Source organism: Haemorhous mexicanus, chromosome 7, assembly GCF_027477595.1.
Source record: "Haemorhous mexicanus isolate bHaeMex1 chromosome 7, bHaeMex1.pri, whole genome shotgun sequence".
NCBI classification, from domain to species: domain Eukaryota; kingdom Metazoa; phylum Chordata; class Aves; order Passeriformes; family Fringillidae; genus Haemorhous; species Haemorhous mexicanus.
Window position 1 is genome coordinate 19554011 of NC_082347.1, and position 60948 is coordinate 19614958.

The 60948-nt window shown below is 38.4% G+C and overlaps 2 protein-coding genes across 6 annotated transcripts; one reads left to right on the forward strand and one right to left on the reverse strand.

The window, feature by feature from the left end:
• Positions 1-14561: 14561 nt before the first annotated feature.
• RPS24 (ribosomal protein S24) lies at positions 14562-21278 on the reverse strand. Of its 2 annotated transcripts, XM_059851288.1 has the most exons (7): positions 21160-21278; positions 19751-19816; positions 18961-19170; positions 18421-18531; positions 17547-17563; positions 15507-15542; positions 14562-14656 (listed from the first exon to the last, which is right to left on the reverse strand). In XM_059851288.1, the coding sequence occupies exons 1-5, from the start codon at positions 21160-21162 to the stop codon at positions 17558-17560; spliced, it is 396 nt and encodes a 131-aa protein (XP_059707271.1). In that variant the 5' UTR covers positions 21163-21278; the 3' UTR covers positions 14562-14656; positions 15507-15542; positions 17547-17557. The 2 variants fall into 2 exon arrangements, with proteins under 2 accessions (XP_059707271.1, XP_059707272.1); XM_059851289.1 differs by lacking the exon at positions 17547-17563 and having other exon boundaries at positions 21160-21271.
• Positions 21279-21812: 534 nt separating this feature from the next.
• Positions 21813-60534, forward strand: POLR3A (RNA polymerase III subunit A). 4 transcript variants are annotated; one of them, XR_009487192.1, is made up of 33 exons: positions 21813-21952; positions 23147-23282; positions 23807-23944; positions 24419-24590; positions 25782-25936; positions 26883-27122; positions 28000-28162; positions 28356-28492; positions 28959-29062; positions 29749-29890; positions 30394-30534; positions 31729-31798; positions 32459-32586; positions 33059-33197; positions 33799-33963; positions 34234-34406; positions 35011-35122; positions 36410-36528; positions 37820-37957; positions 39321-39491; positions 40307-40420; positions 44153-44239; positions 44325-44407; positions 45781-45951; positions 46521-46614; positions 46724-46816; positions 47267-47431; positions 48108-48272; positions 48613-48744; positions 49990-50122; positions 52143-52310; positions 56070-56247; positions 58467-60534. XR_009487192.1 is itself a non-coding variant. In XM_059851286.1 (32 exons), exons 1-31 carry the CDS (start codon positions 21909-21911, stop codon positions 52289-52291), a joined length of 4173 nt encoding a protein of 1390 aa, XP_059707269.1. In that variant the 5' UTR covers positions 21813-21908; the 3' UTR covers positions 52292-52310; positions 58467-60534. The 4 variants fall into 4 exon arrangements, 3 of the variants coding, with proteins under 3 accessions (XP_059707269.1, XP_059707268.1, XP_059707270.1); XM_059851286.1 differs by lacking the exon at positions 56070-56247; XM_059851285.1 differs by lacking the exons at positions 56070-56247; positions 58467-60534 and having other exon boundaries at positions 52143-54223.
• The last annotated feature ends 414 nt before the right edge of the window (positions 60535-60948 follow it).

The window sequence follows — 60948 nt, forward strand, 5'->3', positions numbered from 1 at the left end:
GGCAGAGACAACAGGAAATGTTGGGGCAAAATGCATAAACAGCTATAAATGTTTACAAAGCAGGATTCAAACTTGGTTTAGAGATGTATCATCATAACTGACAGAGAACTCCAAGAGGAAAGCAGAAGCAGCATTAGCTGAGAATGAAAGGCACTGAATGTGAAAATTTCAGAAAGGGAAATGCTGCCACTTGGCCAAAGCCAGATGCAAAGCTGAAGGGAAAGCAGTGCTTGTACTATATTTGATTGTGCCATTATTGATCCCAGTCAGTCAATACTACCAGTGCAGCAATCAGAACAGCTTTCCAACACATTGACAGGCTGGCACACCATAAAAGTGAATGCTTGCACAAGAATGAAACACAGCACCAGATGTTCAAGTACATCAGAGGTACCTAACAATATAAACGGTCCACTTCAGGACATCATAAATCTTCACAAAGTTTTATCATCAGGATAAAACTTTCCCTCCTGTCTGTTTACAAAGGTTCAGTTCACTGATTGAACTTTCCAACTGAGTATCATGATAGAATTAGTTCCCTGAAATATTACTAGAAAACTTTAAACAGTGGATTGCCATTTTTTTTAACCACATACTATGATATGTTAATCCTCAAACACAGCACTGATTATTTGAACACCAGTAACAGTACCATATCCCTACCCATAACAGCAGAGGCATTCACTACATGGTATCCATTTTTGTGAAATACTACAGCACCTAACAGTTTAGTGAATCAGAGATCTGACTTACAATTAATGTCTTCTCAGGCTTGGGCATATGAAAGGCCAGGTCTCTCTCCGGTCTCCTGCCAAAATATAAACAGCTTCCCAAAAGCCAGGAAGAAACAGTGTTCTCCAAGGACAATCTCCATCTCCCATCTTTGCATTTCAGTTATGCATTTTTTCATTTAGCACAATGAAAAAGTGAATGTAGCACAACCAAATTATGACACATTTTATATACCATGAATGTAAATAATATATGGAATAATAAGAGGCTGCTTTTTCTCTCATATCAACTTGCACACCTACTCAAGGTTTCCACAAACATGTCTGAGAAGCTTCACAAATTGCTTTAGTTTCCAGTAGCTAGTTATTTGGGATGGCCCATTTAGCCTCATTAGCAGGGATGCTGCTGTAGAGCAGAAAAAGGCCCCAAGGCTAAAATAGCCCATTGTGCCCATTCCCTCTTATGGGTGGGTCACTGAACTGCTCCAGCAAATATTTTAACAGGAAAATATGCAGGGCACCCCATGCTCGGAGCACCTTTCAGACTACACTTCCAAGCTCTGACAACAGATTCTTGTACTTATTACAGGGCCTACCCATAATTTAGCCCCTATGACCACAATACCTCACTAACAAGAATACCCTATACCTATCTTCAGAAGCCTTGATAGCATTTATTTTTTGAGTAAACCAGCACCAGAAAGCAAGAGAAGTTTCCTTCAAGGCAAACTCTTTAAACCATGAGCCCTGATATCATATGGCAAACCCTGAGATTTCCTGGAATTCACAACACCCCTTACTGATTCCTTCCTTTTTATTTTTTTTTTTTCCTTGTAACACAGAGGAAAAAAATAAATAAAAAGGAAGGAATGAGTAATTTTACAGTCACATATACACTAAACTATCAATTCTTACATGCCTTCAGTTTACATCCTACAGCTCCAAGGGCATCACCAAGTGAAACAACTTGCAAGAAGTAAAGCTACACAGCCTCCAAATTGTGAGATGCTATACTCTTTCTTACTAAAGAGATTTTACCAGCTCAAATTTTAGTTTTCAATACGGATTGATCCAAGGAAGACCTTTATATAAAGCCACCTTTTGGATCACAAACTAAGGGGTGCTTAACTAGAAATAATGACAAAAAGCAGCCTTAATTAAAAATAGTTCTTCCTAATCTTCACTTCACCCATTTAACACCATGTAGTTTTTACTTTACTACCTGCTGATTTGCTCACTTTTGACATTGTAAAGGACAACTTCAAGTTTAGAGGCAAGGCAAACTGCCCCTTTTAACTTAAAAGGAGAAACACTACTGCACTCACACATGTAACTTTTTGCTCTTTGTTTTAAGAATTTCCAAATTCTGAATAAAAGCAATGAAGATTCTGCATCTTAAACAGAAATCCCAGAGTTTTCCTACCTTCATCTGCACTCAGGGCTTCTTAGGGCTGCTCTCATTGAATTTCAGGATAAGTGATTAATCCCCAGAGCACACAGAAATACCTTAGTTAAGCAGTCACTCTTCCACCTTCATATCCAGAAGAAGCAAACCAGTGAATGTTCAGCTTCCCCCTCCTGCTCCTCCTTTCTTTGGGCTTGTAGGGTCTGAGCAGCCATGGGAGGAGGAAGGCCAAGCCCTCCCACAGGCAGCAAGAAAAGCTCCCTGCCTCACCTGGCTCTGATGAGCAGCAGCTGTGCTGCATCACCACCCTGCTAGCCCTGGGACACAGGGAATGGGCATCAGCTGGGCCTGGCACAGAACCAGCACCTGCAGCTGCCTGGAGTTACCACCCTTCTCCTTAGGGCTGATACCGGCCAACCTGTGAGGCTCTTCAGCCTGCTGGGAGGAAGAGGCTTTTGACAAAATACCTTTTTTTTTTTTTTCATAGAACAAATAGGGAGGAAAAGAAAAAGTGTGGTTGAATTTGTTGTTCTACTTGTTAACACACCGTATGAAGAACTCTAGTTTCATATCACACTTTTTATAATTGTTTCCATCCACAGTGCATGTGTCTTGATATTAGCTCCTCTTGATAAGATATCAGAACTTTCAAGTAAATAATAAGCAATAAAACTAACACCTATCAAACATTAATTCCTTTATTCCATTTGGAGAAAGAGGAGCATGTAGTAAAGGATTTTATGATCCTTGGTATATATTCAATGGTGTTGTGCTCCACTTCTGTTGTTGCATGCTATCTATCATTTGGAAACCAAAAGATGGCTCTTTATTTTAGTTTCTCTCTCAGGTGTAAGCCAACACAAGGAGGTTGCCCTACATAGAAGGGATTCAGAGTTGTCTGGTTGGCAGTTTAGAAGGGTAAGAGTATCATCCTTTCTAGTGGAATTTATTGCTTTGACATCCTTTAGGAAAAAAAGATGCAGAATGTAGCCCATTCTTTATTTTCCAAAAAGTGCTGAGCCAAAATAGAAAAGTTCATCAGAAGAGACTTGGCTAGGCACATTGCACAGACAGACCTAGCATGTTACATCTAGGCCAATAACCTAATTAGATAGTAAATATCAGAAGACCTACTTGTTCATTAAACTAATTGAGCTAATACTGGCCAGACATTAAAATATGAGGAGTGAAAGCTATGTGCAAACAAAACAGCTGTAATGACTTTCTGATAAATACTGCCTGGCTGCATAAGGCTGGGGGATATTACTCAAGGGGAGTAAAAAGATTTCCTTTGCACAGCAGCAATAATCTGTATATTCAGAGAGAATTTAAAGACATGATTGAGATCTACAGCACACCATGCTCACTGCAGAGGTGGAGATGTTGCAGCTAAGCTTGTATTAGAAACCAGCATCCATGAATTTACATCCCATCTTCAGAAAGATATTTTATATTAAATTTTTGGAGAAATAGACATAGAATGTTTGAACTAAAGGGTTGACAAGAATAAGAGAAAGAATCAGTCATTGGGATTGTTTAATTTAACTTTTACTGCCTCAACAAAACAATCAAAATAAAGAGAGAAAATAGAGCTTCTGGGTCTTATATACTTAGAAGATGAATGTAACTCTTCTTTTTAAAGTTCAGATTTTAGAATCATCACAGAATAGTTTGGATTGGAAGCAACCTTAAACATCATCTTGCTCCAACACCCCTGCCATGGGGAGGGACACCTTCAGCTAGACCAAGCTGCTTAAATCCCCACCCAACCTGACCTTGAACACTTCCAATGATGGGGCATCCACAGCTTCTCTAATCAACTTGTTCCAATAAGATTGTGTGACTGCCACAAAAGCTCGGTTCAGCTGTCTCAAACTAATATTAATAATCCACATTCTGCCTGGAATAACTCAAATGGAATGCATGTATCGCAGTGCTTCTTCCTTTTAAACAGTTAGAGAAAACAATATTCATACCAATGCCTTCAAACCTCTCAGTGGCAATTAACTGCTTTGGGCTGAAAGGAAACAGGAAACTATTCCAAGGATCATTTTTAACTGTCCTGAAGCTGAGGGTTTCTTATGGTCCTGGCTGTTTATACTCCTCCACCTGTACCCAAGTGATAGAAATTCAATCACCCTTTTATGAGATATCCTCTAATTTGAAATGAAACTGTAAAAATGTTTTGAGAAATAGATCTCAGCAGAACATACTGCAGATGCCCTACAAGTCTCTTACAGCAAAATCATTTATCAAATATGTGAGAACCTGTCAGGAGTGAGGGTTTCTGAACCTTGTCCTAGATTGCTTTTTATATATGGATTAATGAATGAAGTAATAAATCAGGAAAGACTGCTGCGCTCTGATTATTCTCAGTTCCTTGTATACAGCTTCTTTCCAAGTCCTACCTGCATGGCAATGGGGAGAAATGGCACAAAAAAGATAGGGCTGGACAGAATCAGCTCTTCTTTTTGTAGTGATTCTACCTAGTGCTGTTTACCCTTTTTTGATTGTATTTGCTCTGTGATGCCTAAAAGCTGAGTGGGAAACAGAATTCTTCCCTCCCTCAGAACACCCATGTGATCTGAGGGAATGAGTTTCTTCATACATAGCATAATTACTGACAGTATTTCAGAAAACAGTATAGATTTCACAGCATATTTTTTCTTGTCTACAGTAAAGCATGAAAACACATGTAACAAATTTAGGCATTATTACATATTTTAGTCTTCAAAAGCAGTCAGCTGTAGCCTTACTACTACTGTCAGTTACAATCCTAAAGGTCACAGTTATTACAGAAAACTGTTGACTTTACTGTCTAATCTAGCTAAGATAACTTGTTAGAAGTTGATCTGAAAGCAAGTGAGAGCACCAACATGAAGGTGTTAGACTCTTTACCAATTTATTTAATTTTTTAATAATGTGAATTTGCGATATATAGAAACCCAAATGTCTTGGAAATTCATAAACTTTCATAGTCTACACCAGAGAATTCCTGGCAGGTAGTACACAACAGGGTCCAAGAGTCTTTTCTAAGACTTTTAAAATCAAATCCTCCTTCTGTAGCTTGTGGAATCTGTCTAGATTTATTTTCTTTCAGGCATTACAAAGTCTTTGGGAAGAAGTGTAAATGAGGAGTAGACATTTCTGGCTCCCAACTGTGGAGGCTATATGACTTGTAATCACAAGTGCTCTGACAGTGTTTGCTATTCTGTTGCTGGAAAATCCCCCTTGCCTATCCTGAAGCTTTTATTTTCTCCTTATCCCTCATTTGCATTCTCTCTTTCATCCAAACAACACCACAAGTTCAGCATTTTGACAGGTTGTCATCAGTACCATCCCTATCCTGAGGGCTAGATCCATGATGTACAATTGTTCTCCACGGCCTCTTTCATCTTTCCTGTGGAGAAAAGGAGGATGCAGAAAAATTTCAATGTTTTAACATGCAGACTACTGTAGAAAGGGGGGATAATGCATTTTAGCATTCAAAGGGGTGGGTGCCAGATTAATCTGACAAACCTGCAAGAAGCTGGATAGATAGCCAGGAAGAGATGACATAAGGTGCATAGAATGAGTTTTAAATTGGTGCTGAAACAAGCCATGTTAGCACTGATGTCATGAAGTCATGGAGTGTTTGCATACCACAGCAAGTGTTTGTTTTCTCCTTAGGGACAGTTTGTGTTTGCTATAGCTGACAAGAAGAAAGGTGAGGAAGAAAGAGACAGTCTGTTTTAAAGCAGGATAGGGGAAGAAATAAAAAAAAAGGCAAGTCTTTCATATTTTCCTGGTGTTTGGAGAATATTTTGCTCTGCAATTTAAACAGATTGTAGCTGGTGAAGGGTGGGAGTCCTTCAAAAGAAGGAACATGAGAAAACAAAATGGGAATCATCAGTTAAATCCTGAATCTGAATTCACCAGGATGGTGTAGGGTAGAGGGGTCAGAAACTTGAAGTCAAACAGACACTGGCAACTTGGCAAGCTGTTTGCTAGTGATTTCAGGCCATGTGTACTTACTTCATGATCCTATCAATATAATATAAAATGGCCCAGACTGTATTGATATTACATATACCTAGACTGTATTTATCTTAGAGCTAAAAGGAGCAGATCACCTGAAATTTCAGCATGCACACATATACTCACCAGTTTGGGTCAAAAAATACCCTAGCATTCTGGGGATTTTTGGCTAGCCCTGTGCACATAGAGGGTTTAGAAGATAGCAGCTGATGGCAACCACTGAACAGTCCCACTGATAACAAACCTGGGACAGTTCATTTCCCTTTGTGGTCCTGGGCTGGCTCCAAAGACAACAACTGCTAAAATCAGAGAACTCTTTCACTACAGTGATTCAATATACTCACTGAATATACATAGGAAGACTGTATAAAAAATATTTAACATATAGATACAATTTAAAAGTAAGTACTTAGCCTGCTTAGCCTAGTACCATATCAAGTTTTTAAATGAAAGAGATATTCGTCTATGTACTTCAAATATACTTCTATGTACTTCAGAATTGAGATGCTAAATAAAATCAGTGTTTCAAGGTAGAACTGTGTCTCACTTCATATTGTGCAGTAGCCAGAACAGAGTAATTTCCTGTTGAAATTACAAATTAAATAGAAATTAAACTATGGGTCATCTCAGAAATTCACATTGCAGACAAGTGATGGTATTGTTGACTCCAGTTTTTTGTAATCTTTGTAGAGATTTCTTTTTCTAATTGGAGATCTCTAACAAACACACTAAAAGGGACATGTATGTGGTGAATTTTTGTGTACAGACATGCCCAGAACAGGTTAACTATCTTCAGGTGACACCTCCTTGGACAGGCAATTTCTTGGGGTTTTTTGCACTAATGCTTAACAGCCCAGCTCAGAGGAGACCTTGGAATTCCTTAGGTCGGGGAAGATGTAGGAAGTAACATAACTTTAAAGAATTTGAGAGTTTGTGTATTTGTTTATCTCAGCCTTCATTTAGTTTTACAGCATTAGGCAATGTTTTTAAGTATTTTATCCATGTATCAATTATTCTCTGAAGAGGGCTTCACTGCATATCTACAATATTGCACTTGTGCAGTAAAAACAAGCATCTGAAGAACCCTCATGAAAATACATAAAAGCCAATTATTGTGATTTGTGTTTACATTCCAGCTGTCTTCTAATGAGATTTTTTCCATGCCATTAAAAAAGAGGATAGCGCTGTCAATTTCTGGACTCAGAGATAAAGTTCATGAAAACATTTAAGTATCTATTTCACATTTTGTCTTATTGAGAAATTTTCCTGAAAAAATATTAATTTAAACATATCCAGGAGTGCCTTCATGAATTAAAAAATCGATTAAATAGAAGCAAGTAACTGCACAATGAGAGAGAACCCAGCCACGCATTTATAGCCATTGTCCCTTCCCAACTCAGAGGAAGTGCTCACCTTTGATGCTAAATGCCCAATGTCTTTTGGGGCAGTCAAAAGGACAGGTCTGGCTCCCAGAGGAATTCTTCCAGACTACTAATATTTCTCCTTGACTTTGAGCAGGGGCTAGATGATCCAAGGCGAGACCTTGTTTCTGCCAGTCTGGGAACTCCAGGTTTGTGGAGTGCCTCTAGCTAACCTGCCCACCCCAGGCATGGAGACCTAGAGCCCTAAAGCCCTCCCACAGACACCAGTGTCCCTGCCCAAAAGCACTTGGCTGAGGCATCCCAGCACAGCTCAGGCACCTGCCCACACACAGAAGAAGTTGAATGAAGTCCTGTAGGAAGTGGGAGGGAGTGAATATGCCACAATAACATACCCAAACTGCAGCTGCTGAAATAGGCACAGTCAATGTTCCCGTTTCTCAGAGGGCGTCATGTATATAAAACCATTCTCAGTCTTAATTACAAACAAAAAATAATATGATCCTCTTACTGTATGTTTTTCTTCACCCTCTCATCTGCTCTGGTGTTTTAAATACCCAAGTTTTAGTTAGAAACAGATGCCTCAGCTTTAGCACCCTCTTGTAATGGCTTAATACTCTAGGTAAGACCAAAGACAGAGGAAAATATGCTACACTGTGCACAACTTCTGAGCAAATGGACTTGAATATTCATTAAACAACATCTAATTTAAACACCCAAACCCTAAAAGCAGCAACATATGGGCCTGTTTTATTTTACATAAGCTGAATAGGAGGTTGTGCCATTAGTTTCTGCAGACATAATGTTCATTACAAATGAAGTATGTTTTCCTTTAGGGAATGCACCACCATTTCTGTAGTGTTGTCATTCTCCCAAAAGGTTCAGTATACTTACCATATGAAGTACTATTCTTGGCAATGTGCTTCCAAATGTAAACAAAATTCCCATAGATTTTCATCGACAAGGGGAACCTGAGGCAAATTAAATTCCTTAATAAGAAGCAAACAATGAAAAGAGCCCTCCCTTTTCAGTATTTTACCATATTTAAAAGACTATCTCGACTTCATAGTTTGGTACATGGGTTTTTCTCCTGCTCTTTGTGATGGAACATTTTTGCATAGCTGTGTGATATGTGGTTCTACAGTCCTCTGCTGGCTAAAGGATTACTTTGCACAATCCCTTTCAGAGTCTAAGTTGTTTTCTTCTATGTGCCTTGACAGAAAAGCAAGATATTTGCTCTTGAAGTTTGTGTAGATTAAAAATGGCTAGATAAAAACATTTTGATTACTCAGCCAGCTCCATGAAAAAAAATTTTGCACATGCTTCTGTACTTCATATCTCAAGATAGCTACTTAAATGGTAAAACAATTGAAAAAAAAAGACAAGGAAAAAAAGTCTGGGAGAACTAAGCTGAACTAAGCAAGAGAAGATTCACTACAAAAGAAATTATTTTGAATCTTTGCTAAATAATAGAGTTAATGTAGGACTGAAGTGTAGAATCTTGATACACCTGGGGAATCTCTCCTCTTTCATCCACATGACAGCAATAGAAAATGCTTTATTAACTTCTCTTGATCCTGCAGACAGCACCCACAGGTTTCTTCTGGGTTTTTTTGGCACTTTTACCCACTGGGGTTCCAGTGGAGCACTGATGAACCACTAGGAAAGAGAGTGATGAACAAATTGCTTTGTATGAACTTTGTCATTATTATCATTCTTACACGGTCTGTGGGAATATAAAGATAGAAAAAGCACCTGCAAGCAGAACAAATTAAAAAAAAAACGAAAAGACACTGGGTCCATATGCAACAGGCAGCTTGAACAGAGACAAGATATTCTCCTGGCTAAGCAGGTTTGTGCCTTAAAGAAACCTCAGGAGTCTTAAAGGGGACTGCAAAAGATCAAAGCTTGAAGAACTAACTAGCTTCCCCCACTTCTAAAACATTAAAATCAGTGGTAATCACACAAAGAATTTAAAGGACAAGGTGTTTATGCTATGCTAATAAACTTTGCTAATGAACACGAGGATGCAAGTTATAAACCTCAGAGAAGAATGCCCCTAGTTAGGCAGCCAGATACAGGAACAGCTGAGTTGTGAGACTAAAAGGGTACAAAATTATGTTTATCTATCATCACTGACAAGAGTTAATTTCCACACAGTAAGTCTGGAGTGTTCCAGTGCTCCCACTTCATGCACAAAGCACAGAAGAATAAAGTAGGAGGATATTTTTTTAAGTACCTCCCTGTTTTAAAGGCAGAAGTGCAAATATACTTCTGTACATATACACAGAATAGACTCAGTTGGAAGGGAATTACAATTATCATCTTCTCCAATGACCTGAGTCAGGGCTGACCTTAAAGCAGATATGAAGGGCATTGTCCTGGGAATTGCAAGGTTGTCCAGTGACACCCAGGCAGGTCTGTAGGAGCACCTCACTTGTCCAGCAGCACAGGTTTTTCTAAGGAGGCTCCCCTAGGTCTGTCTATGCAGCATACCACGGCAAAGCTTCTGTAAAAGTATTTTTTACTCCTACACTGAGGCTTTCACCCAGGTCATCTGATACTTCATAGCAATGAAGTATTGCCAGGAGCTAAAACACTGTTGAACCAAAATAAAGCATTCACCATGCTGAGGGGAGATTTATTTTCTCAAAAGCACAAGTCAGAGTCACAAAAGGCAATTAACAGACATAACACAGATGAAGATTTTCATGTTTAATAAAAATGAAAAAAAAAAAATTATGCATATTGCACTTAGTGTTTAATGACAGATGTTTATTTTTCAGCATTTCTTTGACTCTGGACAATTCAATGTCACCCTTTTCTGTGGTTTATGCATGACTACAGTCCTTCAGTGCTTGTTTTTACAAGCACCATGCAGTTCAATTCTAGGAAAAATATACTCTCAGTTTAATTAACTCTTCAAAAACATACAAGTTTAGTATTAGTGTGTGAACAGGAAGCAGCCTCTCCCAGTCCTAGGTCCTTACATTATTCTTTCCTTTTGTAAAGCCCTGAAGTAGGGCCTAAACAAACCTCCTACAATAACCAGAATTGATCAATTAAAATAAATACTTAAAGCATAAAATCTCTCAGTTCTCATATTTTCTGATACCCTTCTACTTGCCTAAAAAAAAAGAAAACAAAAACTCAAAAACCTAATTTCACCACTTATCTGTGGCAGGATCCATCACAGTATGAAGAGAACAGGGAAACAAGCTATGCAAGAGCTATTGACCAACATTTTAAGAATTCAATTCAATTCTTCTAATTTAAAAATATTAAGCCGTTTTGATTGTTATTTTTACATTGGCTGTTAAACCAGACAGAAAACATTGAAAAAGCAAAATGTCAGTCCCAATTTTCTACTTACAGCCAACACTGTGCAGGAGATATGGATCTGAGGTCATCTGTCACAGAAAAGTTTTATTATCAGTGATTGAAACCTGTTATCAAATCAACACAAATGATGCCTGGCTTAACAAACAGGCTAGCAAAAATTGACAGAAAATGATAGCAGGGTAGCAGCTCCAGTACAATCAAATCAGATCATCATGAAAGGCAGCGAAGCATGTTTCTCCTAATGGGGGTCAGTGTGCAGCCTGGCCAGCTTCATTAAATAACAGCTGTATTTTAACCCAATGAACACAAGTACAAACTGTTGTCATCCACCCCAGTGAAGCATTGCACTCATCGTTTTTACTGGTTGTGCAGCATCTACTATGTTAGGAGAAGGCACAGGCGCTCTGAATCCTCTGGCCCAGCACATTACTGGACTTCACCTAAGATCTCTGTGTATGAACAGCAACCACAGAAAGAAAATGGAGCTTTGTCAGAAGCACTGGCTGCCAAGGGCCAGCTCTTGGAAATCACAGTTACCTTCTATCACACACCATGTCTTTTAGCACTTCTGCAGCTGTTTCACTAGCCACACCCTTTACGGAGAGGAATAAATTAAGAAGAAATTTATGGAATTTGAGATGTGGACAAAATATCCCAGGGAATATTTTTCAGACCTAACTAGAATTCAAAAATGTTAGCAACAAACTCAAGTTTCCATTTAATCCCTTTACAATGAAGGTGTCCAAAGACATGAATGCACTCGGATGTGCCTACTCCTGACACTGATCTGTTAAAGTTTACTCAAACCTTTCCCTTTAACATCTTAATCATTACAACAAATATGTTCATGGAAATAATTTAATCTTATCGCTATTCTATTAGGGACATTAATGAACACAAGAAATTTTTGCCACCTATATTGGAATATTTACCTGCTCAGATGAAATTTTGCCAGCATTCATAGAAAAAATAATTAACTACTTTTATCTCATCTCTTAGCAGTACCAAAAACCCCATGCAAAAAAAGGTTCTTTAGATCTTGTTTTGCTCAAATAGAAGCACCTGAGCAGCAAGCATTCACAATAGGTATTTCAAATTTATTATATGAATCTAGTAAAAAACAGCTGTTACTGGACAACATTCTATTTCCTCTGTGTAAGAAACCAATGACATTAAAACTCTTTTTTTATAGGAACTGACCAAAATAATAAGAACAAGTTAATTTCTTCTGACTTGCGAACAGATTTGATAGTGACCTACAAACTTCAGTCCTTAAATGACACATTTTCTATCAATAGAAAGAACTCACATTGCCCATTCAGCTGACTGTTGGGACTGCAGTCTTCTCAAAGCATACTATGCCTCATTTATTTCAAGCCACTGTTGATCAGCTTCATTTCTTCCCTTCAATATTTGCTCTCAAACTTGTTACAAGCTGGTCCTTAGACAAAACCACCTCATTGCACCCAGGTGGTGCCAAATTTTGCCATCTTTTGTCTTTATCAAAGTTCTCTTTTTCTGTGCAGCCAGGATAGTAATCTCTGCTCTTACTAGGCCTGCTATACAATTTTGAGTCCTTTCTACAGGAAAACAACATCTTTTGTGTGCAACTTCAATAAGCCCTCCCATTGTAAACAGTGATTAATACAAGTCTTTCTGCATATATAAATTTGAAATTGCTCACCTCCAGATTAATTTAGAAGTTGTTCTCCAAAATTCCTTCATCTTCGCATCCAGATTCCAGAGTGTTGTTAAATAGATGAAATTATTGAGATCCTGAAATATGAGGGCCAGGCCAAGCAGGCAACAGTGACAAAGCTACTATCTCTATATGATGGGATGTGCCAAGTTCAGGAGGAAATAAAAGGGTTCCTTCCGCACACAGTAGAGAGAAAAGTAAAGATTCCAGTTCCACTTAATTGTTTTACCTCCCACAGGAAAGGGGATTAACCTAGAGGGTTCACAGCATGACATGAGCATTAAACCTCTGAATCACAGAAAACCTTCTACACCTTGCTTAGACTGGAGTGCAGAGGCTAGCACTGGCAGAGCAAACCTCACATGAAGACCTGTGTAAAACTCCCAACTGCTGAAACACGAAGATTCCAATAAAATGGCACCAAGCTGTAACCATTTCAATCCATCTGCTTCGCAGTTACTGTACTACCCACATAAACAAATCTGTATTAAATAAAATGTAAGACATTACAAAACTGAGGAAGAAAACCGTCAGTACTCAAATTCCAGAAATAATTTCTTCTGGAGGCAGACCCTCCCCCCACCCCTCCCCATGCCCCCACAGAACAGTACTGTTTACTACATAAACTGAAAACATCAATCCTACACAAGGCACTATGCCACATACCTTTATGCAAGCACTTATTTACAGATCCTTTCTTGATTGCAGAGAATTAAGGTAAGGAGGCTTCTGAAAAGAGCAACTAGAATTTGTGCCAGCAGTCTAGAGCTTTCAAGTAGTAAACATTTGGAAAACACTAACTCTATAGTCTTGACTGAAACAGATGGTTTCCATTGAATTCAAACCAAGAGTGAAACAAGTATATCACTTCACTTCTCAGCTCCTTCACACAACTATTTTTAATGCATGTCTTCAAAGAAATTGACCTCTTTGGCAGGGGACAATTTGGCCTCCTTTCAGCCTATTCTATGAAAAATTGCTGCGTGTCTTCCTTGTATTTGTATTGCTATGTTCACACCACCCCCTAGTGATTGCTCAATTACACTAAACAGTGTCACTCCTCTCTCCTTTCATGCTGAACATTATATATGGGAAGGGTTTACTGCAGCACCACAGCTATATGAGCTGTACAGATAAGAGTGTGACGCTGCTGAACACAGTCAGCAGCAACCCCACTAGCTCAAGACTCAAAATGAAGGTACTACAAGAGGCATTAAATGCTTCATCTATACTTAGCAGATCCTGTACAACATCCCCTTTCAAACCCTTAACAATTCTTGGTTTTCTCCCTCTAACGCTAAAAGCACTTTATCTGTCTTACAATGTGCTGCCCTACAAACGTAGTGCAATTCAAATATACTGCATTTAGGTAAAAAAGTCAGAGCCTTATTGAACAGCTGCCAGAGCTGCCCAGTCTGTTTCAGTCCTATTTAAAGTACAGAATTTCTGCTTTCCATACTGCTCAAAACACCTGCATTAGACTGCCCACACTTCCATCTTAAATGGCTCCTGTACTACTATCAGATGAAAAATTAGGGGTTATTAGGGGAATTAAGCTGCCACACAGCTTGCAAGCCAGAGACAGACCCCAGAGCCCATCCTGATAAGTCAGAAACAAAAGACAAATCTTTCCTAATGCCTTCATTAGCCAAAATCTTAACTATGAAAGCAGGCAGCTCTGAGTGTCTGTCTGCATGTTTGGTTCTCCCTTCCTCTATGTTCTAAAAGTCTATATAAAACAGGCAGCCAAAAAAAAGAACCTTCCAAACAGTTTGAACAAGAGCATGCCTACCTCCAACACTGCCTGGCTGTAATTAGCTCCTACTACTACCTGTAGGAAGCTGTGGTTCACTTCAAATTGATACTCAAAACAAGACTTGTTTAATATGAAAAGATTTTAATATTTTTTTAATTCAGTACACCTATACTGAATTTCTCAAACTTTACAAACAGTAGCTTTTGAATCAAAATAAAAAGGCAAACCAGTATTTAATTGACAAAGTTTATTTGATGTTGAAGTCAGATGAGCAGCTTCTGCTTTCCAGAGTAATTCATTCTATAATTCTTCATAGAATGATGCTGCCTGTAGGGGAAAAAAAACAGATCACTGACACACAATTAAAACAATTTTTATGCTTGTGCTTTTATAAAGCCTGAAAGACTGTTTCCCAAACAAGTAAGGTGAACCATACTGCTCTTCTTTATATATAAAGCTCCATTTCTCAGCACTGCCATGGCAATAAATGAGCCTAAATTACAGCAATTCTGCAGAAGAGATCAACAAGCTACAACTGCTTTGACAACTTTCTGTTTAAGATATTACACTCACTTTATCACCTCCCAGACTGTTTAAGCTCCTTCCAACTGAGTCACTCAGACCATTTGTAATAAAACCAGTTTTTTCTGGAGTAGTTATTGACCACAGCACTTAGGTTCCTGCAGCAAAGATATAAAAATCTAGTCTGACTTTTCTGCAAGAGCATCCTGTTTGTTTGGAAGTATTTTATTTGAAATGAGTACCTCTAAAAAAACAACATACATCTATTCCTAAAATAGCTATCATGCTACTTCAATCTATTTTAGACAATAAAACTCAACATCTATCCTCTTTAGCATACCTAAAAATGAAAAATATAAGCCTTGTTTACAGTAAGACTAAACAATCAGCAGCTTTGCTAACAGTCAACTTGAAGTACCAAATGTTATTATTTCAGCCTTTATACAGATCAGGTACTTCATGCAAGTCCAAGTTACATAAGCTACCAACTCAGTGATAAATGCAAAAGTGATTTGCAAATATTCTTAGCCTTAAACTCTTGCACTGGGTTCTATGTCTGCACAAGTACCACAGTCTTTGCATAAATGAACCTCAGACTTATCACAATGACTGCACTGCTGAATGCCTGCCCTTACAAAGCATTCTGAAGGCATACCTGTTATCCATTTTCCACCTGAAGAATGTTCATTTACTGAAAAAGAGAAAGAACCAATTAGTAAGAATTTTATCTAAATTCTACTACTGTAGAAAATTGAGCTTTGAGGGTTTTTACTGACACTCGTGTTTTTTTCAATTAACCACAATGAAATGTGATAGGAAGTTTTGACTACTGCAGTGATTGAAGACTTAGATTTCACTTACTCCCTTAAACTCAACAGCTACTTAGAGCTTAACTAACACTCAGAATGCACCTGCCTGTTCAATTACACCTACAGGCTACAATGGCTTCCAAGTGCTTATCCATCCACACTTGTTTGACAGGCCCACCTGTCAAAGGCTGTCATAGCTACAGCTGTGACATTAGAAGGGAGGGAGGGCATTTTTCTGCATTTCAGTATCACTACTTTGAATGCAAAGACAAGGTGATGCACATCCACATATTCTTGTTCCAAATTTCAGCAAGCTCAGCACACTCTAGAGCCAGAGAATTTTTTAAATAACACAAAATATTTGAAAATACTTCTCTTGAAACTGCAAGGAAGATAGAATGGGAATGCTAAAGGAGTGAGAAGTGATAGGAAGCATCAAAGAAAACTTAACAAGACATCAGCATAGTTAAGTCTGACTTTTTCATGACTACATCATATGTAACTTTTAGAATATACACTTGCCTAAACACTTCACAGAATCAAGTACTGACACATTTACAAGGTAAAATAATTCTCACAGATTCTGTAGGTGGACTCAAAAATGTATTCCAGAACTATTAAAAATCCCTCCACACAGCTGTGATAAGGATGACGAACCATACCACATCATGATCTCTGAACATCCATTTCTGAAGACAAAGCTTAGTGTATTTCACACATTTTTCTATAATGCAGCACAGAATTCTTCTCAAGTTGTTCAGGAAGTGCACAAAATAATTTATCTTAAGTAACAACACAAAGATTAACAAATCTGGTAAACAAGTCACATCTAACCCATGCATACTTATCAACTGAAAGATAATTTTTTAAAAGACATCAAAATATCTCTAACCAAAAGCACTGATTACCTACTACTAAGACTACACATTAGTTTGACAAGCACTTGATACAGAAGTCACATCTACGTAATTACCGAAGGGCATGATCCTTTCCTTTAATTTCTGAACTGTTGATATGCTTTAAGAGCTTTTATGAACTGGACACCATTAATAATTCACGTGAGTCATTTGATCACTTTTCATTAGCACTCAAAACCAGCTACCTTCAGGTGCAAAAGTCTTAAAAGGAAGAAATTCCTCCATACTACTGGGACTGGTGCAACACAAAAGGACTCCTTTGCCACTGACAGAAGGATACATTAGGTGTTACTACAATACCAAATGTTAAATTTTGTGCCATAAACCATTGTAGGACTTCATGATTAAAACAGCATTAAAGCACAAAGGAAGAAGGCTCCTAATGTTTTCTAGTAGAGTAAGTTCCCTGATCTACTGTCAGTAACAATGATTCCTTTCTATTCAGGGATAACAAGAACTTAACCTCCACACTAACTACAAAATGTAATTTCACTATAATTTGTGTCTTTACTTGGAATAGGGCAATAGTTAAATACTGCTGACAACTGTGCCATTTCCAAGCACCATCTCAAATGCACCAAGTGTGATGTGACTTAGCTTTCATGTACACCACTACTTTCACACAATGGTCAAGTTACACATGTAATTGCACTGTACTACTTTGAATCAGATCCTGTGGTGACTGAACCAACATCTCAAGTCAACAGCATTGAGTTACTTAGATTTATTTTCACTGAGAATTATTTTAAAGTTGATTCACGAATTTCAAAAAGTCTGGTTTGCTACTAGCCAAATTTTACTTCCAAGTCATACGAATAAAATTCATTATGAAATTAAGTGAACCCTCACATGACAGATATAAGTTTAAATCAAACATGCATGCAAGGCAGTACAGTGCTTCAATTAAAAGGATAGACACATTTCAGTGATGTGTAATTCAGGCACCAAATCCATGCTCATTTCCAGTACCTGCAGATACTTCATTTCTGATGGAGAGTTCCAAGAAAGTAGGAAAAAAGCAAAAGTGAAGATTACTAAAGTTCAAGATATCAAGGTAATTTTACAACTACAGAACTAAGCATCAAAACCCATTACCCTCTCTCCCCTTGCTAAAACACCTGAAAAAAACCCCACTTGCATGTACAGCCTAATCAATTTTTATCAGAAGATGGAACACTGTGAAGGAAAGTGACTGGCTTTCCACCCAACCTACTCCTCAGCTTTGGCTCTGTTTCATGATAGAAGAAATCTGCCTCCCACTAACCTGCCTGTATCAGGTCACAGCCACAGCCCAGGAGGGCTTCATCAGTCTAGGTTCACCAGAAGAAGACTCCACTAACTTGGGCCTCAAACCCTCAGTCCCTCAAACCCCAAGGCATTCTACCTTATCTTTACTTACACACTGTCCTCACTGCCTACACCACACATCCTTAACAAACTTACCTCAGTAAGGAACACCATACCAACAGTAACTCGGTGGAGTAAGCATTAGGGGTTTAGGCAGCCTGAGTAACAAGTGTTAAGATTATCTTATGTGTGTATTGCGAGACTGAGTTATGTGATTAGAGCAGCACTGTTAGATTTATGAAGTTTAACAGTGACACATAGGAAACAGTAATTTAGGAAGCATTGTTTCATGTCACATCAGCTAGGCTGGCAGCAGTGAGGAGCAAAACTAAGCTACTGAGCTGATGACAAGCTATACAACACACAGTTTACCTTCTGTTATCCAGTAGAAAAGGTGAAAAAATGGAAGAAAAACAATGTTAATCTGTTGAAGAATTCAAAATCAACATTTCAAAGGCATATGCTCACTCTAGCTTAAAAGATATTCTCATCCTACCTTCTTGCCAGCACCAACATTCGCCTTGGCTGTGCCCCTGACTTTCTTCATTCTGTTCTTACGCTCTTTTCGCTGTTTCCTGGAAGTCTTTTTCTTTTCATACAAGCCGTGCTATTAAAACAGTTGAAAGTTGCTTTTAACATTGTTTCTCTACTAACAACTCTTGACAAGTTCTATGATTTCTGAAATGTTCAAATACAGTTTACATTTGAAATATTAACTAAATAGCAAGATCATTAACTAATAAATGATTCAACACAGAATATAAACATTGAAGAGGGACATGGATCAGCCCCATTTCTTATGCATTATTTTAGACCACTAGTAGTGTTTTGTTAAAAGTTACTGCTAAACACCTCTGCTATTATTGGTTTTGCCTTCCCAATTCCCTAGTAATATAGAATAAAACAACACTCAGCCTATTTTGCAAATATAAAAGTTAACGTGCTATTTTAGGAGCTCTCATACAACTGTACTTATACAAAGCCTGAGTTTTTACACAGGCAAATCCTGCTTTTAAGACACCAGAAAACAACATACCCTGGCAAGCCTGTGCTTTGGCTCGTTTTTCTTTGCATAGTCCAGGGAATCATAGATCATGCCAAAACCAGTTGTCTTGCCACCACCAAAGTGAGTTCTGAAGCCAAAGACGAAAATTACATCAGGGGTTGTCTTGTACATTTTTGCCAGCTTTTCCCTGATTTCTGTTTTGGGGACTGTGGCCTTCCCAGGATGAAGAACATCAATCACCTAAGAAAGAATTTTAACAAGTTGATGAAAGGTCAACATCCAGTACACAGCCCTCCCAGGTGCTACAGCCCCACCATGAGCTCAGCATTCAAACTAACCCACTTCAGAAGCACAAACTAGTATTCTTTTGACACAAAAGCATTCACAAGTTTGTTGCTTCACTGAGTCATTTAGACTGAAACATACCTTTAAAATCACTTGACAGGTTTGCATCTACAATAGTAGATGCAAACCTGTCAAGTGTCTCAATGACACTAAGCCATGTTCTCAAATACTATACCCACATGGCTTTTAAATACCTCTAGGGAGGATGTCTTAACCACTTCCCAGGGCAGCTTACTCCAACACTCAGATAATTCTTTCGGTGCAGGAATTTTCCTCAACATCCAGTCTCAAGCTGGTACAACTTCGCCATCAAGATTTACCTTGAGCATACATCAACACATTTCAACCAATATGCTCTTACAATTCCTTATTTAAGAACACTGGAGATTTTAAGGGCCCCATATTAATAGCAGCTAAACCTTCTTCCAGCTCAGAACCACCAAACAAATAAAGGTAATTTTCTGCAGTCTTTTACCATCTGCTTGCGCTGCAGAAGTCTGTTGGTCATGAACTTCCTGGTTCTGATGGTCACTGTGTCATTCTGCAAGAGAAAACATTAAATAAAACAAAACAATAGCTACAAATGCAACAGAAACACTATGAGCATAAATAATGCACAGTACCACAATGATCAGGAGCCTCAGATACTGAGAGTGAGCTCACAACCTAAATGGGCTGGTCTGGGGCTACAGAAAACACCTTTAAGTAATACAGTGAGAAACTCATCCTCAGTTTCCAAACACCACAACAACATACACACCTTCACTACCATGAAAAGTTGAAGCAGCTTTTAGTGAAATACATGACTCTCAATCTCAAGTATTCTAAGAATACAACAGAAGTTTCCCTCTAAGCCCACATGTTATTGCCTCTACGGCTTCCCATCCCTATAGAGTGGGAGCACCCAAGATTCCTTGAAAGGAAAAAACAACAGGTCAGTGGGTCCAGAAGAGCTTACTAATTTTTTTCAAAAAATTACACATTTGGCACGATACTGGGTGGGTTAGTACCTGACCAGAGTAAGGACATGGCAGTGAGTGGGGGGTAAAGGGCAGGTGAAAAGGAAGTGAGGATACAGAGCAGTGACTAACCATGCACTGGAAGAGTAAAGAAGCTCTTCCTGATATTCAGGTGAAATTGCCTGGGCATCACTTTCTGCCCTTACTTCGAGTACTACTGCCAGGCACCACTAAACAGAGCCTGGCCGCATCCCCTGATACCCCCCTTCAAACACTGATAACGTCGCCTTTCTGTCACCTTTTCTTGAGCTGAAGAGATTCAGCTCTCTGCGCCTCTCCTCATCAAAGAAATGTTCCAGACCCCAAATCATCCTCACTGCCTCTCCACTGGAACCCTCCAGGAGCTTTACGTCTGTCCCGGACTGAGGAGCCCAAAACCGGACGCTACGCTGAAGGTACAGCCTCACCAGGGCTGAGAAAAAAGACCAGCTCCCTCGAGCGGCTGGTCATGCCCTCCCTAACGCAGTGTGGAAGTTTTTCGAAAACCCTGCACACCACTGCTGCCACAAGGCTTTCAGAGAGGAGCAGCAGCGATAATCGCGGGGGTTACCCACGGCAGCCCCCGCAGAGGAGCAGCGCACTGGTGCCGCACTACCAGAGCGCGGGGCTGCTCTGACCGAGCCCAGACATCCACCGCGGCAGAACACACGCCGCCGCCGGCGCGGCCCTCAACCCGCGGCTCGTTGCTGCCAGCAGGCAGGGACGCGCGGCGACCCAGCCGCAAAAGCCCGGGCTCGGTATCCGCCATACCCCCGCGGGCGGGTGCGGGCGGGCCGGGCCGGTGGGCCGCGGCGGTGCAGGGGCGCGGCAGGGCGAGGATGACAGCGCCACAGGGCGGATGGCGGGGCCTAGCCCAGGCACTCACCATGGCTGCAACCGCGGCTCCTGCGACCGGAAGAGAAAAGGATCGGCACCTTACCGCGGCCAATCATAAGGCGGCGCAGGGCTCCTTCCGGCAGGGGTGGAGTTGTGAGTGGGGCCGTCGTTTTCAGAGCCGGTCCCGGCAGGAGATAGCGGCGGGCGTGGCGTTTGTGTGCCTGATAAGACCCGGCGCAAACGCAGTTCTGTGTGCCGACGGGGCAAGGCTTGGTTTCGTTTGTGCTCGGCTGCGGTCTTTGCCAAGCTTAGCCTCCCTCTGTACCTCCCTCTGCTGCGGGGTTGTGCGCCCTGGGGGTCCTGCCGCTGGTGAACCAGGGCCGCTGTGGGGGTATGCTGAGCCACGGAGTGAACGTGGCGGCGTAGCCTGGCTGAGGAGTTGTTTGGGGTTCCGGGAGTTGGGCCTTTTCAGCCTCGGAAAGAGACGATTGAGAGGAAGCCTTATTTATGTGCATAGACGAGGGGGCGTGTCAGAGAACGGAGCCGGGCTTGGTTCCATGGTGCTGGGTAATAGGCCACGGGGCGGTGGGCCGGCGATGCTTGGGAAGCTCCCCTTGAACACGAGGAGCCGTTTCTTCGCCGTGCACTGAGCGCGCACGGGAGCGGCGTGCCGCAGAGTGGAGGTTCCCCCTACGCGGCGGTGCCGGCAGAGGGCGCTACGAGCGGAGGCCGCGCTGACCACCCCGGCCCAGGCCCCGCGTGCAGCCGCGCGGGCCCCGCCGCGCCACCACCGCCGCGATGGTGAAGGAGCAGTTCAGGGAGACCGATGTGGCCAAGAAAATGTGAGTGGGGGTCGTGCGGTGCCCGTGGGCTGAGGTGGGGAGCAGCAGAATTGCGGGGGACAGAACCGCTGTAGCCGGAGCTGGCAGAGTGTCGGCGTGGAGGGCCGCGGTGAACAGCTCATGGCACGGCTGCTCCGCTCCAAGGAGCCGTGGGCACAGGCTGGGTTCTTCCGCACGGGTGGCTGTGCCTGTGTCCAGCTGTGGGCGTGCCCAGGAAGGTCGATAAATACTTCAGATGAAAAACACCAAATCACCGTAAAGCACCATTATTTTTCATAATTACCTGTCAAGAACCGGTTTCAGCAGTGTTATCAATCAACCTAGCCACTTCTGCGTTGTTTTCGAGTGCCTTGGGGTCCTGAGAAGGGCAACGAAGCAGCTGAAGGAACACCACCCCTAGGGGGAGCGTCGGAGGGAGCTGGGGTGTTCAGCTTGGAGAAGAGGAGGTTCAGGGGAGACTTTACCACTCTTCTAAAACCTCCTGAAAGGAGGCTGCAGCCAGCTAGGAATTGTCTTCTCCCTGCAACCTGTAACTGGATGAGAGGGCACAGACTTAAGTTGCACTAGGGAAGGTTTAGCTTGCACAGCGGGGAGAACTTCACAGAAGGGATGGTTAGGCATTGAATGGTCTGCCCTAGGAGGTAATAGAGTCACCCTCTCTGGAGGTGTTTAAGGAAAGCTTGTATGTGGCACTCAATGCCATGATCTAATTGACAACGTGGTGTCTCCTTTCTCTTCTCTCTTTATTAAAGTAAAAATTTATTATCTAAAGAGTAGGAATAAACTGAAAGTGAATGATCTGAAGAGTAAATGTGTTAGAAATTTAGTAAAAAAAAAGAAAAAGTATTTAAAAAGTTTTCATTCTGAGTTCTGTGTGTTTCTCTTTATAGTTGTAAATTAATAAATTTTTCCCCTTTTTTTCCTAAGCTAAAACCTACTTTACTCTATTTTTGATCACATCTCACAACAAACACTAGAGAGAAAATATTTTCATAAAAACACTAACATTATGCCAAAGTCATACTATGACATTGGAGATCACTGAACCCAACCTATGACCAAAGTTTTCAACCCAGTTGGTTCTGTGATACTTGCATGTAGGTGTGCTTGTCATTATAAGTGGTTTTGAATATGTATATATACACATATATATAAATATGTGCCCATACATAAATCTGAAATTTCCTGTCCTAGAAGCCACATCTGTTTTGGCATGAAATCTCCAGAAGAGATGCGTCAGCAAGCCCACATTCAAGTGGTCAGCAAGAATTTGTATAGTCAGGACAACAATCACTCGCCACTGCAGTATGGAGTGCTGGACCATCGCATGGTGAGAACTTTGCCTTTGTTTTCTGAACTCTTTCTGGAAGATTGCTGAAGTGGTTTAAAAAAAGTTGGGGTCACTGAAATGTACTCTTTGTCAGAAGTAAGTTCAAATGAGTCTTTACTTGAATTTCATAGACTATTACCTGCAGTACCAGCTACTTTTTCACACTTTTGGTGGGCAGGAATGCATTCTCTTGAGGCAGGAAGTTAAGTACTTTTCTGCCAGACTGCTGGGACACCCAGAGACATGTGTCAGCAAAATGCCACAGTGTAGATTAATGGTATGGAAATCATTTGCAAGAGCTGCTTGAGTCCAGGTCATTGGTGTCAGCAGGGGCTGTGTGTAAAAACCATTTTTCTTAAGGGTCAGAGTGACTGTAATGCTATTGAAGTACTTCTTATGCTGGGGAAAAGGAGTGGCTCTGCTACTAGGATTCCTGACTAGCTTATAAACTGTTGTATTTTGTATCTATCCCATCAATTACAGTTAACTTTTTTCTCTATATGACTGTTCCCTTTCTCCCAAAGGGAACCAGTGAAAAAGATCGTCCCTGTGAAACCTGTGGGAAAAATCTGGCTGACTGTTTAGGGCATTATGGGTACATTGACTTAGAACTACCATGCTTTCACGTCGGGTACTTCAAAGCTGTGATAGGCATCTTACAGGTAAACATGATCCTGATTTGTTGTCAGTTTCTAGTTTAAGCTTGAAAGTAAATAAGAAGGCCAAAATAAGGCTGCATTATTAATCTGTCTTCGTGTACATTTTCTTTTGTGAAATACATGTATTTGAAGACCAGTCTTAGTGATGTTCTATGTAATCTCAGACTGAAAAAAATGATCTATTATTTTTTTGCAGTTTGAGTTAAATATATGCAGTATAATTTGCCTTTCAGAACATCCAAATAAATCAAATCTCTAAGGCCCTGCAGAGCTTAGCTAAAGATTTGTCTCATGGACTGTATTTTTCTCATGTGCTTTTTAATATGTATTCCAGTATGTGATTTGGTCTTTCAATCAAGACAGTGGTATCTCATTTAAAAAAATACACTGTGTTCAAGAACTTAAGCTGTAGTTCAAGAGATTATATCTGTGAGTGTGTCTCTTAAACAGCTGTGTTTATGCATGTTTACCTTTAAGATGATCTGCAAAACCTGTTGCTGCATCATGTTGTCAGTGGAAGAAAAAAGGCAGTTTTTAGATTACCTAAAACGACCCGGCCTTACATATCTTCAGAAGAGAGGGCTAAAAAAGAAAGTGTCTGAGAAGTGCAGAAAGAAAAACACTTGTCCTTACTGTGGGGCCTTTAATGGTGAGTATTGACATGAGCACTTTGTGAAGTTATCTGTTCTGATGGTTTTCACATTGATGGCTCTGACAGGATCCAAATCTTCAATATGCTCGTTCATTGCACAGCTAATGGGTGTTCTCTCTGGCCTTCATTAACAATGAGGTAATTGCATTTTTAGGGCCAGACACGTGCTTGTTCACCTCTTATTTTCCTAGTTGCTTGTAGTATTTTATGTTTCATGGTAGTAACCAATATTTGATGCTTGAATAATGACAAAAAACCCTTTTTAATGTGTTTTTAAAAATACTGGGAGCTATTGGCAATCATCAGTACATTCACATAGCATTGATAGCATTTGTAATTTTGAGTGAACATAATTTTTCATCACTGAATTAAATTATCTTTCTTAAGATTATTCCTTCTTCAGGACAGAGTATTTTTGTAAGAGTTCGTATCTGGTTCTTAAAATAGGTCTTGTTTTTTTTCACTTAGACTGATCACACATTGCTGCTGTGTAAGGACTTCATCTATTGCAGATTCTTAGTAGATGGTTAATCCATAACTTAAAACTTCTAACTCATGAAAATTGTGGGTTCTTTGTTGAAATGTACAACAACTCAATACACTGAGAGCTGCTTTATCGTACATGCCCTGTCTACACATAGTGGGTATAAACAATAGGCATTTAGAAAAGTTACGTGATGGGTCAGAATACTTCAGTAAAACAAGTTGAGCATTTGGACTTGTCTGTGGAAGTTTCACGAATCATGTTACCTGCATGACGTGAAAATATTTATCAGATCTTTCTTATAATTCACTTCTGAAATGATTTCAGAAGATACTGCTAAGATACTTAAATGGCAGTTCTTAGTCCTGTTTTTAGTGTGGGAACTTCTACTTTAGAAATATCTGCTGTGAATGAGGTGAAGCTGAATTAAAGGTGTGGGCTAAACCATCTACTTTCAGCCTCAGAGGCTGCACCATCATGTAGGTACACTAAGCCATCTATATAAAAACATATGACTTCATTGTCCTTTTGTTGTTCTGTGAGTTTAGGAAGCTGGATAATAAAGCTGGTAAAGTTTTAATTTTTTCTTATGTTCATTGAAGGTTTACCTTATTTTGGAGCCGTAACTTAAGTTTTGGTGGTGTTTTTTGTTTTTGTTTTTTTGAAATAAAATCCCAAGGCAATCCATATTTAATTCCTTGCAGGAACTGTGAAGAAGTGTGGTTTGTTGAAGATAATACATGAAAAGTACAAGACAAATAAGAAAGTTGTAGATCCAATAGTGTCAACTTTTCTCCAGTCCTTTGAAACTGCCATTGAATATAACAAAGAAGTAGAACCCTTACTGGGAAGAGCTCAGGTGAATTTTATTGTAACCTATGTTTTTTGCTATTTTTTGAGCATGAAATAAAACTCCTTAAAGGCTTGCAATGTATCAGCTCAAGTCTTGTGATGATCCAAGAATTTTGTGTAGCAAAAGATGCATGAAGAATGTTTGTATCCAGTACAATAATGTTAACTTTGCTAAAATGAGAAGTTTAGTATATTAGTGTGTTCTGGTACACCATTACCTGCCTGTGAAGAAAGGGATAAAGGGATGTTCTTATTGTGTTGTGGTTCTATAAACTAGACCAGGAAGAAGAAACACAGGTCCGTATCAAGTTTCCATATATATATATATGTGTGGATCTGTGTCCATATTTTTTCTTCAGAAGTTCTTAATGTTGAGAAAGAGCAGACCTAATTTGCTAACTTTTTGTTTCATTAGCTTTTCATTGTATGCAGTTTTGTTTCCTTCTGCTCTTAGCAAGCTGGAAAGATCTCCAGGTACATACCTAGATAGAAAAAGTAGTGAACGCAGCAGTAGCTGTACTAAGACAAGAAATTAAGTTTTGAAAAATAATCTAGACAGTACTGTAATGATGTGATTTTTTTTTTTTTTTTTACTAATAAAGTGAATACAATGTACTGAAAGTTTGTTGTAGGATGTTAATTGAGTTCCTTTCTCTATTGACAATGAAATACTCTTCATTAACTATTGAGACAAGAGAACAACATGTTAGGAAGTAAACATGCATATACAGGGTAAAAATGGAAGGAAAGAATATATAACAAGTTAAGATTTGAGATGCTAAAAGCATCGGTTCAGAATAAATAAACTAAACAATAGTTTTGTTTGCATGAATAGTTATCTATTTGCCTTTGAAAAAGGCTTCTTCTTAACATCAGTAAAATAAGGGGGGTAGCGAGGCATTGAAACTTTAAATGATGGCTTCTTCTCTCCATTTTCCCAATGGCTTTTGTAGGAAAACTTGAATCCTTTGGTAGTATTGAACCTCTTTAAAAGAATCCCAGTGGAAGACATCCCTCTACTTCTAATGAACCCACAAGCAGGTAAACCTTCAGACTTGATCCTCACACGACTCCTGGTGCCTCCACTGTGTATCAGACCCTCTGTGGTGAGCGATTTGAAGTCTGGCACCAATGAAGATGATTTGACAATGAAACTGACAGAGATAATTTTCCTCAATGATGTGATAAAAAAGGTGAGTCAGCCTTCATCCTCTGAGACTGATGCCTTCAGAAAGATTTGTGTGGGATTGAATATAGCAAGTGGGTTTAGTGCTTACAGTCTGGTGCTGTATTTCTATGTTGTTGGGCATTTTTCTGAAAGATCGGAGTAGGTTATTTCAGATGGAACTGTCTGCTTGCAGTGTAGGACCTGCTGAAGGTCTGCTGGGATTCTTAGGGGAAATTTTTCATTTCAGTTCTGGTCTGTTAACTCTTTTAAAAATTTTTTCTTTTTTTTTCCTTCTCCCATGACTGTCACACTTTTTGCATAGTTGCTTACAATGAAAATATTACACCTATTGATTTGTGTTGTTTGTTTTTTTCTTGTAGGCCTTTTCCTCTTACATCTTTGTGCTTTATTTATTCTACTGTCTGATCTTGAGAAATAAGGTTTCATTTAGCATAGCCATCAAATTGAGACTAAAAGATGATTTGTCATTTTATCATTTGCTTAGAAGAGCACTTCCACCAGAATAATACTTTTCACACTTTACAAAACTGTTCCTTTGTCAGGCAGACAAAACGAATTGAGTACTAATTCTTCCATGACTGAAAAACTATTAACTACTGATTTTCCTGTCAGTTAGGTTGTATTAGCTTAAGTGGATTGGGGAAAAAATGTAATTTAAAGAAATACCTAATTTTGTGAGCATTTATTCAGAGCCCATATTAGTCAAAAGATTTTTTTGCGGGGTTCCCTTGTGATGTGCCTTATGCTATAGTAATATGCATCATCTCACAAAGTATTCGTGATATTATTTGCGAAGGAAATGTTAAATTAAACTAGCCAAGAATTTTTCTGTTAAGAGTATGTTATCTTTATTTTCTGAATTGGATTACTATTTTGTTTAGCATAGGATATCAGGAGCCAAAACACAGATGATTATGGAAGACTGGGATTTTCTTCAGCTGCAATGTGCTCTGTACATTAATAGTGAGCTCTCTGGCATACCCCTCAACATGGCACCTAAAAAATGGACCAGAGGTTTTGTTCAGAGACTTAAAGGAAAGCAAGGTTTGTCTAAGAAATAGCTTTTAATTATTTTTTTAATAATTGAACCACTAACTTTGCTATTGCCAAGTGTCCTTCTGCTACTGTTGTGTTGGACGTCAGTGCTGTACCTTAAAAGATGTTCTAATGAACTGTCTTAAGAAACATTTTGAAAACTACTTCTATCTAAAGAGTTTTAACTGTTTTGCTTTGTTAGGTCGATTTAGAGGCAATTTGTCTGGAAAGAGAGTGGATTTTTCTGGCAGAACAGTCATTTCACCTGATCCTAACTTAAGAATAGATGAAGTAGCAGTACCTATTCATGTTGCTAAAATATTGACCTTTCCTGAAAAGGTAAGTAATGTAGGATGCAAAAGCTTTTTCTATTCCTTTTTTTTTCCCCCCAAGTCAGACCTCAGTGTTGTTTCTTTACTCACTCTAAAAGGGAGTGAATGTACTGCATTATGTTTGAAGTGCCATTCATTGATGCTTTGCCAGTTCTCTTGCTGCTGGCAAATAAAGATCTATAGTATTGGATATAGGCAAGTGCTGACAAGATGTGGTATGAGGAGGGACATCTCTAGAACTAAGAGTTTTGCTTTATATTTTTTCAGTTCATTCATAGATTTGTATAAAGGAGTGGTTGAGATAGGCTGATGTTTTTCTCCTCTGTTCTTTCCTGCAAGTTCCCTTCAGCAGCTGGAGGCTGTGTAAGGGGATTGTCAGTTGAGCCTAAAATTTGAGAATACAAAAGCCACTAGTAAAAACAAGATCGTGAAACATGTTCTGCTTGTTTCTGACTGAAGTCTTTATGCAACAGGTGAACAAAGCAAATATTAATTTTATGAGGAAACTTGTCTGTAATGGTCCTGATGTTCATCCTGGAGCAAACTTCATACAGCAAAGGCACACCCAAATGAAAAGGTATCGTGCTTGTCTGTAATGATTCACTTTTTATTTCTCCCCGTCAACTTGTTCTTGTTGGTATGTGAAGGCAGTTATATCTGCAGGGATTAAAATTTATTTTTAGCATCTTTCATAAAGGGCAGTAGAGAAAGATTGGTGTTTATGTTCTCAGGTTTAGTCTATGAGCTTTTAAAATACTCTCTTGCATTTAAACTAAAGTGCACATACTAATGATGTTGAACTGCAGTTAGATTTGTATTCTTTTACGGCTGAGTCTTAGTTAAGTTGAGGATGTAGTACAGACAAAAGTGAAAACAGGTGGTTTTGGGCAAATCATACTGGCTTTTGTCATTTGAGAGCTAATCTAAAGTCAGTTTATATGTCGGAAGGAGGGGTAATACATGAGTGAAACTTCCTATTCTCTGATACAATTGAAATAAATTCTGTGCATTTACAAATGGACTTTTTTTTTACTTAAGGTTTGATCACTGTAGCTTTGTTGACTAATGTCCAAATACATTCACTGCTTAAAATAGCAGTGACTGATGTTCAGTCCACACCAGTTTTGTCTTCTAGTAATTGCAATACAAATACTCCAGCATTTAATGGAAATTTGGCATTATAAACACAGAATTAATTTTTACTTGTCTTTTTGTTTAGTGTCTGTGTATCTTCTGACTGCATTGTTCTCTCTTCCTATGAAGATTTTTGAAATATGGGAACCGAGAGAAGATGGCCCAGGAGCTGAAGTTCGGTGACATTGTGGAGCGACATCTGATAGATGGTGACATCGTCCTGTTCAACCGGCAGCCCTCTCTGCACAAGCTGAGCATCATGGCCCATATTGTGAGTGCACACATGCTGGCACAGACAGTGCAGCCTGCAATACCAAGTACATGGCCTTTATGGTGTTTCTCTTGCACAAGCAAAAATAAACAGCTCCTGCTGAAACAGCGTGTGGAGCAAGGATGAATGCAGTGCAGTTGTGCCTGTGCATGGGAATTGATGTGTACCCAGGCAGGATGCTGTATGCACACTTCTTCCAAGAGCCATAATTGACCTTGCTATCTCTTCTCGTGTGAGCATTTCATTTTTGTGGAGTTGATGTGATCTCTGCAAAGCGTATTGTCTTATGTGCTTTTTATAAATATTTCATAATGAAAATTATTAGCCACATTTCTATAATATAATGTGAATACAATTCCTGTCAGTTCCCATTGAGTTAAATCCTATAATCAGGAATTTTGATTCATGTTTGTAATATAAAAAGGAAGCACTTGAGCATGGCTTTTTTTTTAGCCATGTTTGACTTGTGCACATAATTTTTTTTTTTTTTTTTGCTTTTCCAGGCTAGAGTAAAACCTCATAGGACATTCAGGTTCAATGAATGTGTCTGTACACCATACAATGCAGACTTTGATGGAGATGAGATGAACCTTCACCTTCCTCAGACAGAAGAAGCAAAAGCAGAAGCACTTGTTTTAATGGGGGTGGGTAAATAAAAGCTCATGTTGGGATTTTGCTGGTGATAGATGGGCTGAGTCCTTTAGTTCTTAACCTGCATGTAAAATCTGAAATACTATCGAGATTACTGGGTGTGGGTAATTTACAACTTTGAAGTTGCCTGAAAACTCTGCAAAAACCACTTCAGAATAAATTAGGTCTGTTGCACTCTGGTAATCTAACAGCTTTAGGTTTAACATCTGGGGAAAATGCAGTGTAGGTGGATGTCATCAGTATGCTTCTGCCTGACTGTCCTTAGAGATTGCTACCAGTCCAGGGTGGCTCTGTTACCAGCAGATCCATCATTTGCTTCTGGTCTAAGAGCCTGGCAGTTGCAGATAGAGGGACCAGCTGGAAATGAGGCGGTGATACTGGGCTTTTACTGGAGAATGCAGCTTCACAGAGAAGGCCGGAGGGAGTGGGCTTATAGAGCAGGATCAAAAAGGGAGAAGGGAGGGAAGGTAAATAAGGATCTCCTGGGTACAAGCTTTGACCTGTGGTGTGAGTCAGAAGCACAAAGATGAGGGTTTACCAATCCATTGCTCCTTTAGGGTTAGCAAATGCTACTCCTACTTCAGGTGTACCCATACAATTGTTGGCTGCAGCCTGTTGGAGCTCACTGAACTGACTTGTGATCTAAAGAGGAACACCCCCAATGTGTGATTCAGGTCTGTGTGGGAATGGGTTCAGGCAAAACTGCTCCATGGGTGGGAGTGATTAACTGGAGCGGTAGTTTGAGTAAAACATAAGATCATGGGCCGTGAGGTGGCTTGATTGTTACCCATCAGGAGGGATTACACAACTTGAAGTATTCCAGTTGATCCCTGTAGTGAATGTAACACCTCTTGTCCTTTCCCCCGTTCTCTTAGCTAGCATGTCTTCCCTTCGCTGTCCTACCAAAACACATCAAGTTATTTGCCACTTCTGCTTTGGAAACAGAATATGTCATTTCCAGTAACTTTTCTCAGACTATTCCTTAGCTGTCAGTAGATTTGCATGGATGGAAATGAATTCGAACTTCTGACTACTTTTTTCCATCTTTTTGAAGAAAGCTGTAGTTCAGTTTAGAATAAGCTTTGGCCATTTCACTAAAATATATGTCTTAAATGCTAGGTTCCATTTTGAATAGCCAAGGGAATATCAGTGTCTTCAAATGCATAATATCTTTTTGTCTCATGCAGACTAAAGCAAACTTGGTAACACCTAGAAATGGAGAGCCTCTTATTGCTGCTATTCAAGATTTCCTCACAGGTGTGTATGAGCTTATTTCAGGGTTATGTGATCTAACAATTGTTCCCTCAGAATCACTTCCTTTTTTCAGAATTTTTCTATATTAATTAAAAGCTTCCTCCTTTCACGAGTCAAAGTGACATTATTAAATAAGCCCTTGTTTTCCTGAAAGATAATGATGCCCTCAGAGTAATTTCTGATGTTGTCTACCTTTATAACCACAGTTATTACTACCTTTGAGTGTATTTTGCTGTGTTTTTCTGCATATAAGTGTTTGAGACCTTTGTCTGCTTTCAATAGACAGTGTAAACTGCTTATGATTATGGTAGAGGAGTTGATTTCACTCACTAACGATTAGCTTTAACCTACAGTATGTACCTTCAATGTCTTTAATTCTTAAGGACGTGTTCAGTGAACATAAGGAAGAAAGTGTACAAAAATAAATGCTGAGGCCTTATTTCACTTTATGAAATAGAGTCTGAGATCAAGAAAGTAGGTTATAGCAATACTGTTCCTAATTTTTAGACATTTAATGTAGAAAGTACTTACAGCTAAAGCTGTCTAAACTATTATTGTTTTGCATAGCTGATTCCTATTAGAATGAAATAATTAACACTGAGTATGCAATGGCTTTTAAATTAAATCTAAATTTAGTCTGTCATAACACTTTTTTCATTCCAGGTGCTTATCTTCTTACATTAAAAGATACCTTTTTTGATCGAGCCAAAGCCTGTCAAATTATTGCGTCTATCCTGGTTGGCAAGGATGAGAAGATCAAAGTCCGTCTTCCACCCCCAGCAATTCTGAAGGTGTGTCAAACTATTTTTTCCATCTTACTCTGTGTGTTCTTGACCCATAACAATGTTACATGAGTCTTTAAATTCCTAAAGTTTTAAATCAAAGATACTTTATAAAGAAGTATACTTTATAATTATCAATGTTGCAACCTCTTTCAGAAATGAAATGGCAACAAGCGTCTTTGAGGGTTTTTGCCATTTCTAGTCAGAAAGGGGAACATGACAGTAAGAGGGAGCAGTAGTGCACATTTCTCTGAGTGCAGGCACATACCCTGTTGTCAAGGATAGCCATTCAGCACCCAGGAGGTTCAAATCTATGAAAGAGGATGTTTTTCAAAGAAATGCTACTGTGCATTTCTACAAGTATGATTCTCTGTAGGCATGTTTTGTATATCAAGCCATTTTGCGATTAAATTCTTGCTTGCTCTTTTTCTGTAGTTGTAGCATAAACCTGTAATCTTTATTCTCCTTCTGTTTCTCTCAGCCTGTAACACTCTGGACAGGCAAACAGGTTTTCAGCCTCATTCTCAAACCCAGTGATGATTGTCCTGTAAAAGCCAACCTGCGAACCAAGGGCAAACAGTATTGTGGCAGAGGGGAGGACCTGTGCTACAATGATTCTTGTGAGTGACACTTCTAAAGCCATGTTTTGGAAGTCTTCAAAGAAGTCATAGAAATTACTGAGCTTACTGTAGGCATTGAAGCTGTACTTTACGTAGGTGTTCTTGAAATGAAAAATAAAAATCTTGCAGTTTTTCTCAAGAGTAGAAGTCTGTTTTCTTAAACTAAAACAAAAGTTTGTCATGATGCGAACTTGGTGTTTGAAGGTGAGAGAGAGGAAAGCAAAGCTTAGGAAGTGGTTGTTCAGAGGACAAGTGAAAAAATGTAGTCTCTTGATGGGGGTACTAATGCAGGGATTAGCAGTTAAGCACTGTAAAGTGCTGGAATATGCAGGGAAGATAAATCCCTAGGATATCAAACCATCCATGTCCTTCCAGTTAGGGATGTCAGTGGCAGATGGAATGCAAAGCACCATAGTTGAAAATGCTGTAGGAGATGACGAAGACTTTTCTTAGAATAATTTAACGGTGATACCTAAATTCACATTGAAAATACTGAGCATGGACAGAGCTTTTATTTAAAAATTCTTTCTCTTAAGTGATTACTAGTGGGTAGTGAATGTTTTAGAAAACTGGTGGATTCTTTTTTCCTTTTCATTTCTAGATGTTACAATTCAAAACAGCGAGTTAATGAGTGGCAGTATGGACAAAGGAACACTGGGGTCAGGATCCAAGAACAACATCTTCTACATCTTGCTGAGAGACTGGGGCCAGGTGGAAGCTGCAGATGCCATGTCACGTCTGGCCAGACTTGCTCCAGTCTATCTTTGTAAGTACATTTCCTTGTAAAATATTACTTTAATGCAGAAATAGAGAGCAAGCAAGATTTTTGCTTCAAATGTGACCTGCTGTGCTTTTTAAAACTAACCTTGTTTTGAAGGCGGGAGACAGTGAAACAATTATTATTGTGGTTATGAAGTGCTTGTGATGGTCACGTGATGGGGGCAAAATTGAAAGTTCTCAGTAATATTTCCTGGGTTTAATTTGTTTTCTCTATATGAGATTGAACTATCAAAATTTATTTTCTTTTTAATAATAGCTAATCGTGGCTTTTCAATTGGAATTGGTGATGTAACTCCTGGACAGGGCCTGCTAAAAGCTAAGTATGAGCTCCTGAATGCTGGCTATAAGAAATGTGACGAGTATATTGAAGCTCTGAACACTGGCAAGCTACAGCAGCAGCCTGGTTGTACTGCAGAAGAGACATTAGAGGTAAAATTTTTAATTAAATTCACTATCCATTTGGAGTAGAGGTTTCACAAATATATTCTTGTACATTGCAAAGTCTACAGTTGTCTTCTGAAACCTAAAAATGCAAGCCAATACAGTCCCTAGGCATGTAGCTTGAGCTGAGTCTGTACAGGCTTCAGATATTTGTATGCATCTAAAAATGTTAGCTTAACACAGAACAGCTGAAATCCTCCAGGGTATATTGGAGTGATACAAGAGAATAAAATTACACAGGTAATTGGAATGGAGTTGATTACATTGATCAAGATTTGCGTGGTTGTCTTCCATGCAGCACAGTGTGACTTAGAGCTTAGTGCAATGCTCAATTTAGCTGATGTTTTGCATGCTGATAAGAGATTGTCATGTTGTTGGATACCCCTGTCTTATCCCAACAAAGACATTTTCTTCAGCAAACTGGAAGTTAAGCAAGCTGAAATTTAAAATTGTTTTGCCTGAAGCAACAACTGAGTTTCTTTGTCTTCACTGTGTTTGAATTCCCTTTTACTGCTGAAGGTGTTGCTGGGAGTTAGAGTTCTGTTTGTGTGTTTTTTAGCAAATTCTAAACCTCTGAAATACTCTATTTCAGGCTTTAATCCTTAAAGAACTGTCTGTTATCAGAGATCATGCTGGCAGTGCCTGCCTCAGAGAACTGGACAAGAGCAACAGTCCCCTGATCATGGCTCTCTGTGGTTCTAAAGGTAGGGACAGCTGAACTTGGCATGAAGGTTGCTCACTCCTTCACTTATGTGAGACTTATTTGTTCCATCTGTATAACTTGTTTTATACTGTCAGTTGTGCAAGTTCATGTCATAGATGTTTCAAGTAGTTCAGTAAGTACAGGTTGGGTATGGTTAGTTAAAATCAAGCAGATGTTCTGATATTCTTGTGTCTTGATTTTTAGTACAAGTTGCAAAACATCTTGTTGTTCTTAAGACTTCAATCAGTATCGAGTTTTCAGTTGTGTTTCTTCTTCAAGTATTTATATCACATAGAAAAATCAGCAGTAAATGATACATTCAGAATTGGAACTAACATTTTATAGAATCATGAAATTATTTGGAAGGGACCTTAAAGATCATCTGGTTCCAACCCCCCAACCTGGTGGGTTGGGCACCTTCTACCAGACCAGGATGGGGCATCCACAGCTTCTCTGAGCAACCTGTTCCAGTGCCTCGCCACCTTTATTATAAAGAGTTTCTTCCTGATTGCCCTCTGACAGTTTAAAGTCATTTCTCCTGTTCTATCACTACATGCCCTTGCACAAAGTCCCTCTCTGTCTTTCTTGTAGTCTCCCTTTAGATACTGGAAGGTGCTATAAGGTCTCAAATTCCTGTGTGTTTGTCTCCTTTAAGAATTTGAAGAAGTCACTTTTGCCTTTTTTGGAGGTCTAATAAATTATGGAAAGCCTCACAGTGACTTGTTGTGTTCTAAAGAAATACTGAAATCTCAGACAAAGAGTATATTAAGTGTATAATTTTTGTGGGGGTGTTGGAGAGGCATTGTTTGCAAACATATTCAGCATATAAGACTTCTGAGTTAGTGACTTAATTCTTTGGGACTTAATTTGTTCTAGAGTCCTGGTAGACACTGAACCCTTCATAAAAAGTATTGTTGAAGTATGTTTATTGAAGAAATTGTCAAGCAAAATACATAGGTTAGGATCATGGGCTGTGTAAAAAACAATCCATGATAGAACCCAGGATAACATAAGGACGGGAGCCCATTAATGGCATGAATATCTATGACCGAAGGGAAAAAAAATGAAAAATTGTTGGCTGTACCATAGACTTAAGTGCCAGCCTTTGTCTAAATGCTGAAATTAACAGGACGAGTAACAGAAAAGCTTCTCTAACTCTTGCACTTCTGTTTTGCTGACCAGTTAGGAGGCTAAATAATTCACCTTCATGGAAGTGAAGGCAACTCATCAGGGAAGCAGTATATTCCTAATTTGTGAGTGAGGGCTTTCTTTTCCTTTGTCTTTTCAGGCTCCTTCATTAACATATCCCAGATGATTGCTTGTGTAGGACAGCAGGCTATCAGTGGGTCCCGAGTTCCTGATGGGTTTGAGAACAGGTCCTTGCCTCACTTTGAGAAGCATTCTAAGGTAATTCTAGGTGTTTACAACAGTCTGTGAAGGAAAGTGAAACAAGTTTCCTTAAGCCTTTTTGAGGAGACTGCATGATGAAACATGTTGTGATGATATGCTGAAGGAAAAGGATCATACATGGTCAATGTAAAATGTTTTGTGTGATTTGGGAGTTAACAACAGTGTTCTGAATTGCCGTAGGATGCTTAGTTAGCTTGAATTTTTACAACTAAGCCTTGCTTTGACCTTTCTAATTTAGTAAAATTAAAGTGAGGTGATTATACGGTTTTGGTTCTCTTGAAACTCCTAAAAATAATTAGTTAAAAGTTTCTCACTGGTGTTACATTTGACTGCACTAATACTTTCCAGGAAAACTGCTGAATATTTGTTGGTGTCTTTATAAACAGGTGAGAACATGCCAGATAAATCATTCTGGTTTTTCTCTTTTTCCACCAGGTTAGGTACCATGGGTTTACCATGATGTTTCATGTTTCGGTCCTACATGAAGCAATAATGACTCTAAACTAATCTCACTGAATTATATTAACAAGTGAATTAAAGTGCTATTTGAAATCTAATGAACACTAGCAAAGGTTCTAGGTATGAGCATAGAGTCTAGTTTTTGTGTTAGCTGTGGTAGCTATGACACTTAGATATGTGACTAAATGTTGAAATTTCAACTTCTGTGTTCTGTAATATACTGAATAAGTAGAAAAAGAAACAATACTTAATGATTTAGGTGAGAAGATAAAATGTAGTTCTAGCTTTTTTTCTGATTTAGAAAGCATTGCCTGTTGTTAAATAACAACAAAAATTGACTTGAAGGGATGCCTGCGTAAATTTCATTGGCAAGAACTTTCCTCAGGGGTGAGGGCAAACCATTCCAAAAAACTAATTGTATACGTATCTCCAGCTTTTTCCTGGCTTCCTAAGACTTCAGCAAATACCTTTGCACTACTATAGCAAAATGAACATTCTTAATTGCAGTTTTAATTTTTGCAAGTTTAATGGAAGTGTTGGGGTAGTGTTGGGAAGGAATAGCTGGAAATGTGACAAGGTTTGTAGGAGGAAGAAGAAACTCTGGTAAATTTGTTTGGAATAACTAGGCAAGGATTTCTGAAACCTTACTCCAGATGTAAAATACAAATATGGAACTTGGGAGCTAAGCAGACCTGAGGTCATTGTCCTGTGTTGGTGGGGGTGTTGGCTAACTTTTAGAAAGCATTCTAATGACAATGCACCATATTTGTCTGTAACATACAGAACATACGTTGCATTTTAACTGTGTATTTCACACTCTTCCCTGCAGCTCCCTGCAGCAAAAGGCTTTGTTGCAAACAGCTTCTACTCTGGGTTGACTCCCACTGAATTTTTTTTCCACACAATGGCTGGTCGAGAAGGTCTGGTTGATACAGCTGTAAAAACAGCTGAAACTGGGTATATGCAGGTAACTGGCAGCAGGAACTGAGGGTTTTACCAGTCTTGAAAGATGTGGATATTTCTCATGTGCATGTGAAGGTGATGGATCAGGGAGAAGTGCAAACCTTGTGTGTTTTCAATGTAACAGAGTCATTTATACTCTGAAATACATGGCTTGGTCTGTTCTCCAGGAGGTGTGGAGCTTGTAAATGAGACCTCAGCCAGTGGTACAATAACATGCTTGTATTAAGCTGTTTCCTCCTGAATATGGGTAAAGTCCTTTTTCTGTGCAGTTGCTGAGGACTACTTTTTGACTAGTGTGTTCCTAAACCTGATGTGAGTGATGACAGAAATGCAGCTAAAGCTCCCTTTCAGTGTCTGCTCTCTCTAGGTAAGAGGCACCTTGGCTATATAGGCTTAGACTGGTTCTTTAAGATTTTAGTGTCTTGGGCTGTAAATAAATGTCCTTCCTAAAAGCTTTTTGCTGTTATGTGCAGTCTGAAGATTTCTGTTCCAACATTTAAGTAGTATTTACATTATAACCTTCTTCTCAGTATAACAGACAGTAGAAAAGCCAAGATAATTTGGGGCTGGGAGCACATCCCAAGATATACAAGTAATTGTACAAAGACAGAAAAAACTCACCTTTTGGGATGGGTGACTAATTAGGCCATTTGTCTCCAAAACCAAGGGAATAATCTTGGCATTTATTTTGTCTTACCTTTTTTCTCACCAGTGAGAAAAAAATACCAATTTGTTGTCTAGTTTAGGTGATCTAATTTGCTTTTATGGGACAATGGGGTCCATCTCTTAAGTAAAAATGTTTTTAACCTAAAATATTTCGTAGTATGCTTTCTTTTTGGGAATGCAAAGGAATATGGTAGTTAAGAGATTTTGCAATATAAGGAGTTAATATAGGAGAAGCAGGTAATGTTGATAGAAGAATGGCTTTAGCAGGTGACCCCTTTGCTCAGGGAAAACAATCGTTGAGTGGTTCTGCTTTCATATACAAAAAGTATTGTATCCCTTGAGAAATAAATATGCTTGGAAGAATGAGTGTTATGTCAAAAAATTCACTCAAATAAATCCCTCAAACTACAACAGGTTTTTGCAGCTTAGCCTTAGGTCATTAGCTTTTCTATACAATGGAATTCTAAATTTGGAGTATTGTGTTGTTGCATGAAATTTTGTTGACTTTCATGTTCTGTGGAATGCACAGTAAAGCCTGAGGGGTAATGTATGATTTTAAGTAGGTTTTCATGCCTGCTCATGACTGTGTTAGATTTATTTCCCAAGTCTGGTTTCTGTATTGTATTCTTCTTGTATTGCAAGTCAACAACTGTTTTTAAAAAGATCCATTTTACTTTCCTTGTACTTTTTTTCCCCTTCAGAGACGTCTGGTAAAATCCCTTGAAGATCTTTGCTCACAGTATGATTTAACAGTCAGAAGTTCTACTGGTGACATTATACAGTTTATTTATGGAGGAGATGGCTTGGATCCTGCAGCTATGGAAGGGAAGGATGAACCACTGGAATTCAAGAGAGTTCTAGACAATATCAGGGTAAGGATTGCTGAAATCCTTATTGAAAGTGTGAAAATGCTGTTAAACATGGAGAAGAAAGTACTAAATAATGGGGAAAATGGTTTCACTGGAAGTATTTACTTTCAAACTGACTTTTTTGAATGGTTGTGGTCAGTCTTTCAGGATATGTATTCGAAGAGTAATAGATATTTTTTCCAGTGGAACAGAGCAATTTGTGTACCGAGACCAAATTGCACATAAGCTGTGAAAAGTAAAATTTCTTTCTGTCCTTGAACATAGTTTTGTGGCCCGATATCCAGCTCGGTAGATAAACTACTACAGGCTTATTTGGTACTAGTTTGGTATATTGCACAGATTAGTTCTCTATTAAATCAAGACATGGATGTTCCTTGAGTTGAACTGGCCCGTGGTTGTTCAATAATATTGTCCTGTTTGAAGACTTGCATTGTTCAGTTTTGGTTTTGTGGTTGGTTGGTGTGTTATGACTCCCTTCCCCCAGAGAAAAGCCTTTTGCTGAAGTAACTTTAGAGTTCTGTAATATGAGTGTAAAAAATGGTTAGAACTAGAAATGTCTGGATGTATACCTTCAGATTTGCAGAAATAAGTAGGAGTGGATGTGGTCCTTCTTTGCACGGTAGTCTAATATATAGTGTAGTAAACCAAAACCAACCAAAAAAGCCCTCATTAAACAATCTACAAAAAGACACAACCAGAAATAAACAGCCAGAAATAAAGAATGCTGTTATTCAGTTCTACGTATGTGTTCAGTGTCCTTGCAGTGGAGTTTTTGTGCATGTGCTGTCTGTGGATAAGTCATGTTTTTTCCTGTGAAGGCTGTCTATCCCTGCCGAAGTGAACCAGCCCTTAGCAAAAATGAACTGGTATTAACATCTGAGTCCATCATGAAGAAGAATGAATTTCTTTGCTGTCAAGACAGTTTTCTGCAGGTAATTATCTCACTTCCGTATCACACTGTGATTAACTTTGCCTTAGGATTTAAGCACAGGAGTTTAGCCTGCCTGGAGCTACTTACATGGCTTTTAAGGGTGAGTGGAGGTTCACATGGCTGCTTATACTTTGAATTGTAAAATTCAATTTGTTGAAAGAGCATTGGGCAATTTTAATATTTATGAGAGCAGCCACTCTCAAGACTTCCTTGAGAATCACTGATCAAAGTTGTAGAATTAACCTTACATCCATATAAAGCTGTTATCTTCATGATCCTTCTGATTACTGGCAGTGATGAGAGCAAATTCATTCGTGACCTATGTTTGAAGGGTTTCTTTTTAATAGATCAGAGTGTTTCAGAGCACAAAGTAAACCTGAATTGTGCTTTCATCGATAGAGTCAAGTTATATCCATATTTGAAATATGCTATAAATCTTAACTACAAGTCTTAAGGCAAAAAAATCAAGTAATTTAATTTTAGAGTTGGTGGATAAAGCTGGTTTTTCTAGTATATGTATTTTAAATCATATAATGAAAGTTTAAATAATTGTTTTCGATTTCAGAAGCACAGATATGGCTGCATCACCTTAGTGATAATTAGCTTAGGATTTTTTTAAGTTTTAGATAGTTACATTTTCTTCTTTCCTTTTTTTTTCTGTTCATCCTTGAAGACATTAACTGAGACAGGTTATGAAAAATATAATGAGGTAATCGTAGCATGTGTGTGCACTGTGTGAGCATTAATGTTAGTGCTTTTTAGCGAAAGATGTGTGTGTAGTGCTGAAGTAATTGATTAGTATATATACCTTACTGCTTGTTAAATTGACATAGGTGTTCCTCACAATGATTTAACTTTCTTAATGTGAAAACTCTGACATGTTAATTAATACCCACTGCTAAATTCAAGGATTTTGAGGAAGCATTCTTTCAGTACTTGACACTTTTTCCTAAAAGTCATTCTTTCAGTCTCTAGGGATATGAGCATGTTTTTCTGGTCTTTTTCTTTCCCTTCCTCCACTTTTCCATTCCACAACAGAGATGCTTCTTAGTGCTGTTATTTTAGTCAGTGGTTCCTGTAATGGTCTTATCCACTCTGGTCCAGAACACAGCATGTCTAAATAACCTCGTCCAAACAGGCAGCATTTTTAATTCCTGCACTCTGCCCTTGCTGGAGGGAATTCAGCTGATTAGAAAACAGATTGTTGACTGGCACAGTAATTATGTTCATGTTTAGATAACATATTTAGATATATTAAGGTACAGGTGAAGGGAATTTTTTTCCTTCTGATTAGAATTGGGGAAATCTTTGAAAACACAATTAAAATTATTTTGTGGTTTTTTTGAGGTGATGGAATAGGAGTGCTGTGAATGTGGTGCAAAAACAGAAGCTCAGCACATAGCCACTCAGTGTTGCTATATGCAGAGTTGTCCTCCTGGGTCTACCTGAAGTGGAGCAGATTTTGGCTGAATCTCGTGGCATTGTCTGTTCCACTGTGCTTTCTAGTGGCTTTTTCACTGCAAAGATTGCCGTGCAAGCAGTGCTTCTCATGTGTAAATGACCCCACTAACCTGGCTGCTGGGACACCTGATGCAAACCCTGAACTGCCCTTTTGCCTAAGCAGCTAGGAGGAGCTGGCAAGGCCTGTGTTGAGCCACATCTTACTGAGCCTGTTTGGTGCCTCTTTGTTAATCTGGTCCAGACTAAGACTTCATGGATTTAGAAGTTGTGAAAAAATCAATGTTTTTTTGAGTCCATTCTGAAAGTTACGTTGCTGTGCTCATAGAGTAGTGTTGCACTAAAGATTATAAATTCAGAGAGAGAGAGAGAAGGAGAGGCTCAGCAAAGAGTGAGCTACGTTTCATTCCATTTGTAGCAAAAATTAATCCGTAGTTTGGATTAAATGCCAACAGATAGCTGAAAGCTGAGAAGAGTAAGTAATTTCTTATTTTAGGTCTTCTGCATGAATAAAAGTTGACAATGAAAAATTAAGTTTTCAGATACCTATATTCCACCTTTTCTGACTTTGGTGTATGGAAATATAATTTGATTATATGTTATTATATATGTTATACCTTATTAAGAATTATATGTAATAACTGAATTATTGTGTTGGAGTTGTTTGGATTTTTTTAAAGTACTTTGGAACTCAGGCACTGTCAAAGAGGACAAGTCTTCTGCAAGTCCTGCAACATTGCTTTTTTTATGCACGTCTAATAGAAAGATTAACCTCTCTAACTCCATATGATTGCCTAAACGCTTACTTTAAGAAATAAATCACATTATAATTTTTTTGCAAATATGTTGGGGTCAAAAGCCTTTAAAATGTCCAAATATATTATTTGTGAATAATGCTACTTAGTGCAGGGCAGAAAAAAGGGGCAAAAACATAAGAATACATCCTGTCATCCAAGAGGGGAAGCAACTTTGAAGCATCCATTCCAGCAGCATTTCTGTTGTCTGTTCTTCTTTGGAACTCAGTTCTGGTATTCACAGAAAAAAATTATACTTTCTGGAAATACCTTGAATGCCAGTAAGAATGTTGTTTTGAGAGAGAATTCTGTTAGAATGTAATAGAAGTGTTTTCATAATGATTCTATAAACTTAGCTGTGGAAAAAAGAAAAAGGCAGTCCTTTGGATACTTATTCATTTTTGCAAGTAATTGTCAGTAGTCAGCTGACTGTGGTGGTTGCAAGGAGCCCAGTACGTAGTGCAGAAGAGGTGATGCTGTGTAACCATCACTCTTGTTGTTAGGTAGGACTAATGGGGTAGAAAAGGTTTAAGAGTATTCTAAAAAAATCAGAAGTATTTGTTTCTTTATGGAGGCTTTCCTAAATCATGGTTGAAATAGATGGGAAGGATTTACTCTTGCTTTTTGTTTATATTTTGGTTTTGATAACCTTGTGTTATGATAATGACTTGCACCAAGTCCACATTTGTGAAAGAGTTTAATCATGGATTCCATTTTTAATGACTTCTAGTGTACATATGTATGTCCAATGTATAATGACCAAATGATCGTTTATAGAATAAATGTTGGATATTTTTCTAACAGTATTATTTCAGTTTATGTTCCAGTAAAGACTATCTTTTGGGTAAGCCTGGTAAGAGAGTGAAAGGTCTATGTAGTATGACTTGTTAAATGCAATTATCTTCAAGACCTCTCCACTGCTTAGAGAAGTTATTTGAATCATATTAGGTAAAGACTGACATATATAAAATAGTTTTGAAGTCTTTTCTCAAAATAAAGTGCGCCTCAAATCTGAGATGTATCCAGCAGATATACTTCATACACTTCCTCTCTTGCCACAGTCTTTCCGTTTTGACTATTTTGAATAGTGAGGAATGACTGAGAATGTATTTCTGTCAGTATTGCCGAAAAATAGGAATTTTGAATTGGTTTTTTTTTTTTTTTTAGTTTTTGAATCACTTTGACTAAGTGGTGGGTAGGAAGGGTCAATCCAAGTCAGGTATCTTCACCTGTCAGTGTGTTCTCAGGAGGGATGCTTTTATTCAGCATGGACCACAGTCCTCATGTGCTGCTACTGATTTGTGGCTACACCAAAGTGGATCTGGATTGCTAAACTCTAATGTATGTGTTTGTCTAAATTTTGATGTTCCTATTTTCATACTGTGCATTATTAATTTATTGTAAATATTTGGAGCTTAAAGTAAATGACTTACTGTTCAAGACTTCTGTCTTTGCTTACTGTGGTTTTAATGTGATTTCAGGAAATTAAAAAATTCATCAAAGGTGTTTCTGAGAAGATAAAAAAAACTAGGGACAAGTATGGAATTAATGACAATGGCACAACAGAGGTAAATAGTTTCAATGGTGTAATGATGTAGTTCTTTTCCATCTTCATAAGTTGTTGCTTTTCCAACTATGCCATTCTCTTTTCAGCCAAGAGTTTTATATCAGTTGGATAGGATTACTCCAACACAACTAGAGAAGTTTCTAGAGACTTGTAGAGACAAATACATGAGGTGAGTGTTTACCCTGCTGTGTTCTCAGTGCTGCTGTTTTGTTGCTAACATCTGGGTGTATTTTGCTGTTTTTACTGTGTGAGTGTTGGTTCTGTTGTGAATGCAGTACAAAGAATTAGAAACAATTGGCTCCAATGACATAAATATTGCAAGACAAAGGAAGGGTGCAAAAAAAAAAAAATCACTGTCCACAGGTGGGCTTGTTAAGTCAGAGTCTTGCACAAAAGTTCTAGAGATCTAAGAGGTGGGATTTTTACGCTTGTCTTGAGTCAAAATCAGATCCTTTCATTAACAAACTTTGGTATCCTTTTAAGTTGTAAAAAAATTGCTTTGTTTTATTTTATATTTTTTGAGCATGCAAAGCTACCTGCTTGTGTTTAAGCATTCCAACAAGCACAGTTTCAGCATTTAGCTATTCATTACTTATATCCACAGACTGTGTTTTGACAGCAGATTCTGGTAAAAGCCAAAAGTGGTAGGATTCAGAGTAAGGGAGGATATTGTTTAAACACTTCACATTCTTACACCCACTGCCAGACATGTTTCCTTCCTCCCCCTCTTGCAGGAGGTTTTTGAAAACCTTCAATGAGTCTATGCAGAACAAAGTCTATATAGATGAGTTTCAAATTCTTACGAATCTTGATAGCTATTCTTGATCTACAGTCTGAGGAGTTATATCACACTTTGTTCGAAAATGTTCTTTGATCTACTGTGCACTCATAGGATCCTTTTGTTTGTTACTCTTGGTTTCTGCTAAGATAATGCTGGTGTGGGTGTTCTAATCTCTTTATCCGTTGAGGCTTATTTCATTTCCTTAGACTTCTCAGATTTGGACATTCACATGCAGCCATGGGCGATCTCTCCTTTGTGGCCTACCTGCATCAATTGTTTCCTAATGGTTTATTCTTCTAGAAAATTCACGTATATATTAAGTTCTTAACTCTTTTAAAGCAATTACCAGTTTTTGCTTTCCACCTGTTTTTGCTTTCCCTTACTAGGACTACTTGCTTACATTTGTTTTTAACGTGAATTCTCTTTTACTGTAATAAGTAAATGTTAGCATATGGGATTTCCCTGAAGGGAGAAAGCATCAAACACCAGATCCGGCATAGGAGGAAGAAGACAAGCATTTTGTAATCTGCAATGGAAGTTATACTGAGGCTGTGGAAAGCTTATATGACAGGGCATCTTCTTGCTTTGTATGAAATCAGTCTTAAAGTATTGGTGACCTTTCAACCTCCCTCTTGTTTTTTTACTTAAATAATATATTAACAAATTTCTTGTATATCTACCAGAATAGTTTCTGTTGTTGTTTGCTTAGGATCTTATACCTGATTCAGTTCCATGTCTCTTTCTATATTTTTTTTAATTAGGGCACAAATGGAGCCTGGATCTGCAGTAGGAGCTCTTTGTGCACAGAGCATTGGTGAGCCTGGCACACAGATGACTCTGAAGACTTTCCATTTTGCTGGTGTTGCTTCAATGAACATTACTTTGGGTGTGCCAAGAATCAAGGAAATCATTAATGCTTCAAAGGCTATTAGGTACAAATATTGTTTTGATCTGTTGAGTTTTTTTTCCTTTGCCCAAGTGAAACCTCATGGGTAAATTTGCAATACATGATAGCATTTTCCTGTCCTGAGCAATATACTAGACACCATTCAATGCAAATCCTCAAACAACAAAAATCTGATGTCTGCCCAACTGTGATGCTTAAGCCCGCAGAGAAAATCAAATTTAAAAAAGTGATTATTTGTTAAGTATAATATTTCCTTAGACTTCTTCACCTATTGTGAAGTACTGTGGTGCTTAGCAGTACTTGAAGCCACATGAAGCAGTACATGAAGCCACACTTAAATAATACTAGAATAACATATGCCATGAAAGCAGTCACTAGTATTTGTGTGTTTGCTTGTTTTTACCAGCCTGAAGTACCTGAATGGTAATTTTTCTTAAGTACACCTGAGGAAGCTGAAGATCTCTCTCTTACTAAATACTGCTCTAGATAAGAGAGAAATTCCATAGGGCAGGCTGTAATTCAAGTTGCCATTTCAACCCTAGCTGAGCACTTTCCTACCTGGGCTTTTGTGTGTGTGTGTGTTTATTCTTGTAGCACCCCTATTATAACAGCACAGTTGGACAAAGATGATGATCCTGATTTTGCCCGTCTGGTTAAAGGAAGAATTGAGAAAACTTTGTTAGGAGAGGTAAGAAAATTGTATTGCTGCTAATGGTTTAAATGTATGCATTAGCCAATTGCAATGGGGTCTTATAGCCATTTATGCATGCTAATTATTTTGTCCTTGTCTCTTAAAGATTTCTGAATATATTGAGGAAGTGTTTCTTCCAGATGACTGTTTCATCCTAGTGAAGCTGTCTTTAGAGCGCATTAGACTACTGAGATTAGAGGTGAGTTGTTCACTTCTTACACAGATTATTATACCTTGGATATGTTACGAAAGGTCTCTTAATCCTGTGCCAGTAATCACACCAGGGGAAGCTAAAAAAAAGGAAGTGAATGAAAGATGTTGTGTGGCTACATTACATCTGGAAGGGTCTCCTTTTATTTTTTCCTTTCTTAGTGGATAATTTCTCCTTTATTTGGAAGTGAGAGAACATACATTTGTGTTTTTCTGAACACAGGCATGCCATTTCTGTCCATTGGTTAATGTACAGGCTGGTACTCTCAGCATAGGATACTATTTCATGAATTTATAAATCTAATTTTTAAGAGAGTATTTGCGGTTTTTTTCCTTACATTTTTCCTTTTGATCATCTGTTGATGATGGCTCCATTTATTTGAGCACGTTGATGCCTGCTGCGATAACACTGGTGTTTGCTGGTTGCCTTTTGGCACAGGTGAATGCCGAGACTGTGCGTTACTCGATTTGCGTCTCTAAACTCCGAGTGAAGCCTGGGGATGTTGCTGTCCATGGAGAAGCAGTTGTGTGTGTGACCCCTCGTGAAAATAGCAAGAGTTCCATGTATTATGTATTGCAGTCCCTCAAGGAAGAGCTACCAAAGGTAAAAGCCAAGGCTGTCTCACGCTTTTGTGGGAGGAAATCAGTAGTAATAATTTGTTCCATGGTGGCAGGATGAAATAATTCTTGTCGGTATTGACAGTGACGATAGGCTGGATCAGTAACTCTTAGATTGTGATGGTACTGCCTTGCTGTTGAAACTAAGCCATCCTTTACTAATATTTGTAAATAAAATGAAAGCTTTGATATTTCCCTTACAACCATTATTGAAGCACTCCAAGTGCAGCAGTTGTATGAAATAGTTACATCTGCTTTCAGCTGTATCTAAAATTGAACCACATGACAGTATCTGGCATTTTTTCAGCTTACTGTGAGGAGACTCTCTACTCTGGATTTTAAAAACAGAGATAAGGGAACCTTTATTGTTAGCAATTTGCCCTTTTATTTTTATGGGTCTGCCACCATTCAGACACACAAACCAGATTGTGGGAATGTCTGACATAAAACATAAAATGTAGCTAGTGAGTAAGGTTTATACTGCAGTGTCAGTTCTGCACTAGTGTATTAAAGAGCAAGAAATCTTACTCATATGTGTTTTGAGTGAGCCTTTACTCCACGTACTAGACCTTCTCAATAGGTTTGAATGCTGGCAAGTGTTACCCTTTTATACTGTGTTATTGTATACATCAAAGTTACTTGGGCTTCTTTTTTGTGTGAAGGTTGTAGTGCAAGGCATACCAGAGGTTTCCCGAGCTGTCATTCATGTTGATGAACAAAGTGGAAAGGAAAAATACAAGCTTCTGGTTGAAGGTGATAATCTGCGAGCTGTTATGGCTACTCATGGAGTCAAAGGAACAAAAACATCCTCTAACAACACTTATGAGGTAATGTCTAAATGGGTGCTGTGGGGTTTTCCCCATAGCATCTTTATTACCAGTGCTTGTTTGTGCTCAGATGCAGCAGTTGATATAGAATGAAGCCTGATTCCATTAATACATGTCAGAATGCATTAACACAAGAGAATAATGAACTGGCATCACTGTTCACCACGAAGAAGCTGTTTCTATATATATAGTTTTCAAATGGAGAAGTTTAAAGGGTAGTCATAGAAATGGAATATCAATATGCTATCAGATGGCATTTATTCCAGCAATATACTTGCTCCAAGCACTTGGTTCTTCATGCATGTGACATGCAATAGTCGTGTAACAATCTCTTGTGCAGGTAGAGAAAACTCTGGGAATTGAAGCTGCTCGGACAACCATTATCAATGAGATTCAATACACGATGGTCAACCATGGCATGAGCATTGACAGGAGACATGTCATGTTATTGTCTGATCTAATGACTTACAAGGTTTGTACTATGGCTTTTCTAAATGTTACTTTGGCCTGTTTAAACAAATTAATTTTATCGTATTTGAGAAGGGTGGGTGAGCTCAGGAGATGGAAATTCATTCTGGACATAAGGAATTCCAAGTTGTACTGACCTAATACTGTTATCTATATTTTACACAAAATGCTTCATTACTCGAGTTCTTTGGCAGAGGGCAGATCTATTTTGACTGAAAACAAATTGGTATAATGAGTAGGGAATGATAATTTCATATTGAAAATGGGAATCCTAAACATGATGGTGTGAAAGAACAACTGTTTGGGTAGCCATGCATGCAGTTTAAGGCTTGCTGTGCAGAAAAGCCCATGGGGAGTGGTTTGTAACAGCTGCACCATATGTGAGAGGCAAAGGATACAGACATTACACATAGAATCAGCTGACATGAACAGTCTTACACAACATGTTAGTACAAAATCATCTGCTCTTACTCTGATTGGTTTTCTTTCTTTGACATCAAATATGGTTTTTAGAGTTGAGTACACTTAGTGAAGTAAGATTTTTGCAGTTGGCCTGCCAGAGTGCAGGAGTTTAATCTGGGTGAAATAGATGGAGTTCTGATTTGTTCCCAAACTACAGAGCTTTGTTGTACTGAGCAGCCACAGTCTCCAGGGCTTGTGACCCTGTGAACTTGCAGCACAGCAGTAGAAAAGGGCATCAGAGTGCCATGTTTTAAACTTGGTGGGCTCCTTCTATGCGTACTTTTGCCTGTTCTGACTTAGGCTTCTATGCGTAACCTGATATAATGAGGATGTTTCTAAGAAATAAGAAACAAACAAGTCAAGTTAGTTTAAAAAGCTCATTACCTTTTTCTCTGGAGAGTGAAAAGAAATGAAGATTTAGCATCTTCTATAGTCTCGTGGCAGCTGAGGTGAGATTTATCTGTAGATAATAGGCAGTAGATTCAGCATAGTGCTCTCAGACCCCACTGAAGTTGGTGGCTCAGCAGCCAATTTATAATTGTGGAGTTTTTTTCTCATGGCCGTGTTTCTTTCAATTTGTTCAATACTTAAGAGCTATTAGCCATTTATACTAGCTTATATTGTATATGAAGTATGACTTTTGTTTTATGTAAATATTCCTTACTACCAAACTATTAACCTTCAGGATGTTCAACTGTGAATCAGTGTAGTATGACAATACTGTATTGTAGATGGTATATTTATTTATTTACTCAGGCTTACTCTTTGGGTTTTTCCATCAATCAAGGGTGAAGTTCTGGGCATTACCAGGTTTGGACTGGCAAAAATGAAGGAAAGTGTGTTGATGCTGGCTTCTTTTGAAAAGACTGCAGACCATCTCTTTGATGCTGCCTACTTTGGACAGAAGGATTCTGTTTGTGGTAGGTATTGCAAAGTCTGTTACAGTTTGTGCTCCTTACCCAGCATCTGTGAAACCTCTTCCAAGCATTGGAGTTTTGTCTTTGTTAAGCTTCCTGTTCAGCTGGTATGGCAAAAACTTGAGGCTAAGTTCAAACTTGAGGCTAATTCATTCCAGAAGTCCTAGAAGTTTGTTGTGTTTCTCTACTTCTCATCTCAGACTGAGATGTTGAAGGCAGTTGGATATTTGTTGGATGTTTCTTAAAGTAGACTTTGAGTAATTTGGTTTTACTTATCAGCCTAGATCTCAGTGAAATACTAGGGAATTTGTCTCACTATCAATAGTTCTGGTTTTTTAATTGTGAAAGCTTGTTTATCTTCAGCACATAGAACTGTTGAATAAATCTAGTACCTCACTCAGTATTTAGGTTTCATTTTCATTCCTGCTAAGAAGTAGGGAGACAGGTACATCTCAGCCTAGCTGAAGATTATACTCTTACCTGGTTGCTTAGGTCATTTAGCACTTGTGCCTAGAAATAAGCAGAAAGGCCAAGTTCTTGATGTCTTCATTTAGCTGTAATCTAAATAGATGAAAATTGTGCGTCTTCTGTTTTTTAATCAGAAGTCTTGTTTATCAGTGTTCACTTCATTAACAGCAGACAAGATACTTGTTGTCAGAAATTTCTTTTTAAATGTTTTTGTTCCTGAGTTTTAAATTTAAGTACCTTAGCAGCCACTGAATCATCGTAGTGAGTTCATGAAAGAATCTGGTAAATTTTGAAAATACATGGCTACATATGCCCAAGTGAATGCATGTCCACATACATACAGCAAACAAAACCCAGTCAATGAGTTTTCTGGCATTCTCTTTTTCTCTTTCTTTTGTATTTTTGCCATGTGCTCAAATATTTGGAATTGAAATAATCTTGGGTTTTGGTAATGCCTTTGCCCCCATTCTTTGCAGATATTCTTCTCCTTTAAGCTACATGTATTTTGGGACTGAATGGTTAAAAAATCTGTCTAATAGGTTAAATGGAGAAAAGGAGTAAAGCAGGTTTGACTCTTTTCAAGATCTGTTTATGCAATGCCTGCTGTCCTGGAGCTGGAATTGGGAGTTTCTGGGTACTAATGAAATATAGAAATATTATGCAAAAGTTAATTAATTTACTAGATATACTTGTGTGTATATATAGGTGGTCTTAGTGTAGCCAGTTTCAAACAGTGCCTTGTGCACAGTATTTTTTGAATTTTCATTTGTATACATTCAAATTGTGAATCAAGTCAGAATTTTAAGCAAATTTATTTCATCCTTTCTGCATTCAAATGTACAGCTATTTATTGTTACCTTCTTAAACGTTTATATGAAGGACAATCTAGTTATACTCCTGAGAATGTGCAAAAATGTCATTTAGATCATAACAGCATGCTGAGAGAGAAACACTGATATCTGAGAGCTTGCTTTGAGTGTGGAACGTTCTTTGGAAAAGTCGTGCACATTGGTAGAATATAAATGTGTCAGCGCATTGCAGTGGAAATGTTATAACCATCAAAAATCATTGGGACAGACTCAATCTTTCACTTCAAAACAAGCACTTTTTGAGTGGTGAAAATGCCAGGAGCGTTACAGCTCAAGTAGTTCTGTGCCTTTCTCACTGGGAACTTGGGGAGGTTTCCAGGGAACCCTGCCAGGTTTGACTGAAGCCTTAGCACTGAGTCAGAGAATGAGCATGAAGTAAGCTTGCCTTACATCTTCTGCTATGGCCACTGCATGGGACATGTCTTCTCTAAAAACAAACCTTCTGAAGGGCTTTCATCCCTGGAGAAGATGTTTAGGTTAGGTTGAGTTTTTCCTGTAGAATTTAACACAGTGTAAGTAACATACTGGTCTGATGACCATAACATTTTACTTTGTCTAGTGAAGAGGCCTTGGTTCTTATATGTGACAGTGTTTTGTAGGCAACACAAAACAGAATGGGCAAATGAAAGTAGTTTTGTAAATCCTTATGTTCAAATGTTCACTGTGTTTCTTTGGTTTTTTCCCAGGTGTTTCTGAGTGCATCATCATGGGAATTCCAATGAATATTGGAACAGGTCTCTTTAAACTGTTACACAAAGCGGACAAAGAATCAACCCCTCCCAGGCGGCCTCTGATATTTGATCATAATGAATTTCATATTCCCATTGTTACATAGCACTTGGACAGAAAACAAGGTAGCAAACCAAGAAATAGTAAGCAAACATTATTTAAATCAAACAAAGTTTATTATCAGTTCTATGTGTCTCAACAGAAGTGAATTGTTAAGTGAAATTATATCAAAAGAATTGTCCAGTTGTTCACCACCTAGTACAGACTAGTGGCTAGTACAGACCCTGAAAGGAGAGAGTACACCAGAGAGTGGAAACCAATTTAAAGTGGATTTCACCTGACTTTCTTTTTCATGTGATAGTGTTAACTTTTTCTATTACCCTTAGTGGGTGCAAGCTGTTATTAACACAGTATTTATTTAACGTGTATTGAGATTTTATTTAAAAAAAAAAAAATTTGCAGGAGAGTTCTGTGAGCTTGCCCAGAATGCTTTCAGAAATGTCCTTTCAGCAGGAGCTGCAGAGGTCTGTCTACAGCTTCTAAAAACAGGAACTTCAGAAAGCTGGAATTGAGTCTGTGATTACTTCATCGTGAGTTCAGGAGCACTATTCAAAGTGTTTGAAATATTTCTCTTTGCTTTGGTAGTTTAAATGGGTTTTTCTTCATCCTGAGTTATTATCCAGTAAATTATTTTCCTCCCCAGGATTCTGTTTTGGGACCATATCTACAAGAAGCTGTACATTGTACAGGCTGCGAAATTCTGAGAAGACTGTTGTAAGAATATTGCAAGTTACAGATAGCTTTTCATACGACAGCAACTGTCTTAGCTGCTGGAATCAGTAACTTAGAGCAGTCCTAGTTTTGGGAAGGTTTCCTAATTGAGCAGGATCATCTGAGCAACCTACTTTGGTTTTATTATATAAAGTAGAAATTTAAGGGGTGCTGTTTTTTATTCATTGCCATGAAATAATTGGGAAGTATTCTTAGCTGTAGTCCACTGAAGAAGTTATCAGAATGAATATAGATCTCAAATCATTTCAGTGTACCATATTTAAATTTACAGTGGTGCTATGGAGGGAAAGTATCTTAGTGTTTTCTCAGCAGTGTTTGGATACTCAGTGTGCTCATGACATGGGTCTAGGTTGGAGAGAAATGAAGTAGAGAAAGAAGCTGAAGTTGTCCTCTTTATAAAGAAAAAGCAGGCTGCTGAGTATTCTAGCATTTGAAAATGAAGAAGTTTGTGCTGCAGTTTGTCTTTATGTCCACCAAAAGTGTAAGGCTACATTCAGAGACTGTAAATCTATTGGTTTAAGTCTTCAGATGCCACTGTCTGTTTTTTAATTCATCCTCCATGCGGACAAGATCTCATATGAAATTCAACACAGCTATTCTCAAATTATTTTGTGTTTTTGGTGTGATGCTAAGATCTACTTTTGCCTAGATTTTGGCAGGGTGAAAATGGAGAATGTAGTGCATTTATTATCTGCTCTAAAAGTTACATATATTTTGCTATCTCTGTTTTAGCAATAGAAATTTCAGCATAAATTAAAGTTTTCTTTGTGATCTCAGTGAGATTGCCACTTACTCATTTGTCTATTTCTTTGTCTAGATCTAAATTTACCATGGGTAAGGGCTTCATGGAGAGAAAGCCCATAAACCTTTTCTGTGGTTAAGTACTTTGTTTTATCAGGGGAAATTGTACTGGTAGTGCTTGACATTTTTGTGAATAAAGATTCTTTTCAATATGTAAATGGGTGGAGTTTGTACTGGAGCAAATAACCACATCTTTCCTTTTTCTGGTTTTTGGGTGGTTGGGTTTTTTATTTGGTTGGTTTTGGTTTTTGGGTTTTGTTGGTAGGTTGGTTGATTTGGTGGGGTGAAGGTTTTGTTTGGTTTGCTTTTGGGTTTTTCTAAATATAGAAAAATGAGCTATTTAAATGCTAAGTTCACTCTCTTGTATGTTTAAAAATTAAGACTAAAATTACATCTTTTATAATTGTCTTAAATATGACAATAAAAAGAGGCAGAGGTAAAGAAAGTGTGAACCTTGTGTTTATTTATGGGTGTATTGTATTTTTGCATAATTTATGGATAAGCTGACCTCCATTTCTTTGTGTAGTTAGTAAGACAAAAGAGAATTATTAAGCTTAAATCTCAGGTATTTACAATGTAAATGAATAAGTAATATAAAACCTATCTTGCTTCAAGCCACTATGTCTTGTCCTCAGAGTATCCTCTGAGCCTCATGAGTGTTTCAACCAAAAATAGATTGTTTACAAGAGCACTCTGAATTAGTAACTATTGTTTGAGCTCTCTGTACAGTCAGTAAACAAATTAGCTGTTGGATTTTACTCATAAACTGCTTTTTTTTAAGCATCAGTTTTAACAGTCAAGAAATGGAACTTGGAATATTAAAATGTGCGTTTTGATTAAAATTTTTAGCTTTAGTTTAGGTTTAATTTTTTAAAAATAGGTACTATTTTTCACATTTTTCTCTCTTTTCCAATTAATGTGCTAATTGAAATTAAGTGTAAGCTTTCAAGAAATAAATTTGTTTTTGAATATCCATATGCTGCTTTCATTTTTTCCATCTGTTTTAAAACAAATTTAGACTTCTTAATAAATGAAGTACTTTCTTGGTGTGTTTATCAGGAAACTACTTCACAAACATCTCTTATCTGCAGAGAGAGAAGAAAACAGCTGCGTGTGCTAAATAGGTTTTCTGTTATGACTATGCAAAGTTGGAAGTAAATCCAGAACTGTGCTGCTTTGGTCCGTAACTTGAAGAAATTTAGTATAGAGTGCTATTCCCTTTTTTGCTTATCTATGCTTAAAGAAAAAAAGCAAAGGAAAGCATTTGAATGTTGTGTTTTATAAATTACCTACAAGAAGAAAAAAATTGGCAGGACAAAGACTCCTTGATGTCTGAGCATTTGTCACTGTTTGAGTAGAAGTTGAAGGAATCACTGCAACAAGAATGCCTCAGTTTTGTATCACTGTGCCTGTGGACAGCAATGTCTTTAGAAACCCATAGCAAACAGGATACAGATTTTCATAGTGTTTGCATATTTGCCTAAATTATTCTGTGCAGGTAACTAACCTATCTTCAAAGTCGTTGTATTCAGACCTAGGAAAGTCTGTTGGTAACTCAATATGTTCTAAAAAACCCAAAACAATTGGCTTATTATTATATTGTCTAAAAACAGAAAAACAGAAAAACTAAAAGGGACTAAATTAAAAGATATGTTAGTATTTTAATGCACCATAACTTATCAGGTTATTTGGATGTGATTATGGTACTGATATAAATGCATAGCAAGTTAGTCTTGAAGAATGAATACCAAAATCTCACAGACCAATCCGGAAGACTCATAGAAAACAAACAAGCCCTGCTACTTTTGTGTTTCAGGGCTTTTGAAAATGAATCAAAGTTTCTTGTGACTGATAAAATGGAAATTGTATAACATTACTTCTAATAGAATTAGATCATACCATCATCTTCCACTAGAGAGCAGCATTTTCTTTTGAGGAAGGAGGTGTTGGGTATTTTTATTATATTTTCTGTTGAAAAAATGGGGTTTTTGCAATATCAGGACTGAAATGTAACTATGAGAGGGAAAGTTATCTGTTAAAATTATGTACATAAGGAAGGAGATGAAGGGACTGTATTTTCATAAGAGGGAGAGAGCAGAGTCCACATATGCTTTTTCATTAATTAGTAAAATTTTCACTTTCATATTATTTGTCTATCTGCCTTAAAAAACAAACAGCCAAAAAGCAGTACTTCAGTAAAGGCTTTAGTCATTCCCAAAAGAGTGTTATGAGCTACTCCTGGAAAGTGATAGAACAGGAATCTGCAGTGAGTGGGGATATGTCTTTTGCAGGATCATTTTCCATGCAGCCAAGATTGTTCCAGTCTGCGTTCAGTCTCTCCAGCGGCACTGAAATGCAGCTCCCAGAGCTGCTCTGAAGCGTGAAGTTCTGGCAGCTGCCTTGGGAGTGTCTCACATCCTTCAGCTGCTGCACAACTCCAAGGCAAGGCTGCATTAGAGACATTTGAAGGTGATGCTATTGATCCAAGAGACCAATGGTTAGGGTTGAAAATAATATGAAACAGGTGGTCTTTGTGTATAGACAGCTGCAACCAGCAAGATTTATGGAAGATGACTTCCACTTGAATGTCTGAAAGCTAGGAGGGTGCCTGTGGCTTGTTAGTTCCTGTTGGATTTGTGAGAACCTGGCATTGGCTGGTGTGCTTAGGGGTTCTGTGGGCCTTGAGCTGCTCTGATACTGCATTGCTTTAACCACCACTGTGACTTCTGCATGTATCAGATGCTCAAAGGTGTTTCTTCATCCAAAGGGTCTGTCCTGTGAGTCCAAGCCTTCAGAACCAGGAATAATTGCATGCTCCTTTTGGAAGCAAGGACAGTAGGTAGGGCTGGTGTACAGGAATATGATGATTTCTGCAGGTGTTAAGGATAGAGGGGAAAAAAGCTGAAAAGACAGGAAATGCAGAAATAAGCGAGTGTGTGTGGAAGCAGAGTAGAAATTCAGGTTTGCTTGGGGAAGAAACAGAGATGGCAGCTGGGTAAAGTGACACACAGGTACTCATAATCTCTTTAAGGAGTCCTAGTGAAGTAATGGAAATAGCTGGGTAAAGGACAGGTATTCATTCATTCCTGAGATCTAAGATTTTGTCATTTGTCCTGGGGATTGCTCTTAGTGGCTGTGATAAATGATAGTTAAGTCATCATTAATTTTGTAGTTGACTGTTAATAATGAGCAGTAACCCTGAATTAATTCCTTCAGGTATTGTATCTGTTTAGTTATAAAGCTCTTTCAACCAACTGTGCATAATTACAGCTGCTGAACTACACTGATTGCTACTGTTAAGTGTAAAAACTGCTGTTCCTGATGGGTTCTGGTACAGCTCATGTGGAAGATTGTAACTATAATTAGCAGGCAAATAGGAATCTTTTCAGATGTGTTAATACCTGCAGATAGATCAGAAATATTCCTGGAAAATCTTTAGCTGGGGTATTTTTAATAATATGTAAGTCATGCTACTAGAACAAGAGACAGAAATGACATCAAGTACTTTCAATTACAAATTACATCAGTTCCTTTTGTGTCTCTTCCTAGAAGAGAGGTGACAACATCTACAAAGAGCAGACAGGAAATTCAGAGAAGTCTGTGAAAAAAAGCTATTCTGTGTATTCGGTGTTGCTGTTGGTCGTAGCCCTGTGGTGGCGACACTCATTGCAAACCGTCTTTATTTTTATGTTGGTTTCAGAACCAGGTAGTGCAGAGGAATGGGTAAAAGAGGACATGCAGGTGCTGTTCTCACAGTGGCTTTCAGGATCCACAGTAAGCTGTATCTTGAGGTGCATCCCTCAAGATGTCAAACCAAGTTCTCCTGCATAACAGAGGTGTTTTGTCAGGTGGAGACAGTGAAATGAAGCTGTTGCAAAAGCAGCAGGTACCTGGATTAGTAACCACAGGCATATTTTTCTCCTTTTTGTGAAAGTGTAGTTTGCTTGCCTACTCTTTTGATACACATGACAATTTTCTCAGTGGGTATCCCTTTTATTTGTTAAATTATATAGATTTTTAGGAGCAAAATAAAGAAAATTAATTGCCAAGAAATGCAAAAGCAGTAGTGAAATTGTGCTGGTAAACTTCACAAGTCCCAGAAAATGCCAGAATTAGTTGTAAGACTTCAAAGTTACTTTTCTTGATTTATGATTCCAGGGTTCATTGGTTTCTGGGAATTAATTAGTGTGGTGTGATTCATCCTGATGTATCACAGGAAGGGGATTCTTTGGCTCAGGCTGATGGACAGCATCCCCATGGTAAACTGCTGATGGTGTTTGGAGTGACGAGGATGGCTCTGGCTATGTCATGGTGCGGGCTTGAAGCAGGGACAGTGTGTGACTCATTTCTGTAGGGCATACTGGGTAAAGGGATCTCTTTCATGGGAAAGAAGGACCCATCTCACGCCTTACTCTGCCCCGACCCCTGCACTTTTCCAGTTCAGTGATGCTAAAATGTCTGCGTATGTGTAGGTACCTTGACAAGCCCACAGAGTAACCTGCTCCCTTAGCCATATGCCGTTCTTCCAGATTTTCCATTCGTGCAAATATTTTCCAGTTACATCAGAGACTTTCTTTAAACTTTTATTTTTCAGAAGATACATAGTTCTTCTGACTTATGCTACTGCTGTGCATTTTCTAGTTCTCTTTGCATTTATTTCTGTCTCCTTGTCCTTGTTTCTCCCACAGATTCCTCCCTTCTGGACCTGTAGTGACTGTCACTGCTGGTGACACTGCTTCCCTGTAGCAGTGCTATGTCAACCATACTGTGCCACTGGCTGGATTCAGCTCAGCCATGCAAGGTTACTGTGAACACTTGCCTGGAGGATAATTAAACCACTCAAGGAAGAAACATCTCCTCAGCACATCTGGATGTGGAAATCTACTGCCATCAAAATTACAGCTATGGTCAAATAACTTTTGAAAAAAAAAAAATGACATTATTATATAAGGTAATATATTTGTACTTTAAACTGAAATGAAGGGCATCCCTGCTTCATGTGGCTCTTTGTAAGCATTAAAAACTGTATTCAGGCCTTTAGATCTCCACTTATCTTTGTCTTTAGCCTGTTTATGCTTTCTTCTTCAGCCTTCCTACTTAGCTGGCACAAATATCTTCTGCCTTGCTTATGTTTGTATGTATTCTGTTGAAGATAAGCGTGGGGAAGGATGAGCAGCACAGCAGCTTGGGAAGGAGCTGGCAAATGTAGAATCAGTGTACTATTGCTTCCACAGACTTATAAAGACCTGGGGAAATCTTTTGCCTCTGAACTTTAGATTCAGTCTGTTAAAGAGTGTTAAATTAGAATAGTCTCACCTGAGCAATATGGTTGTGAGAGATGATAGAATCATCAAGGTGAGTAAGGGACTATGCTTGTGAGAACATAGATGTTATAAGGAGTACTTAGTAAATAACATTGCCAGGATGTGGGGATTAAAGAATGTGATTAGCATCTGTTGTGTATAGTTCTTTTCATCGTCTAAAGAAAGTCAAAAAAGGCTAATAGTTGGTGCTATTGAAGTCAGTTGCAAGGCAGGCACTGACTTCAGCTAGAAAAGGAGAGGGCAGTGAAGCTCTAGGCTGCCATTAATGATCTTGAAAGGGGAGGGTGGCAGCTCTGAAGGTGAGTTAAGGAGAACAAAATTCTAGAAGTACAAATAGCCCATGGTAAAAAGAATTAATATTAGGCTTGCCTTGCTGATGAAGTGTATTTATCCTTCATGGAATATCCCTAGCAGATTTGGAGACTTCTTAATTCAGTTATTCTTTTGCATAGTCTTTTTATTACCAAACTGGGGCTTAATCCAAATCCCCTGGAAACCAATTAGAGAATTCAGCAGAACTGGATGAGCTTTGATATATGCATTATATTAAGTATTTCTATCCATCAAACTTGGACCAGTTAATCCATCTTTATAAGTTTCAAACAGTTGAACAACACTTCTCTAAATATCATTGCTGTAGACTTGATTCAAAAAGGATCATTTTAACCTAAATTATTTTTAAGACTTCTGTGCCTTAAAAAGGCAGGAGGACTTTGTCTCAGATGTTTCTCCTTATTCTAGGCTGAGCTGGATATGCTCTTTTCCATTTAGTATGGAGGTGGGGATTTGCTATTTGTTTTGGGAATTGTTTTTTTGTTGTTCATTTCTCACAAATCTTGGTATTTATAAAAATTAAAGTTCTACATTATTTTTGTGCTGTTTTTCTTTTAAAAATACTAACTTGAACTGCTGAATGTTTAATTTTTACATTTGTGTTATGTGTGGGAAAAATATAAGATAGGTTGAAGATCTGTAGTTCATTTTAAACAGGATGACCAAACCTTGTGGAAGCTGGTAATGCAGCTGCCACTGTGCCAAGCTGAGACATTATTTCATTCTAGAACTCTCTGATGGCTTTCCTATCCCTCCAGGCACGTAGGCTGAAGCAGAGACTGTAGTACTTTTGCCTTTCAAATGAGAGTGTAATTTAGGAGTTACTTCATTTCACATTTGTTACTGTTTTCAGAACTGATTTTAGATAAGTCCAGTATTTTTGTCATTTTAACTACCCTTCAGTCTTAAGTTTCATCTTGGTCCGTGGTCTGCTTTGTTGGAGCAAATTGACTACAGAAAGTTGTACAAGGGTTTCTCTTTGACTTTATTCTCACTGTCATCCCAATGTTGTGTTTTCCTCCTACAAAAATCATTTCCCTCTCCTGCCCAAGAAATCCTGCAATATTAAAAGTAAAAATTTCTTCTCCTGTCAGAAGCATATCGAATTTATGCAATATTTCTGTAAACAGAAACCCATGCATCACTGTTAAGTAGCTGTTCAAGTCTTAGCTATGAGTATGTCACACAATTTGCTGCAAATTTTTCAATGTTCTGACCATCTACCTTTGTCTGGTTTTCATAGGCATTTGTAAAACTGCAAAATTCATGAAAGTACACTAGAAATGCTTCTCCTGTATTGTAAACCAGATGAATTCAGAATGCTAGAGCATTTATTATGAAGAAATAATAATCCCCTCCAGCTCCCTACCATCCTGTTTCTCTTTCTCCACACATGAGGAGCTTTTGCAGTTCAACCCCATCTAAGTATTGGACTGTTCCCAAATGTGGATGTGCTGGGTTCTGGGGTTTTTTTAGGAAATGGGCTGCCACCTCTGTTATCCCCTTGGCTTAA

What these genes read in the sequence shown, in the direction of transcription:
- RPS24 (XM_059851288.1), bottom strand. An exon ending in TTCTGCAGCGCAAGCAGATG is followed by an intron (nt 19,171 to 19,750) that starts GTAAAAGACTGC and finishes ATTCTTTCTTAG; the next exon opens with GTGATTGATGTTCTTCATCC. An exon ending in CAAAGCACAGGCTTGCCAGG is followed by an intron (nt 18,532 to 18,960) that starts GTATGTTGTTTT and finishes CTGTTTTAATAG; the next exon opens with CACGGCTTGTATGAAAAGAA.
- POLR3A (XM_059851286.1), top strand. Translation starts at nt 21,909, where the DNA reads ATGGTGAAGGAGCAGTTCAGGGAGACCGATGTGGCCAAGAAAAT. An exon ending in TGAGCATCATGGCCCATATT is followed by an intron (nt 29,891 to 30,393) that starts GTGAGTGCACAC and finishes TTGCTTTTCCAG; the next exon opens with GCTAGAGTAAAACCTCATAG. An exon ending in CTGAAACTGGGTATATGCAG is followed by an intron (nt 37,958 to 39,320) that starts GTAACTGGCAGC and finishes TTTCCCCTTCAG; the next exon opens with AGACGTCTGGTAAAATCCCT.